This window comes from Myotis myotis, unplaced genomic scaffold, assembly GCF_014108235.1.
Source record: "Myotis myotis isolate mMyoMyo1 unplaced genomic scaffold, mMyoMyo1.p scaffold_m19_p_26, whole genome shotgun sequence".
NCBI classification, from domain to species: domain Eukaryota; kingdom Metazoa; phylum Chordata; class Mammalia; order Chiroptera; family Vespertilionidae; genus Myotis; species Myotis myotis.
In genome coordinates this window covers 2,920,786-2,992,874 of record NW_023416331.1, presented here as the reverse complement: position 1 = coordinate 2,992,874, position 72,089 = coordinate 2,920,786, and the positions used below count along the sequence as shown (strand labels likewise).

Sequence of the window (72,089 nt, the reverse complement as noted above, 5' to 3'; positions counted from 1 at the left end):
ACGGGAAGAACTCAAGATGTATGATAATGCACTCTCACACATTGGTGGGAGTTTACATTGATAAACTTTTATGGAGGGACATTTGGCACTGTCCATCAAAATGACAAATGCTCAGTCTTTGATCAGCAATTCCATCTCTAACCATTTATTTTGCTACATATTGAACATGCGGAAAGTAATGCAAGTATAAGGCTATTTGTTGGTTTGTAGGAGGAAAGATGGAAAACTACCTCAATGTCTATCACTATCAGACTGCTACAGAACTATTTTCAAAATGAGAAGATATTACATTCAGATATGAAAACACCTCTAAGATACATGGTTGATTGGGGAAAAGCAGAGTGTATAACAGACTGTGGCTTGTGTTAATAATGGAGAGCTATTCAGGTGACAGGTGGAGACAGGTGTTTGCTGGTGTGTGTGTAGAGTCTTTATGGAAGATTAGCCAGAGGCTCTAACAGTGATGCCTCCTGAGAGCACACCTGATAGATGTCAGTTCAGGTTGGAGGACAGAGACACTTCCTACTCTCATACTCCTTTGTGCTGAGGTTTTTGTCAGGAATGTGTGGTAACTTTAAAATAAGTTTGATTTAAAACAAACCATAAAAGGGTGAGGATAGAATAAATAAGAATGTAGCTATTTTAATGGTTTCTCACTAGACTCACATGGAATGATCCTCTTTTCTTTAGGATTATCAGGCAGGATCTCATGAAAACATTTGAGCTGATGATGAGGGCAAAATAGCAGCTGGGAATGTGTCTGGAATTCAGACCAGATCCATCCTCCCCGCCCACTCCTCACCGCCTCTCCCAGAGCCGGGCATTTTCCCCTGGCCTCCCTTCCTCTCATGTGCTAAGTGGGGCATGAAGCTGGCGTTTCTTTGACATACTCCCTCCCCAGTCCATATCCATCAAAGTGCTTTTGATTTTATTTAAAAGCATCTCAGAGAAAGACTGCCTTGTTGAGAGCTATGTTTGAATCTGGCCACTCTGCCCTATACTCATACTGATATTGCTTCAGAATTATACATGCCCACATTCCTCACACTTGTGGCAAATCATTATATTGTAGATCAGCCTAATGTACTTTGTGAATCAAAACTTACTGTGAGGAGAAGTAAATACAAACTTCCTTTTATTTTGGTAAGAAAGGCTTTCACTGGAAGTGAACACACAAAACTCACAGCTCAAACACTCCGGATGTGAGCAGTGAGTAATGACCACAAAGGACATTTGCTGTCATGTGCCCTGGCTCCTGGAGGAGGAGGGGCTGCCTTGGCTGAGGAAGTGGTTACTAGACCAGGAGTAGCCAAATATGGAATGTTGCTGCAAAGGGGATCCACAGACGCAGTATTTACGTTAACCCAGGAAATGCTTCCCCTCCAGCCCCTGAGCAGATGTGAGGCAGCGTCACTTGTCTCCAACAGACTGAGCCACTTACCCTGTTCCAGAAAACAGTTCATTAGAAGAGCAATGCATATACAGAATATCAGAGCAATAAGCTCCACCAACCACGTGTCTAATCCACAGAGAAGAGCAGAGGTTGACTTAAAGACAGAAAGGATTTAAACATAAATATATAGATACCCTGTCCTTGAACAGGATGGCCGGTGTCAATTTCCTGAACCAGATACAGAGATTCAGTGTTGCTTTCATCAAACTATCAATATGATTGTTTTATAAGTAAAATGTTTCTGCTTTCTTCAAGAATAATAAATGTACAAAAATAGCTATTAATAAAGGGGGGTTGTTCTAACAGATGTTTACAAATGATTATAAAGCTAAAAAAATAAAACAAATGTATACTGCTAACAAAACAAGGACAACTGGAATAAAACTAACTTCACATAACAGAACTAATTTATATAAAAACAATGATATTGATAAATTACTATTTCTAGGAAGCAGTTAATCCCTAGAGAAAATGTGGGGATGGGAGAAAATCTAAGAAACTCCCATGTTGTAGGCTATATTCTTTGCTTCTCCATGGCAGGAGGAAGGCAGAAGGGCCCACTTCACTCTTCTGGAGTCCATCCAGCTTGGGGGGGAGGTGCGGGGGGGGGGGTGGCGGGCAGTAGCTCCTGGGGACTGGAGCTCAGTGGGTGTGAGAGTCAGGAGACAGGTGTTTGAGGCTGGGAGAAGCCTTTGACCATCAGGCCCCTCCAGGGAGGGGAAGGAAAAGACCTTCCAGGGGAGGAAGCTCTGGGGAGTGAAGAACTTCTAGAGTGAGATTTTAGGGAAGCAGACAGTTTAAAAGACTTTTCAATCATTTTTCTTGGTGTCAGAAACATAATTAAAATTTTAAATTTTTCAAGAGACTGCAATAAAAGTTTAATTGTTTTTCAATATATACCAGGCAATCTACTCTTGCTTCTTTAAAAGAATGCCACTCTGGCTACCATCAACAAATGACAAGTGCTGGGAGGATGTGGAGAAAGGGAACCCTCTTACTGCTGGTGGGAATGCAGACTGGTACAGCCACTGTGGAGAACAGTATGGAGTTTCCTCAAAAAATAAAAAATGGAACTCCCATTTGACCCAGTGACCCCACTTCTGGGAATATATTTTTAAAAACCCAAAGCACCAATCAGAAAGACTGTATGCACCCCTATGTTCATAGCAGCACAATTTACAATAGCTAAGATCTGGAAACAGCCCAAGTTCCCATCAGTAGATGAGTGGATAAAAAGCTGTGGTACATTTACACCATGGAATACTATGCAGCGGTAAAAAGATGAATCTCTTACCCTTGGAGATAGCATGGATGGACCTGGAGAGTATCATGCTAAGTGAAATAAGCCAGTCAGAGAAAGACAAGTATCACATGATCTCACTCATATGTGGAATCTAAGTAACAAAATAAACTGATGAACGGAGTGGATCTAGAGACATGGAAGCATGAAACAGAGTGTGGAATCTCAGAGGGAAGGCGGGGGAGGGTGGTTGCATAGTAATCAATCAAAGACCTTGTATGCATATATGCAAAATCCAAGGACACAGACAATAGGATGCTAAAGGCCTAAGATGGAGGAGCATGAGGGTGGAGCTGGAGGGGGTCAATGGGGGGAAAAGGGAGACATATGAAATACTTTCACATAAAGAACTATTAAAAAAATAAAAGGATGCCACACTGGGACTATATTCAAGGACAGAACAGTTATTGTACCTTCACATTGAATAAATTAAGGATGTGGTGCATAATAAAATTGAAATTTTAATTCAGCGAGTGAGGGAAATTTACTATAAATAACATTGTGTCAATTGGTTAATTACTTGGAAAGTAAAAAAAAAAAGTCCATATTTAAACACACACATGGATGATACTGAGATGAATGTAAAGTTCAAATGTAGTCAGCCAGTATGGCCAGTGGTCAATTGTCTACCTATGAACCTGGAAGTTATAGTTTGATTCCCAACCAGGCACATGCCCTGGTTGTGGGCTCGATCACCATTAGGGGGTTTGCACGAGTCAGCAGATCAATGATTCTCTCTCATCATTGATGTTTCTATCTCTCTCTCCCTCTTGCTTCCTCTCTGAAATCAATAAAAACATATTTTTTTAAAAGTTCACATGTGAAAGAAGAAACACCAAACATAGAAAAAATTTATTTCATTAAAAGATGGTGAAATGATTTTAAATAACAAAGTGAAAAGAAAACATAGAGAAAAACATTGTTATACCATATTTTTTTAAGTTTGTATTTAAAAATCATGACATGTACAACCACAAGTTACATAAAAATCACAAATTAATATGTGAAACGATTTTTTTATACATATTTTTATTGATTTCATGGAGGAAGGGAGAGGGAGGGAAAGCGAGAAACATCAATGATGAGAGAGAATCATTGATCAGCTGCCTCCTGCGTGCCTCATACTGGGGATGGAGCCCACAACTCATGCATGTGCTCTTGCCCGGAATCAAACCCGGACCCTTTAGTCCCCAGGCTGACGCTCTATCCACTGAGCCAAACTAGCTAGGGCTGAAATGATTCTTAATCATTAAGCATTCCAGCTATATAAGAAGTTCTTAAGATGCAGCATATAAAGCTTAATTGAGCAAAAGCTTCTGTTCATTTTCTACAAATGAGTACGACCTTGCAGATGACAACTCCCTATATTGTCTCCCTCTCTAGTCAGAAGTCTAGGCAGGGCTCAGCTGGCTCCCTGCTGAAGGTCTCACAAGCAAGTCACAAGCTGAGGCTGTAGTGCTCATTTGAGGCTTGGCTTTGCCTTGCAAGCTTGCCGGCTGGGAGCAGAATTGGTTTCCTTGCCTTTGTCAAGTCACTGCTTCAGGCTGGCTGTCAGCAGGGCGTCACTCCCAGCTCCTAGAGGCCCCTCTCAGATCCTTCCACTGGCCCTCCCATATCCCAGGTCGGCAACAGAGAGCCTGTCTCACATGAACCTCTCTCAGTAAGCGTTCAGTCCCATTAGGGGCTCAGCTAAAATCCAGTATCTCATCTAAATCTTGTTAGCTTTAAGTACAACTTCTCACCACTACAGGACCTGGAAGTGTGATAGCCAGGAACTTGACAATGTCTGGTTTATAGGGATGATGGAGTCATGAGGTGGTTTATTAACTGATATCTATGGTGAGAAGGCTAAAAAGGGCTAATTCCAATGTAACCCTGATATTTGGGGGGCTAGCAATCTGAATCCATGCCAGCAAGCTCAGTGTACATTCTTGATAACCTATAATTGAGTCACTACCTCCTTCCCAGCAACTGGTCTTAGAGAACCTGTTACAGAGGCCATAAAACTGTGAACAGAGCACTGCCCTAGAGGGAGGGTTATTAACGATCGTGCCAGGTCAAACCATCAGATATGGCCTGGAGACCCCCAACACCTGGGGGCCTTCTTGCAAGGCCCTCGAAAAGGACCGGAAGCATAATCCATATTTGCAGGACAAAGACCACAGGGAGATATAAAAGAGAAGCCCCCTGCATGTTTCTTCACTTAGATTTGGAAAGTTATTCCCTGAGTCCATTGGCATAAATAAACAGTGTCACTCATTTTCTCTAAAGTGTCACTTGGTTTCTCTGTGGTCTTATGCAACAATGAACCAAGTATGCAATTGTCACTGGATTCCCAGAGGTAGAGATATGGAAGCACATGGATCTGGTGAGATTTAGGGATTTAACTAGAAGACCTGGGTGCTATTTATTCAACCAAAAACAACTTCTATGGCAGGACACTGAGAAGACACACCTAAGAAGGTACTAACCACACCAATAGGAGCCCCTCTTCACCAACACAGAGATAACAATGAAGGTACTATTACTGGTGTCATTGGCACTCTACTTATTTATATTTTACATACTTTATATATTTTATGTACTGGAATACTTTATAAAGTTAATTTCATCTCCAATGAATTTACATTCTACATGTTGAGTTGCTGGCCATCTCTTCCTCTCTTCCTACCTCTCCTTCTGCACTCCCCTCTCCCCATCTAGCTGCCTCCTCCCAGCCCTTCAGCTTCCAAATCTGAACCCCAGTCCTTTGATGGCCATTCAGGTTTATTGCCTTGTGGCCACATCTAGGACAACAACAGTCCTCTCAGGGCAGTGTGGTGGGCTTGTGATGGAGAAGCTATTCTCTATCCTCTCATCTCTCTTTCTCTGTCATACACAAGTGTTTGGAAACATTTTCCACCACCTCCCTTAAAGGCATGGAAGCTCAAATTCAGCCCCCAGCTAGAAGCAGAAAGTCCGCCTTGGCTCTCCTTCCTGCATAAAACATTCTAGTTTCTTTCCATCTTATTTAAATTGGCTCTTTTTAAATATAGTTGTATTAAGTATTTCTTCTACATACTTTTATTACCACTTCAAATGGTGCTACATTCTTACTTCAATCATCAAACTCATGATATTCCACTGTATTTACAACTATTTCTATCCATTCGGTTGTTCTCTCCTTTCTGAAATCCCTCTGTTATCATTGTCTTTCTGTTTGGGGAGCTTCCCTCATCCATTCTTTAAGAGAATATTTGCTTGGAACAACATTTTCCTAGTTTTCATTTGTCTAACCTAAGAATGTGTTTATTTCCCTTCATTCCTGAAGAATATAGATATGGAATTCATGGTTAACAATTCTTTCAGCACTTAAAAGCATTGTACCACTTCTGTGTAGCCTCTGTGGTTTCAATGAGAAATCCACAGTCACATAATTTGATGTCCCCTGTAGGTGTTGTATCACTTCTCTGACTGCCTTCAATGTATTTTCTTGTTCTGAGTTTCATAAATTTAATAATCCATGTGTCTTGGCATAGATTTTATTTGAGTTTATCTGATTTGGCTCTTGTTCAGCTTCTTAAATATGTAGGATTATGTCTTTATTTTTTTATTATGTCTTTATCCAAAATTGGGAAAGGTTTAGCCATTATTCTTTGAATCCTTTTTTAGCCCCACACTCTTTTTCCTCTTCTTCTGGGACTCCAATGATGAAGATGTTAGATCTTTTCCAATCTATTTTCTCTCTGTTGTTCAAATCGAATAGATTTTATTGATCTCTCCTCAGGTTCACTGCTTCTACCCTCTGTCATCTCCACTCTACAATTAAGTCCACGTGGCAATTACTTTACTTATTTTCTTTTTCAATTCTACAATTTCCATTTGATGCTTGTTTATAATTTTTATTTATTTACTTAGATTTTTTTATTATTTTCATTTCTTTTGAGATAATTGATAGTTGCTTATCAAAGCATTTTGTGATGGCTGCATTAATTATCTTTTCATATACTTTCAACATCTAATACATCTTTTTATAGATTGACTGTCTTTTCTCATTCAAGTTATTCTCATCTGATTCTTGGTATGACAGCAGCAATATTTTATTGTTCTGGACATTTTGGCTATTGTGGTGGAGACTCTGGATCCCATTCATGTCTTTTCTTTTAGCAGACAGTTCCTCTTTGGGGGCTTAGCACATCTGTCCTGGCCTACTTTGGGGAGCTGCCATTCTAAAGACAGTTTTGTTTTCAGAGCCCTTATGGTGCTGTCCTGGTCTGTTTCATTTACGTTGTTATCACTGGGCTCCCATTCAGTCCCAGCTTGTGCCATCCCTGGAGGTGGACGGTGGGGGATGGGGTCAAGCAGCCTGGGGAAAGGAAGGGATTTCCTTGATTTGGTCCCCAGGCCCCCTACAGCTGAAAGGCTTCTTGCTTATTCTTTGTGGTGCCACAGGATGGGAAAGATCTCTTCCCTGGGATGCCTCCTGCTTCTCAGGGGAAAAAGTCAAGACTTGTTTGGCCTGAGTCACCCTCTTTCTCCAAGTGACCATGAGACACTGAGCCTGCTAGTGCAGCTGGGTGAGAGTGGGGAATTTGGTTCCACATGAAGTCTTTGTTATTGCTAGCATAGGCCCACCTGCAGCCCCTCTTTTGTTTCTTCCCCCTTTTCCATTTTATCTATGAGAGTTGCATCTATATAAGTAGATGGATTTATCAGGACCACTTTGACCAGAGTCTCTTCATTTGTCTCCTTGTGGTTATTCTGTGTTTCATGTTTTGGGGTTTGTACTTATTATTGTCTTCTTATTTTTGTTGGGGCTTTTGTTTTTCTCTTGCCCCTTGTTATAAAAATACCCCCAGCCAATGGTTCTGTTTCTGCTATTACAGTTGCAAAAATTTCATAATCCTTGAATAGTTTACAGGTTAATTTCTTACTTTGATATTTTTGCAGAAGTAGAAAGTCAAGTCCTTATCGTCTCATTTTTGCCAATAGGACTAATAGTTTCACCTACATTAATAAGTAAGAAAATGGCCGAAACCGGTTTGGCTCAGTGGATAGAGCGTCAGCCTGCGGATTGAAAGGTCCCAGGTTCGATTCCGGTCAAGGGCATGTACCAGGGTTGTGGGCACTTCCCCAGTGGGGAGTGTGCAGGAGGCAGCTGATTGATGTTTCTCTCTCATCGATGTTTCTAACTATCTCTTTCCCTTTCTCTCTGAAAAAAATCAATAAAATATATTTAAAAAAAAAAAAAATAAATAAGTAAGAAAATGAAGCCACAAAGAGATGTCAGAACTTTGCTCATTTGTCAATGACATGAGCAACTACATTGCCGAATCAGACAATGGTTTTCAAACATTGGAAGGATATTTTCTCCTATTCACAATGTATGGCTACAAACATGATACACTTTGTTTTTAACAAAACTGTATTTAAATTTATTTTTATTGATTTCAGAGAGGAAGGCAGAAGGGGAGAGAGAGATAGAAATATCAATGATGAGAGAGAATCATTGATCAGCTGCCTCTTGCACACCCCACACTGGGGATTTAGCCTGCAACCTGGGTATGTGCCCTGACTGGGAATCAAACCGTGACCTCCTGGTTCATACGTCTACACTCAATCACTGAGCAACACTGGCTGGGCATGATACACTTTTAAGTTTTAGCTGCATCACGTTTTAAAGTCTGAACCAGGTTTTGCAAACCACAGACAGTGGGCCTGCCACCTGTTTTGTGAGTGACACGTTACTGGGACACATTGCTGACTCACTTATATGTTGTCTATGGCAGCTTTACCACCTCAACAGCAGAGCTGTGTAGTTGTGACAGAAAATACATGGCCTGCAAGCCACAAATATTTTCCATCTGTCCTTGAAAATAAAATTTCTTGCCTAGTAGGGAAAAAATGGCAGGCTCAAATTGGTTAATTTGAGCAGATTTTAATAGAATGTAAAATTTTAAAAAAAAAATTTTAAATATTTTTATTGATTTTTTACAGCAAGGAAGGGAGAGAGATAGAGAGTTAGAAACATGGATCAGCTGCCTCCTGAACACCCCCCCACCGGGGATGTGCCCGCAACCAAGAATCGAACCTGGGACCCTTGAGTCTGCAGGTCGACGCTCTATCCACTGAGCCAAACATGTCAGGGTTAGAATGTAAAGTTTTTAATAAAAATTTTAAAAGCTCTCATCATCAGAGCATAGACAAAACATAGGGACAGAGGAATATCCTGAGTCAGGGAGAGCAGGGGCACTGATACATCCCTCAAGCTTGAAGGGATGAGGGGAGACGGTGATAAAAGGGCCCTGGAGACAGAGAGTACTGTGCAGAGAGGACCAGCAGGTAACACACCTGACCTTTTAGTGAGGAAAACTGCCAGGCTTCCATGACCTGCCCAGAGTGTGGTGGGAAAGACTAGCCCACTTTCCTCCCTTCCCCCAACCCCTGAGTACCTCTTCATTGCTCAGAGCAAGCCAGGAGCCAGGAGGTAATTCCATATGGATCAGCTGCTGGGGGCACTGAGCAAGGCAGAGAAGGGTGGGTGATCAAATGGAGGGGTAATAGAACAATAGGGTGTGGGGACCATGGAAACTGGGAGAAAGAGGGTCACAGATTGGAGGGGGAGAAGAAGGTAAAGCAAATTCAAATCAGTCATTTGAGTGGTTTCTCCTATTTTTCAGAAACTCAAAAACAAGGGTGATTTGAAAAGAAGCTTGTCAAGCACTGGCTGGATTTCAGGACTATCCTATATAATAAAAGCCTAATATGTCAAGTGGCTAGTCAACCACTTGACCATTCAACCAATCAAAGCGTAATATTCTAATGATATGCTAAGGCCACTCAACCACTTGCTATGACGTGCACTGACCACCAGGGGGCAGACAGTTGATGGGTCGACCAGTTGCTATGACATGCATTGACCACTATGGTGCAGGTGCTCCAACCAGTAGGCTAGCTTCTGCTGGGCTCTGGCTGATCGGGACTGAGTGAGATGGGCCAGACATGCCCTGGAGCCCTCCCGTGGTCCCTCTCTGGACCTGATCATGCACTGGTGGGGTCCCTCAATCTGGCCTGTGCCCTCTTACATGCCAGGACCCCTCAGGGGATGTCTGACTGATGGTTTTGGCCCAATCCCTGCAGTAGGACATCCGGCGGTTGGATATGCCACCTGCAATCTGGGATTCCTCACTCCTAACTGGCTCTCTGCTTGCTCCTAACCACCCACCTGCTTGCTCCTTACCGCCTGCCTGCTCACTCCTTACCACTTGCCTGCTCGCTCTTTACCACTCGGTCACTATGATGCACACTGATCACCAGGGGGCAGATGCTCAACATAAGAGCTGCCCGCTGGTGGTCAGTGTGCTCCCACAGCAAGTCACCGCTCAGCCAGAAGCCGGGCTCATGGCTGGCAAGCGCAGCGGCAGTGGCAGGAGCCTCTCCCACCTCCACCGCAGCATTAAGGAGCAGCAAGCCAAGCAGTAAGGAGTGAGCAGGCAGGCAGTAAGGAGCGAGCCGGAATGTGGTAAGGAGCAAGCAGGCAGGCAGTGAGGAGCAAGCAGGCAGGCGGTAAGGAGACAGGAGTCCCAGATTGCTACAGGGATGTCCAACTGCAGGGATCGGGCCTACACCAGCAGTAGGACATCCCCCTAGGAGTCCCAGATTATGAGAGGGTACAGACTGGGCTGAAGGACCCTCCCCCAGTGCACAAATTTCATGCACTGGCCTCTAGTTTCTAATAAAATGGAAGGCATAGCTGTTTGTACAGAGTCAAACGTGCCCCAACCCCCTTTCCTCTCTTCTGCATACACACATGAAGTGCAAAGATTTTAAATGATCCTACTACTTGGTTTGTTACTCACTCTCATCATTAGTCCAAGCATATTTTTGTGTTTGTTTGTTTGTTTTCAATAATCTAATAAGTACTGGTGAACCCATCACCAGCACATGTATGAGAACCTTGACAGTAACTCTACAACATATTTAAGTCCAGTAGGTCAAGCTCACTGATTATGTTGGTTAGTCTATACCTCTTCTTTTGCCTCATGACCTATGAAGAATTGAGAGGGATATAATAAAATATCTACTACAATATCAGCTCTATTATTTTGTATATTATATTAATTCTGGTTTATATCTTTTGTTGTTGTTGTATTAGATATACATATGTTTATATTTGCTATATTTTTCTTGGTAAGGTAAATGTTTATCATTACAAAATGAGTCTTTCTGTCCTACAATGCTTCCTCCTTAAAACTTATTTATTTTTTATTTAAGCATAGTTGGTATACAATATTATATTAGTTAGCATAGTTTCAGGTGTACAATATAGTGACTTGACATTTTGATACCTTACATGTGACCACCCCACTAATTCTAGTGTTCATCTTTATTATCAAACTTATCACAATAGTATTGATGATATTCTCCTCCAACTTTTCATCCCATCCTTCCCCACTCCCTTCTGGTAACTAATTATGCCTTTGGTCTCTGTTTCTGAGACTTGTTTTGTTTGTTCATGTGTTTTGTAAAAATATTTCTCTCTTTTCTGTGACCAGCACCGCTAGAGAGCGGACAGGAGTCCTGAGTAGGAGCGACCGGGAATTGAGAAAATGAAAGAGACAGACACAAAAACAGTAGGGAAAGCTGGGACCAGGTGGGACAGCTGTCCTCTGATGGAGAGACAGGGACCCAGAGCTGATACAGAGCATTTATTTTATACAGTAAGATACCAGGAAGTTTTACTAAAGAAAATATGTGCATTCTTGTGGCGTCTTTGTAATCATCACTTCTGGGTGGGCCCAGATAATCATGTTTGTTCCTGGTGCCTGGTTGGATTTAGAAATGAAATCTACCCCGTGGCACCAGGGCTAAAGGTCAGACTGACAATACACCTGCCTCTGGCAAGGTGTGTTTCCAGGGCATGGCTCTGCCAGGTGCCACTGGATTCAGACAGCAATCAGCTCAGGGGCCTTTCCCAGGCGCTCTGTGCAGTTTTGGATTTTTAGATTCCACATGTAAGTGAGACCATATGGTATTTGTCTTTCTCAGCTGTCAGAGCACTCCTGCATGGGAGCCCTGCATGAGCTCTGTTGCTCTGAGCTGCTCTGAGTGACTGCGAGTCCATGTACCAGTATTCTTCTAAATTCTCCTATCCGACTGTGCCAGGGCTGGTTCTTCTTGAAACCTGTCCATTGTACTAACTGTTGAGAACTTAGTCCAAAGTTCCTCCTTTATCCTCTGCTCACTAGTAACAGGTGTTGGGTCCGAGCCCCTCTGCCTGGGGTTGGACCTCCTAGGATGCCGGGTCTCAGATGGAGAAGCCACCAGAGGCTGTGGGTGAATAATAATGCATCTTTATTGCAGAAGCCAGTGGTCACGTCGCCATCAGACAAGACAGTCCTCACAGCGAAGTTCACACAGGCAGGCAGCCGGACACCAGCTGGTGAACATATATCTTTCCCATAAAGCAGCATCAGTCTGTACTCACAGCTATTATCTGAGCAGCCACATGCTGCCTCCTTGACTTACCGCCTCACATCGTAGCTGTATCTGAGCTCCGGCTCAGCAGCTTCTCCTGTCTCTCCTGCACAGCTGCTCTCTCTAGCAGACTTCTTCTCACACACCATCCTAGCTGCTCTCTCTCCAAACTCGACCAGTCTTCTCACTCCAGCCAACTCCAGCCAACTAACTAGTCAGTGACCTACTTTTACACCATTGAGATAAAGAAGGCTTCATGCCAACAGTGACATCAGTCATATTTGCTACAGAAGGGCACAGTGTACCATATGTCCTTGCACCGACTCCTGGTATCTTGGCCTGATTAGGATTCCCAGGCTAAGGGCAGCCTTGACCAGCTGGCGCACTCTAAACAACGTCCCTACATCAGCCTACCTATTTCACTCTGGGTAATACGCTCCAGATCACCCATGTTGTCACAAAAGGCTATTTTTCACCTTAGTGTATCCATACCATTTTTGTTTAGTTAGTACTTACATGATATACCCATTCTAGCTTTTACACTCAATCTCTAAGATTGCGACGACAAACAGTAGGTTAGATAAAAATAATAAATTTAATGATGTCGATAGCTATCCTGTGGTTGCGTAAAAGAACATCCTTTTCTTAGTAAATACACACTGAAGTATTTAAGGATAAAAAACTGTGATATTACAATTTCAGAAACAAATATCAATGTATAGTTAGTGTAAACATGCTAATCTTATTCCTACAACTTTGTAAATTTTTACAACTAAAACAGAAAAAAAAATCCACATGAGGATATGAAAATATTACCTCCATAAAATAAAAGCAAAATTCTATGAAGAGGGATAATAAGAGGCCTAATGATTCTAAAAGTCATTTAAAATGATGATTGGGCAAAACTAACCAACTACATGCATTCCCTCTTGTTACTTTTAAATTCTCTCTCTTTTTTCTACTCTGGTGCATTTTCTAAGGAACTTCAGGTTGTTTTTTTCATAGCATTTCAAATATCTCTGAGAATAATGATTATTTGTTTGTTTGTTTAAATTATTTTGTTGCCCTCCTTACCTCTGAGGTCATATTATTTTCGTTTTAGTCTCTCCTTATCACATTATTGGTTTTCCAATAAATATCTATAGTTCAGTGTTTATTTCATGTTTTGAAATGAAGCACTTAAGGGTAGCTTGACATACTGTAGCAGTAAAGGACTTGCAAAAAGATGGGCTTCGGGTTTGTTTGGCTGATTTACTGGAAACATTATTGAAAGGTTCAGAGTGGGCTGGGGTCATGCATCTGTGACATGAGGCCATAATGTATCAAAGGAAATTTTATTTCAGGCATCTGGGCGCACATGGGCTGAGTCTGAAAAAGGAGTCAACAGCGACTGAAGGGTGAGTCAGGCTTTTATTAGCCTCTGCTGGCTGCAAGCAGTTCTGCTGACGTACAGAGCTTGATTGGCAGGTCCCATGCATCCTTGGCTCTTCCTGGTGCCAGATGTCCAGTGGTTGTCTAGGCTATGCTTTGCTCAAGGTTTCAAGCTTTCTGCAAGATATCTGCTAAGCACAATAAGTTTCCTCTGCCCCAGTTTATTCTCTTAGCCCTTCCAATTATAATGTGAAGTCTCTCTCTTTAGGTGACACATATATCCAAAATGGAAACTTTGTCTTTAAGTTAGGTGCAGAGCAAGGATATGGTAAATAAATGACGGTTCATCTATATATATAAAAGCCTAAGCAACCTTTCCAACCAAACGACTGGAATGACCAGAATGACAGGTTGACCAGTCCCTATGATGTGCACTGACCACCAGGGGGAAGACATTCAATGCTGGTGGTCAGTGAGCTGCCACAGCCAACCTCCTCAGCCAGCCAACCTCCTGCAATCCCTCTTCCTGGCCAGCCACGGGGCCAATCGGGGGACCTACACGTGCATGAATTCATGCACCAGACCTCTAGTGTTCTTATAGGAGTTGGAGGGGAGTTGAGGACCAACCATTCAATAAAGATGCTTTCAATTAACTCCTATAAGTACACAAAATTTTCAAGGACTAAGTGAATTATGGCAAAATTATATATAGTCTTCAAAAATAATTTATTAAAAGAATCTTTAATGACAAAATAAAATTATTTACCATATGTTAAAAAGTAGTTACAAATTAGCCTATTTTTATGATCTCAAGCCTCTAAACAATTTTCTATTTCTATGTCTGCATTTCTATCTTTGAAGATAGAAGGAATGAAATGTCACTCAAGGACCTAAAATACAGGAAAGCTGATCTCATTTTCTCCTCCTCCTCTCAGTAGGGACTGGCAGGTCTACTGTGATTGGCTTTAAAACCCCAGCCACTAAGTGAAGTCTGCACAGAGCTATTAGTCACCACAACATGTGGAACTGAGACTGAGTAACCACCTGGGCCTAATCTATGCTTTTGTTCACTCCACCAGGCTTGTGGCGCCCCCAACCATAAGGCAACTCATTTGCAGTTTTCAATTTCGTTTGATTTGCTAAACCCACTTTTCAATCTTTTTACATAGCCTTTGTCATCACTCTCCTTTCCCTTAAATATAATGTAATACTTAAAACAAAGGTTTATCTCAAATAATTAAAAGTGACTTAATGTCACACTTCACAAAAAAATGAGAAAGAAAGAGACCAAGCTCTCACATTTCCATGCTCTGAACCTTGAGCCAGAGGTCCTCAAACTACGGCCATAGGGCCACATGCAGCCCGCCGGTGTTTTTGCCACCGCTGCCTGTCCTGCTTAGCAGCTGACTCGTCCGGGGCCGCAGTGCGCATGTGTGGAATGTCTGAGGGACAGTGAACTGGCCCCCTGTTTAAAAAGTTTGAGAACCCCTGCTTGAGCCATAGACCAGTTTTGGGTGTGAGATGGGAGAGCTGAGCAGCACAGGGCATCTCCCATGGAGGGGGGACTTGTCAGAAGCATCCAGCACATCTGCGCAGTGCAGCTCTGCCTCTCTCCTCCTGCAGTGACCACAGTTAACTATTTCGGTGTGAGAAGACAAGTCTTAAAAGCCATGAAGGATAGCGGTTCATAAAACGTCCACCTAAGATAAAGATAGTTTCAGGTTTCTAATCTGTGCAGTTTCTGTACAGGATACATTCATACTGTTATAGGACAATGAAAAGCTAGGAAAATTTCAGGAAAACTGGAATGGGGAAACTGAGGCAGGAAAATTAAACAAAGCCAAAAGCTTTGCAGGTTGCACGTAGCCGGACCTTATCTTGAGAAAAAAGGGTTAAAATCTCTCCCTTTCACAAAAGAATTCAGGACAGGAAGAAAGAGGAAGAGGTGAAGGAACCAGAGGCCACTTAGTGGAAATCATCCTGAATCTGTGAGGTGGGGGGAGGGGGGAAAAGAGGGAGGAGGGAGATGAAGGAGGAGAGGGAAGAAGAGGGCAGGAAGGAGGGGGAGGAGGAGAAATCAGGGAGGTGGGGGAAGAAGAAGGCAGTCTATCACATCCCACTGTTTAAACAGTGAAGCCAGAAGTCTTGGGTTTCTCAAGGTCAAGTTGCCAGGTGCTTCTCATAAATTGTGGAAGGACCATAACAAAGAACAGAGGGGCCTTCAGAGTTCATCTGCACCAGGATATCAGGCAGAGGGTTTTTAAACCTATGACAGGAGGGTCTACAAGGAGAAAACCTCACCCCAGTTGCTCTTCAGATGAGCTGAGAGCCGTTCTGTGCTTCCTAAGCCAGATGCATAGGGTTACTTGCCTTGCTTCTTTAATAAAGGTGCATGCTTTAATTTTTCAAATAATTTCACTTTCTTTAATTATTTAATAAATTAGCTTTAGGTAAATTCACAGCACAAATATCTTGAGTCTCTCATTTAAAGTCATTTATATGAGAAGACATGACTTGAGGTTGGGACAGCCCTCTCCTGCTGTCTAAGGGGCTGTTGGATAGCACCCCTCTGAGGTCTTTGAGAGGTGCCTGTCACAATGCATTCATGCCTACATGTGTGTGCTTACTTATAAATTATGAGTTTTTGTGTATTAGGCATCTACTTAACAAATACTGTTATCAGGAAACCCCCGGCTCGGGGTGCCTATGGCTGTGTCCAATAACGAAGGCGGGGTTGAATCGTATTAGGCGTTTACTGAGGCCAGTGAACCAAAAAGACAGGGTGCTTAGAAGCATCAAATCCTGCCTCCCAGCACAGTGCAGGGGCCAGGATTATAAAGGGGAAGGGGCTGAGGTGAAGCAGCCCTGGAGTCTGCAGAGATCAGCTCTTGTCCTTTGGACATCAGGCGATGAGATGATATTGATGAGATGATGTTTTGACTCCTGATGGGTCCGCCTGACCATGCTTATGGGTTCTTCTTGCTAGAATCACAGCAGAGTCAGCTCCCTAATTGCTTCGCACAGGCCCTGAAAAGGAAACTTTAGAAAAACTTAACCCCCTATTCACATAAGTATACTGGTATGTATTCTAAGATTTAATATAATATGATTATTTCTCAGATTAATTCAGATGCTCTATCAGATTATAAGTCCCCTCCCCCCCATCAATACCAGGCATTATATTAAGTACTAAGAACACAGACATGGTCACCCAGACATTGCCCCTTAGGGAACTGACAGAAAAAAACTTATCAGTAACCTAACAAATGTCCATCTCCCGAGACAGGTCTGGTGCTGGATGTGGGGGAAGTGAGGAAGAGAGGCAGACCCGCCTTCCTTCATCTCATTGACTAAAGACACCAGGGGCTGTGGAGGCAGTGAGCCTGCCCCTCTGTAACCTCACTGCCTACGCTTGACTTGTGGTTTCACCATTTACTAACGTGATATCATACAAGTTACTTACCTCCTCTGGACCAGTTTCCTCATCTGTCAATGTGAATGGTGATTATTGTCATGTCTCCTCCTCAAAGGAATAGGAAGGAAGGGGGACTGGACCAGCAGCGGTTTTGTACTAGGGTTCTGCCTTTCCACTAGACTCCCTGAGAGAGGAATTCGCTTCCAGGAAGCTGGGGAGACATGGGGCACATTTTCCTAAGCCCAGCCCCATTTCCCTCTTATCCACTACTACTCCCTGGGACCCTTGGTTGGCCTAAGAGCTGTGAGAATCAGCGACTCAGCAATGAGTAGACTCATCAAACATGTTCTTGATTAGAGCCAGGACCAGGGCACTGCTGGCTTATGAATGATGTTCATTTGACCCCTTGATGTGAGACCTACCTCCTGATGTCCCAAAGGGGAAATGCTGTAGCTGCTGACACTTACATTCACTAATTTCATGTGCTGCATTCCTTTCAGGTGATGACAGACCACATGTACCACAGTGGTCCCAAAGGCTACAGCAAAGCTGAAAATTTCTTATCATCTAGTAACGCCGAAGGGTTGAACATTGTAGCACAGCGCATTACTCACGTGTTACCAACCTACCACACTGCCAGTCGTATAGAGGTGTATCACATTCAATTACCTACGGCACATAACACTTGATAATGATCGTAAGTGACTGCTATGTATTTAGTATACTACAATGTTATTGCTATTTTGGACTGTACTCTTTCTACTTATTAAAAAAAATGGTGGCTGTGGAACCATATGCTGTGTCAGCTGGCAACAGCCTCGTGCATCCTGTGTTTACCATGTCTCTTCATTGTATAATTTTCTCTTGTGCTTGATTATATCTTGGGTTGTTTTATACAGTCACATGTTGTACAGGTTTGTAGCCTATCAATAGGCTAAACCTTACAGCCTAGGTGTGTAACAGACTTTCCCACCTAGGTTTGCGTAAGTGCACTCTGTGATGTTCACACAACCACCTAACAACACTTTTCTCAGAACGTGTGCTCGTCGTTGGGCAGGGCGCTATTGTATTCTTGCAATTCCTGCTGGTGCAGGGCCACCCCCGGTTTAAGATCCAGGACTTGGTTGTGACTTGGAGATCTGATCCCCTCATCCTGCTGATCTTTGCCTCCCTCTCAGATCAGGGCAGGGTACCTGGGAAGATGCACACACACACAAAGAGGCTTCCTACAACTATTTCCCTTGCGCAAAACTCTGTCATTTAAATCTATTCCAACACTCAAAGACATTGGTGACAAAGAGAAATTATAGAAGCTGTTCTTGAGGACATAATGGTTTCTCTCCAGCCAATGAGGAGCAGATGTAAGGCAGCATCACTTGTCTCCAGCAAACTGGCTCACTAAGAAGGCCAACAAGAAGCCTAGAGCTGAAACTAGGGGGAAATGGTGCATAAAATACACGTATCAAGAAATGTGTAGAATCATTAAAACATTACAAACATCTGTGAGGTAATATAGAAAAATAGTTAATGGAAAGAAGTCCCATATTCTAACATTTAAAGTAATAATCAAATCCACTGGACTTTACAGAGCTAACCATGTGAATGCAAAGAACTATCCAGAAGGATAGATGAGCAAGAATGGCCAAAAAGGGTATGTTTCTTTGTTACTACACTTATATTTTCATTTTATAATTAACTTTATAATGCACTGCACTTTTTATATTTCTCTAATTATTCCTTTTTATTATAGAACTAGAAGCCCGTTGCACAAAGATTCACACAATAGGCCTTCCTTCCCCTGGCTGCCGGCACTGGTTTTCCTCTGGCACCCAGGATCCAGGCCTTTGGTATGGCTGCAGTGAAGCTTAGCTTCTCCACTGCGGCCCCAGAGAGGGTTGGCTTCTCCACTGTGGTCCCAGCGAGGCTTGGCTTCTCTGATGCGGCCACAGTCTTCAGTCTTCAGTTTTCAGTCTTCACTCCACCCAGAGCCTTCAGTCTTCACTCAGCGCCTGCGTATGCAAATTAACCACCATCTTTGTTGGGTTAATTTGCATAGTTGCTTTGATTGGCTGGTGGGCATAGTGGAGTGACACAAATTTGCATGTTTCTCTTTTATTAGTGTAGATATTTTCTTGTTATGTGGAGGCAATTGTTACACAAACACTTCTGAAGTTTCTAAATACATTGTTTGGAAATATAATAGAGCTATTTTCTAACACAGGATCAGGGCAACAATGGAAAGAGGGTCATTCAAACCCAGTGTATGTCCTCGCCACACTCAACCTCTGGGACACACAGGATCTCCGCAGCCGCAACACCGGTGGGATGAGCTCACCTACAGCCGGGAGCCAGCAGCACATGACCATGGGAGGTTATACCACTGAGAAGGCAAGTAAGAAAACACATATTTGGGGAAACAGGAGAGATGCTGTTTAGGGAACAAGAAATAAGTCCTGGAGACCAAAAGCACAGTGCAGTGAATATAGACAACACTATTGGGTTATAGTCATCAAACATGAAAATGCATATATTTGCAGAAAATCTTTTATTCATGATACTAATAAGTAAAATGCCAGGAAAGTAAATTAAATACATATGTAAAATCATGAAAAAATAGAAAATCCAATAATAGGTTTCTCATTATACTTTCTCCTTTTTATAGCTTTATTGATATATAACTGACATACAATAACCTGCTCATGTTTAAAGTACAATTCCATGAGTTGTGACATGGATACACACCCTCAGGGCCATCACCACACTCAAGATAGTGAACATAGCCACCATCCCTAAAACTTCTTTGTGACCCTTTGTAAACCACCCCACCCCAGTCCCTAAGCAATCACTAAACTATTTTCTGTCAGTTTGTATTTTCCAAAATTTTATATAAAACTAGAGGCCCGGTGCACAAAAATTTGTGCACTTGGGGGGGAGAGGGGTCCCTCAGCCCGGCCTGTGCCCTCTCGCAGTCTGGGACCCCTTGGGAGATAATGACCTGCTGGCTTAGGCCTGCTCCTGGGTGGCAGAGGGCAGGCCCAAACCCTAGATGCAGCCCCTGGTCGGGCTCAGAGCAGGGCCGATTGGGGAGTTTGGGCGCTGCCCCCTGTCATGCACAGAGCAGGGTGGATTGGGAGATTGCGGCACCACCCCCTTCACGCACAGAGTAGGACCAATAGGGGAGTTAGGGCACCGTCCCCTGTCACACACAGAGCCGGTCGGATTAGGGGGTTGGGGTGCCGCCCTCTATCACCCACAGAGCAGGGCCAATGAAGGGGTTGGGGCACCGCCACTGTCACACTCAGGGCAGGGCCAATGGGGAGGTTATGGCTCTACCCTGTCACACACAGAGCAGGGCCAATCAGGGGGTTGGGGTGCCACACCCTGTCACACACAGAGCCGCAGGGCGATCAGGGGTTTGGGGAGCTCCCCCCTATCAGGCACAGAGCAGGGCTGATAAGAGGGTTGGGGCGCCTTCCCCTGTCATGAACAGAGCAGGGCAGATAGGAAGGTTGTGGCCCCTCCCCCTGTCACACAGAGCCACAGGGAGATCAGGGGGTTTGGTCGCTGGCCCTTGTCATGCTGATCCGGTGCCGGGAGGCCTCGCGGCTCTGCTGATCCCAGTGCTGGGAGGCCTCACTGCTCCACTGATCCCGGTGCTGGGGCGCATATTACCCTTTTACTATATAGGATAGAGGCCTGGTCCATGGGTGGGGCTGGCTGGTTTACCCTGAAGGGTGTCCTGGATCAGGGTGGGGGTCCCGCTTGGGTGCCTTGCCAGCCTGGATGAGGGGATGATGGCTGTTTGCAGCTGGTCATACACCCTTCAGGGTGGGGGTCCCCACTGGGGTGCCTGGCCACTCTGGGTGAGGGGCTGAGGGCTATTTTCAGGCTGGCGGGTGACTGAAGCTCCCAACCTGTCCTTTATTTCTTTTTTTTTAATTCTGGGCCAGCTTTAACTCTGAGGCTTGGCTCCAGCTCTGAGGCCTCAGCTGCTGAAAGCAAGTATCTGGTTTGTTTGTGTTCTATAATTGTAACACTGTTGCGGTTCTGCTCACTCCAGCTCTGAGATCCCGGCTGGCTGAAAACAGGGATCTGTGTTTGTTCTATAATTGAAACAATGGTGCGGTCCTGCTGGCTGAAGCCCGGCTGGCTGAAAGCAGGTTTCTGGGGTTTTGTTTAGCTTCTATATTTGTAACAATGTTTCTTAAACTGCAAGTTCAGAGGTCGGCAAGGCAGACGGGGAATGTTGGCTTCCTCCATCACTGAAGCAAGCAAGCCTCCTGTTCGCTTCAAGCTGCCTGGCTGCCGGCCGCCATCTTGGTTGGCAGTTAATTTGCATATCACCCTGATTAGCCCATGGGAAGTGTAGTGGAGGTGCGGCTAATTACCATGTTTCTCTATTATTAGATAGGATTAGTTTGTATTTTCTAAAATTTTATTCAAATCATATGAGAAATCTTTTCTGTCTTTTTTCATTCTTCATAATTATTTGAAGATTCAACCATGTTGAGTCATATCAATTATTTCTTCATTTTGATTGTTGAGTGGTATTTCATCATCTACTTCCTAGCATTGTTTCCAGTTTGAGGTTATTACAAATAAATCTTCTATGGACATTCTGTATAAGTTTTTGTGCATTAATTTCCTCTTCTTTGGGGCAAATACCTAAGAATGGAATGCTTTAAAAAAATTGGGCCTGTTTTAACTTTTTAAAAATATATTTGTATTTATTTCAGAGGAGAAAGGAGAGGGAGAAAGAGATAGAAACATCAATGATGAGAGAGAAACATTGATCGGCTGCCACCTGCATAATATCCTTGATTTTGCCTCTTAAATAACAAAGCCTAAAATGTTTATTATTGCACCCTTTACCAAAAGAGTGAGCTAATCCCCACATCATAATATCCATTGTTATCTATAATAAAGACAGTTTTATTTTGTTTTGTTTTCCAATTATCATGACCTTTATTTAGTTTTCTTGCTTTTTGCACTGGATCTACCTTCTATAATATACTGACTACAAGTGGTGAGAGCAGAAAAGTTTGCCTTGGCCTCAGTCTTAGAGGGAAAGCATTCATTTTTTCACTAGTAATATTGATGGTAGCTGGAGGCTTTTCTTAGATCCAATTCTCAGACTGGGTAAGTGTGTTCTATTCCTTGTTTCCTGATTATTTCTGTCATGAATAAGTGTTTGTCAAATATATTTTTTCATTAATTGAGCCAACTATTTTTTGGTTTTATTTTCATCTGAAAATATGGTGAATTACATTGATTGGATTTTGGAATGCTAAAGCAACTTTGTACCCACTTGGTCATGCTATATCATTCTTTATACAAAATTGGGTTTAATTTGCTAAAAATTGTGTTAAGAATGTTTGCATCTATGTTTATGGGGGATATTGGTCTGTAGTTTTCTCTTCTGTGATTTCTAGTCTTTGATTTGGGTATAAATAATAACCAAAACGGTGAGCTGAGGGTTTTCCCCAGGATCATGTCTCGAGACGCCAAAGAATGAGCTCCACATACTAGAAGATTTAAGCAAAAACGTGGAAAGTTTATTACAAGCAGATTCAGATTCCCCTCACATCAAGGGGGCCCAATAATGGGCTGCCCATTAAAGCCTTTAGTCCAGGGTTATATGTTTGCCACAAGCCTGCTTCTATGTCTATCCCTGTCATCACCTGATTGATTCCCTCAATTGTTCTTCCCCAGCAACAGTCCTGAAATTTCACTGTTTCTGTGTTCTTTCTGTTCCTATGTGGAACTTTCCCTGTTTCTATGCGTCAGTTGGTCTTATTGTTGCAAGCCCCGCCTTGTTTTCCCATGTTCCCCCCTTTGAGTCCAGAAACATTTTATTATTCTTGCGGGGTTGGTTCCTGTGATTAGGCTGCTCAAACTGCTGTGTCTGCCCTGCCTATGTCCCACCCACCTTTGTTTCCTAAGGGACCCTGTCTATCTGACTATGTTTCAAGCTAACTTCTCTCATAAGGGCAATGAGAATGAGTTGAGATGTGTTCCCCTGCCCCTTGTATGTTCTTGGAACAACTCATGTAAAGGCATTACATCTTCATTAAATGCTTGGGAGAGTTTACCAATAAAATCACCTGAGCCTGACATATGCTTTTCCGGAGCTTTTTAGCTGCAAATCTCCAATTTCTGTGTTAGATACAGGGCTGTTCGGGGTCATTCCATTTTCTTTACTGACCTTTGGTCATTTGTATTTTTCAAGGAGTTTTTCCATTCCTCTAAGCGATCCAAATTATAAAGATAAAGTTTTTCATAGAGTATTTTATTATCATCTTAATTTTTGCACAATATGCAATGATAGCTCTTCTCTCATTCTTAATATTTGTGAATTGTGTTTTCTCTCTTCCTGATCAATCTCATAGAGGTTTGCCAATTTGAGTGACCTTCTCAAAGAATTATATTGTGTTTCATTGGTTTCCTCTACTATTTTTCTGATTTTCATTCCATTGATTTCTACTCTATATTTTCTTTCTTGTGCTTAATTTGAGCTTAAGTTTCTATTCAACTTTCCAGGTTCTTGTTGTTTAGTGTTGTTGTTGTTAATCCTCACCAGAGGACATTTTTAATTGATTTTTAGAGAGAGTGGAAGGGAGAGGTAGAGACAGAAACATCGATGTGAAAGAGACATATCAATTGGTTACCTGGCCAGGGCTGGAGATTGAACCTGCAACTGAGGTAAGTGCCCTTGACCAGAATCGAACCTGGGAGGACCCTTCAGTTCTCAGGCCAGCGCTCTATCCAGTGAGCCAAACCAGCTAGGGCAAATTTTCCTGGTTCTTAAGGAAGAATCTCAGTCCACTGATTTGATATTTTTTCCCCTCATTTCTAATATAAGCATTTGTGCTGTCATTGTCCATTGGAATCCTGCTTCTGATGCATTGCATAAATTGTGATTCATTGTGTTCTCTCTCATTCACCTCAAAGTGCTTTCTAAGTCCTCTTCTCCTCTGACCCATGTTTTATTCAGAAAAAGTGTGTTTTAAAGTTTACAAATATTTAGTAATATATTTTTACATTGATTTCTCACTTAATTTCTTTTTGGTCAGTGAACAAAGTTTGTATGATTTTAATCCTTAAAAATTCATTGATCCTTAGATTCTGCTCCCCCCAAAAAAACAACAGATTTTTTTTGACATAATTCAGAGTCCACTCATGTTAAAATCACCTAATAGAATAGGAATGTATGGATACTTCCTTGATCATACATGTGTGTGTTTCCTTGGAGTAAAGGGCTCCTGTTTGGGAAACATAACAAGCTTTCATGGTTTTATTAAAATATAATTATTCAATTTTTAAACTATATTCATATATTCTTTTGATTATCTACATTAATAAAAGAGAAACATGGTAATTGGTGTACGACCGCTACCCTTCCCATTTGCTAATCAGGGAGATATGCAAATTAACTGCCAGCCAAGATGGCGGCCGGCAGCCAGGCAGCTTGAAACTAACATGAGGCTTGCTTGCCTCAGTGACAGAGAAAACCAACGTTCCCCGCCTGCAGCTGCAGGCCTCTGAGCCTGAAGTTTCAAACATTGTAACAAATACCGCCGAATTTCAGCCAGCAGATTTGCAACATTGTAAGCAAAGGCCAGAAACCTACTTTCAGCCGCGGAGGCCTAAGGGCTGGAGCCAAGCCTCAAGCTAAAGCTGGCCCAGAATAAAAAAAAAAAAAAGAAAAAAAAGGAGCAGTTGGGAGCTTAAGTCACCCCCAGCCTGAAAACAGCCCTCAGCCCCTCACCCAGACTAGCCAGGCACCCCAGTGGGGACCCCCACCCTGAAGGGTGTGTGACCAGCTGGAAACGGTCATCATCCCCTCACTCAGGCTGGCCAGTCATCCCAGTGGGGACCCCCACCCTGATCCAGGACACCCTTCAGGGCAAACCAGCCGGCCCCACCCATGGACCAGGCCTCTATCCTATATAGTAAAAGGGTAATATGCCTCCCAGCACCAGAATCAGCAGAGCCATGAGGCCTCTTGGCACCAGGATCAGCGTGACAGGGAGCAGCGCCCAAACCCCCTGATCGCCCTGCCGCTCTGTTCGTGACAGGGTGCGGCACCCCAACCCCCCCCCCCCACTGGCCCTGCTCTGTGTGTGATGGGGTAGAGCCATAACCTCCCCATTGGCCCTGCCCTGAGTGTGAGAGTGGTGGCACCCCAACCCCCTGATCAGCCCTGCTCTGTTGGTGATAGAGGGTGGTGCCCCAACCCCCTGATTGGCCCTGCTCTGTGCGTGACAGGGTACAGAGCCCCAACCCCCCTGATGGGCCCTGCTCTGTGAGTGACAGGGGGCAGTGCCCCAACCCCATGATTGGCCCTGCTCTGTGCATGACAGGGGGTGGCACCGCAACCTCCCCATCGACCCTGCCTTGAGTGTGACAGGGGGTGGTGCCCCAACCCCCCAATCAGCCCTACCCTGAGCGTGACTGAGGTTGGCATCACAACCTCCCAATCCGCCCTGCTCTGTGCATGACAGGGGGTGGCGCCCCAACTCCCCAATTGGCCCTGCTCTGAGCCCAACCAGGGGCTGCACCTAGGGATTGGGCTTGCCCTCTGCCACCCGGGAGCAGGCCTAAGCCAGAAGGTCGTTATCTCCAGAGGGGTCCCAGACTGCGAGAGGGCACAGGCCGGGCTGAGGGACCCCTCCTTCCCCCGAGTGCACAAATTTTTGTGCACCGGGCCTCTAGTTTTTAAATAAAGAGTAAAATGTCACTCTGATGGTGGCAGGGTACCACCGAAGCTCACGGGAAGGACAGTGGTCTGCTCCAGAGTGCAGTTTCTGAAGATACTAGGAGCCTGAGGGTTTGTAGTAGTACTCTAACCTGTTAGAACATGTAAAAGACCGAGCTCCTTGGACTCCAGGCAAAAGCAGGCATTAGGATCTGCTCCATTTCATGCTTCTTTGCTTCTCAAACATCCCTAATTGCCTGTCAGGTTGCATCACATTTTGGAAACAAGGAAGGAATAGTCAGGGAAATAAGAGCTGGATGGGCTGCCTGCCACCCTCTAGGAAGGAATGCTGGCATCTCCCAGTCCAGATGTGAGAGGGAGGGAGAAGGGAAAGTGCAATGTGGCCACCTGCTGGTGAACGTCACCCAGGTAATACCCTTAGAGCTGCAAAGAGGGATTTTGAACTTCCAGTAGAAGGAATGTGCTTTAGCCTCGTTTTACATCAAAAGAAAGACAAAATATAACTCTGAAATTTTTTGAAACGTAATTTAGTTCTTAGAGAGTGTACAATTAGAATTTTTCATCATCCACACAGGGATTGCTAGCATCCTCATTACTGCTCGCGGCTTCTGCTGCAATTTTCTCCTCTACCCTGTCTCTTCAAACTCCCAAACCGCCTCTCCCACACTGCCTTTCCAGCAACACCCAGCTTCTTGTGTTCAGTTAGCCGCCTTTATGTTCCATTTTTTCCCGGCATCTACCATTTCAGATATGAACTCCATTTCCTGTCTTCTTCTTGTCCTTTTATGTATAATGAACTACTTGGGCTAGCTTTTTTACTTCCTTTCTGGTAGCCTTAAAAGGGAATTTTATCATTGTTTGCTTTTATTTTGTTTCTGATCTTATAGTCAAAAATTTCATCACTACATAGGTAACTACTTGTACATTTCCGTTATTCTCCTTGATGCCTTTAAATTGCATTAATATTATCTACCTAAAAACTAAAATATTCCCTAAGCTCAGGAAAAAGTCTTCTAGATTCATTCTATTCACCTTTTCTGGAACACTTAGTATGAAGCTATTGGAGGTTGCTGCATAAAACTTCCTCGATACCTTTTCTCAGTTTCTGTGGCTCATGGCAGCTGGAACAGGGCGTTTTCCCTTGTTCTCTCTCACACATCTTCTATTTTGTTGTGATGATAGGACCCTTTCCTGAGAGTCCCATTGAAAACTACTCAATAATTCTGCATGGGCCTTAAGAGTGCTTCCTCGTCACCTTCACAATAAACACAGATGAAAATGAAACCACAGCATTGTCACAGCTTGTCTTATTTTTTTTGAAGGATCCCCATGTACATGTTTGCCTCCTTTTGCCTGCTGTCTATATCAGTCACTGTGTCACTGTGGCAGACACATCTGGGAAAATCAATCGGGCAGAGAACTCAGTCACCCAAAGGGGCCTCAGAGACTGGAGGTGCCCCTCGCCAGTCCCCTCAGGAGATTGAAGGTGCACATAACCAGTCCTTTCAGTTTGAAGCTTCTCCTCACCAGTTTTCTCAGGAGATTGAATGTGTGCCTCACCAATTGGCTCAGGAGATTCAAGGTTTGCCTCATCTCTCCCCCTCAGGAGATTCAAGGTGTATCTCACCAATCCACTTAGATATCTTCTCAAGAGATTAAAGGTTTGGAGCACCTGTCCTGCCAGGAGATTGAAGTTGTGCCTCAACAGTTCTCTTAGATTAAGTGTATGCCTGATCATCCTCTCAGGAGATTGAAGGATTGTCTCACCACTCTTCAGATTGTAGGTGTGCCTCATCAGTCCTCTTACTTTGAATTTTTGCCTCACTAGTCCTCTCAGGAGATTGAAAGTGTACCTCACCTGTTCTCTTAGGATATTGAAGGTGTGCCTCAGCAGTCCTGTCAGGAAATTGAAGGTGCGCCTCAGCACTCTTGCCAGATGATTGAATGTGTGCCTGAATAGTCATCTCAGGTGATTAAAAGTGTGGCTTACTAGGCCATTCAGGAGATTGAAGGTTAGCTCCACTTGTGCAACGCAGAGCAACCAGCCCCAGCTCCACCCCAGGGGTAGGGGGTGGCCTGGAGCAACCTAGCATGTTTCTCACTCAGGGCCACAGGAATGTGAGGACTGTGCACCCCTAAGCAACATGCACCCACTCCTCCTCCTCCTGATGGTGCTACCCAGATCAACCCAGCATGTGCCCCACTCTGGACCACAGGAAAATGCTTTTGGGGAAACCTGGAGCAATCTGGTGTGCCCATCCAGGGGCCACAGGACCACACTGCAAGTGCATTGTCTGAGAGATTTTGGGCATCTCCCTGCCAAGAGTGCCAGGGCTGCTCAGCAATTTGCATGCCAGAGGGCTCTGGCTCCTCACAGGGAGTCACACACCAGAGGAAATGTGCACATGTTCCCACCACTCTCAGCATCTGAAGCAGACAATTGGGGGACCAAATCCATGAGAGAACGTTATACAACTCAGCAGGGACAATTAAAGCTTGAGACTCAAGGCAGGCCCTAGCTATGAGCTAACGATTTCCAGACCATTGGCCTTATAGGGTCTTCAACTTCTCAAACCCCAAGAAGGGTGTTCTGGGCCAGAAAGATATAGCAAAAATGGGGTGGGGGGTGAGAAGTAGCATGCCCCTCCCCAAAGGAAAAAAATGAGGAATCACCAGGAAAGGAACTAAATGAAATGGAAGCAAGCAATATGTCAGAGAAAGAATTCAGAAAATGGGTCATGAAGTTCCTAAACCAGCTAGATGAGAAAATCAATAACATATGTTGTAGGTACCACTGCACTCTGACCAGTCAAAAAAAATCAACAACATAAGTAAGAATCATGAGGAAATGAAGAATGATTTAGCTGCAATAAAAAAATACAATAGAAGATTTCAACAGTAGACTAGAAAAAGTGGAGAACCAAATCAGCAAGATAGAAAACATGGTAGGAAAAACACCAAATCTGAACAACAATTGGAAAAAAGAATTAAAAAGCAGGAGGAGAGATTAAGGGAGCTTTGGGACAACATAAAATGAAGCAATATCTGAATAATAGGGTTGCCAGAGGTCAAGAAGAGGAACAAAAAATAAAAAACCTATTTGAAGAAATAATGACAGAAAACTTCCCTGACTTGGGGAAGAAAAAAGTCACACAAGCACAGAGAGTGCCAAACAAGATGAACCCAAAAAGACCCACACCAAGACACATTTTAATTACAATGGCAAACGTTAATGACAACGAGAGAATCTTAAGGGCTGCGAGAGACATAACATTACCTACAAGAATCTCCCATTAGATTATCAAATGATTTCTCAATAGAAACACATCAGTCCAGAGGGAATTGAATGAAGTATACAAAGTGATACAAAGCAAGGGATTGAATCCAAGAATACTCTATCCAGCAAGGCTATAAATCAAAATTAAAGGTAAACTCAGGAGCTTAGCAGAAACATAAGGCTAAGGGAGTTTATTACCACCAAACCAGCAATGCAAGAAATGCTAAAGGAACCATTGTGAAAAAGAGAAATAGAAAGGAAAGAAGGAACACAAGCATACAGAATAAAAATGCAACAAACAAGTACCTATCCTACCTAATAAAAGAGTAATATGTAAATTAACTGTCACTCTGCAACAAAGATGGCAGTGCCCATAGTGGCTGGGGCGGGATGCTGGCAGCATCGCCCTGGCAATGCGAGCCCAGTGTTCGTGCCCCAGCCATGCGGAGGGAGGGGAGGGAAGGGACCTCAGGCTGGAAGCAGAAGCTGAGAACGTGGGAACCACCAGGAATACTGGGAATAGTAGTTCTGGTGGCAGCCCCTGGACAGGAAGCAGAAGCTGAGAGCACAGGGAGCACCAGGAATGCTGAGAATCATGGTTCTGGTGGCAGACACATTGCGTGATCTCCTAGACCAGTGGTTGGCAAACTGTGGCTCAGCAAACCGCAGCTCGCGAGCCACATGCAGCTCTTTGGCCCCTTGAGTGTGCCTCTTTCACAAAATACCAGCTCTTCCACAAAATACTGACTTCTGCACATGGGCCACCAAGTTTCAATCGCACTGTACGTGCGTGCCTGCACGTGGTGTTTTGTGGAAGAGCCACACTCAAGGGGCCAAAGAGCTGCATGTGGCTCATGAGCCGTGGTTTGCCAGCCACGGTCCTAGACACTAGAGCAAAGTGAGCCTGGAGCAAGATACTGTTGTGGGCTGGGGATGGAGGGAAAGCAAAGGTGAGAGACATAAGTCAGAGTGTCGAGGAAAAATTAAAAGGAAGATATCCTGCAACTTCTAGGAAATCTCCACTAATGGAGCAAAGAAAAAAAAAAGAGCTCTATTATTCTGTGAGCACCAAACCAGACTTGGCTGGGGTCTCACACAATTCACTCATATGGTTGCAAAGACAGACAGAAACTTCACTCTTTCATGTACCCAGGCAGATACAATGCACAACATGCATGTTTTCATGGAAGCGGACTTAACAGCACCAATTGCTTTACACCCTTTGGTAAGTCACCTTTTGATGGCCATCTGTGTTAGTTAATTGCCATAACCAAGAGTAAAAAAAAAAATGAAACTTTTCTATCTCTATGATAAGCAGGCTCTTACAACTTGGAGCAAGGCAACTATCTATGATAATAAAAGTGTAATATAAGGGGCAATGAGGCAGGCAGACAGAGGCAGTTAGGGGTGAACAGGCAGGTGAGCAGTTAGGAGCAATCAGGCAGGCAGGCAGAGTGGTCAGGGGCAATCAGGCAGGCAGGTGAGTGGTTAGGGGTGATCACTCAGGCAGGCAGAGGCATTTAGGGGTGATTAGGCAGGCATGCAGAGTGGTTAGGGCTGATCAGGCAGGCAGGCAGAGGCAATTAGGGGCGATGAGGCAGGCAGGCAAGCAGTTAGGGGCAATGACGCAGGCAAGCAGAGTGGTTAGGGGCGATCAATCAGGCTGGCAGGCAAGCAGTTAAGAGCCAGCAGTCCCAGATTGTTAGAGGGTGCAAGCAGGGCTAAAGGACCACCCCCCCCCCACCATGCACCAATTTCATGCACCAGGCCTCTAGTCAATAATAACCATAAACTGAAATGGATTAAATACTCCAATAAAAAAGCATAGGTTAGCTGAATGGATAAGAAAACAGGACCCATATATATGCTGTCTACAAGAGACCCAGCTCAGAGCAAAGGACTCACAAAGACTAAAAGTGAAGGGATGGGAAAAAAATTTTTAGGCAAACAGAAATGAAAAAAAAAAAAGCTGAAGTAGCAACACTTATATCTGACAAAATAGACCTCAAAGTGAAGGCCATAACAAGAGATAAGGAAGGCCACTTCATAATACTAAAGGGATCGATACCCCAAGAGGATATAACTCTGGTAAACAAATATGCACCCAATGCAGGAGCACCCACATACATTAAAAAAATACTCTTGAAGATATCAAGGAAGAGTTGACAGCAATACAATCATAGTAGGGAACTTTAATACCCTATTGACATCACTGGATAAATCTTCTAGACAAAAAAAAAAATCAACAAAGAAACAGCAATCCAAAATGACTCTCTAGATCAGATAGAACTAATTGACATGTTCAGAACATTTCACCCAGAAGCAATGGATTCTTCTCAAGTGCACATGGGACGTTGTCAAAGATAGACCACATATTAGGAAACAGGCTAAGTCTCTACAAATTCAAGAAGATTGAAATTATATCAAGCATCTTCTCAGATCATAATGGCATAAAATTAGAAATCAACTACAGTAAAAACAATGAAAAAATATCAAACACTTGGAGGCTAAATAGCATACTATTAAACAATGACTGGGTTAAGAAAGAGAGCATTCTGGAAACAAATGACAATGAAAACACAATAATCCAAAATCTATGGACACAGTGAAAGCAGTCCTGAGAGGGAAGTTCATAGCTCTACAGTCCTACCTCAATAAACAAGAAAAACTGCAAATAAATTATCTAACCCTACAATTTAAAAAATTAGAAAGAGAAGAACAAGAAAAGCCTAGAGTAAACAGAAGGAAATAATAAAGATCAAATAGGAGCCCTACCTGGCTTGGTTCAATGGATAGAACATCAGCCTGCACAATAAAGGGTTGCAAGTTCGATTCCAGCCAAAAGCATATGGCTGGGTTGTGGGCTCGATCGCCAGTAGGGGACATGCAGAAGGCACACACCAATGATTCTCTCTCATCATTCATGTTTCTATGTCTCTCTCCCTTTCTGTCTGAAATCAAAGAGCTGGTTCTTTGAAAGGATAAGCAAGGTTGATGAACCGCTAACCAGTCTCAGCAAGAAACAAAGAGAGAGGACCCAAATAAACAAAATCAGATGTGAAAAAGGTGACCTAACAACCAATCCCACAGACATACAAAGAATTATTTAAAAAAATACAATGAACAACCTTATAATTTGTAAACATTATAATTTCATGTCATCATAGTAACTATCAGAGTTTTCACCCTGTTTCTAGGAAAGAACTCTAAGGCTTCTGTATTTTGAGGATTTTGCTAGGCTGACACAGCAGATAAAATCAGAAGCAGTGCTGAGTACTTGGTTATTTGATTACAAAGTCCGTCTTTCCTGTACTTTGCCTCTCTGGGCTCTGCCTTGTTGGGAAGCATCTTTAATGACTGTGATGGTGGAGGTCTTGGCCTTTGGAGTAGAAGCTTCAATGCTTCATAAGCAGGGCTGTATCGGGGAAAAGTAGCTGGAAGTCAGAACTAAAGAATTTGAAAATATACAGGTTTTTAGAGACTGTTATAAATGTTAATTACAACAGACCTGAGTAGTGTCTAAATAATGTTAATATATTTTTATTGATTTCAGAGAGGAAGGGAGAGGGAGAGAGAGAGACAGAAACATCAATGATGAGAGAGAAGCATTGATTGGCTGCCTCCTGTACACCCCTCACTGGGGATGGAGCCTGCAACTCCAGCATGTGCCCTGACTGGAAATCTAACCGTGACCTCCTGGTTTATAGGTCTACACTCAACCACTGAACCATGCCAGCCAGGCTCAAGTAGAATCTCTTGGTTTGCAACAGCAGGCCCCGCAGAAAGTGATCAGGCCACCTATAGGTTCAAATTTCTATCCTAATTATTTCAGTGCACTGGATTCTGAATCCACGCAGAAGGAGACCTCTCCCCAACAAAGATTCATGGCTTGCCTCGTGAAATTTTATCTCTGCCACTTACCAGCTGTGTGAGCCTGGGCACCTCACCTCTCTGCTTCAAGGTCCTCCTGATAAAATAGGGCAGGTATTAGAGCATGGCAGGTATATTTAAGGAGTCCTAGGAATTCATTCCAAGTGCAGTATGTGTATATCCTCACAACAACCTAATGGGGTGCAGTCAATGCCCCCAGCCAAAGGCCATGGGGAGCACACCTGGGGGTGAACAAGCTGTTGTTGTGTCATCGCAGTGAGGGAGACACTCACTTTGGGGAATTGTGAGGCATCTCAGTAAGAGAGTGTTGGAATTAAAAAAGCAGAATCAGGAGGAGAAGTCTATTCAGAGAATTATTGCAGGACCAGTTTACACAGTTGTGGGGAACTGGGCAAGTCCAAGATCCACAGGACAGACCACTGTCAGGAGGGGCAGCTGGAACTCTCCGCACAGCCCAAGCTGCAGCCCAGAGCGGAATCCACTCCCTCAGGGAAGCCTCACTCTGCGCTGGGACTCTTTAGCAGACGGATCTAGCTCAGTCACATTATCCAGCATGACCTCTATCACTGTCAATGGTTTGTGGACTTTAATCATATCTATAAAATATCAACGTTTGATTGACTATCCGGGGCCTATAACCTAGCTGACACATAAAACTGATCATTGACCTCAGTGTTTGGGCTTGAGGTGATCTTGAAAGGATTTGAGAAATAGAGACTTTGTTCTTAATTGGATTCTGTTAGGAAGTGGGTGCTGGGGTGGGTAGTTCTATAATTGGGCATCTTAATACATTTTACCTGGAAGGAAGGAAGGCGATACTGAAGCTAGAACCCTAATTGGCAGAGAAGCAGCAGTCAGCTCTGGCCGGGTAGTCTCCTCTGGATATGCCAAGGTTGGGGGTTCAGTCTCTGGTCACATGCAAGAAGCAACCAATGAAAGCATAAACACGTGGAACAACAAATCAATGTTTCTCTTATTCTCTCTCTCTCTCTCTCTCTCTCTCTCTCTCTCTCTCAAATCAATCAATTAAAAAAATAATAAAAAGGAGCAGCAGTTATTCACATTACCCTGGAGAGAAGTGTGCTCAGAATCCAATTAAGAACAAAGTCTCTTGGCCGTTTTTGTGGCTCAGACAATGCTCATGTTCTGGTTATTTAGGTCTGTGAGAACCAGCAGGCACACACAGGAGAGGAGATTCTGATTTCTTACCTTCCGTCCTTTCATGGAGAATTCCCTCAGGTCTAGTTGGAGTGGAGGCTGCATCAGAACCTCAGAACCATCGCTTCTCGGCCTTTTGGCTAAGATCAAGTGTAGTATCTGTTCTTATCAGTTTAATATCTGATACGTCCTCTATCTGAGGACATTATATTAAATGTATTTTTGGAGCAGGGAGATGGAATATGAGCTTGCTCCGTCCACTCCACGCATTGACCCGGTATTGCAGTACCTCTGGGAATGGTGCACCAAAAAAAAAAAAAAGAACCAGTCCCTGCTAGGCCTCCTAGTACACACTCTTCAGCTGGCAACATAGGTGTCATCACAGGGGGTGGTTTCTGATTGGCTACAACCTGACCTGCAGGGTGTGGTTTGGGTGTTTTTAGATTTCTTCCTCAGCTTGGTCCTCATCATTGCGCTAATACTCAGAGCAGCAAATGCTGAGACCACCTTGAGAAGAAGATGACCCGAAATAGAGCCCTGATTTGGGGGGCCCTCACCCTGACCACCTTGCTGAGTCGTTGTGGAGGTGAAGACATTGTGGGTGAGTGCTCTGCTGAGTCACATGGGGACTGGACTGGGGAAACAGAGTTGGAGGATAAAATAGAGATTTGCATAGAAATAGTAGCCATTCCTCAAAGGCATCCTCAATATTAAGCAGATCCAACAATTATGATCCTTCCTCCTTTGGGAAACCAGAGTCCCCATCCAGTCTCTGCTACCTGAGCCGTTGCACACTGCACCACGACCATCATCCTGGTCCTAATGTTGGATCCATGAATATAGCCCAGAGGCTCTATGGCATCCATGTGTGATTGCCTCAAAGATTAGGGGTGTTTTCACAAGTGGATGTTCTGTTACTAAAATTCATGAACCATTGCTTCCAAATTTTTCTGAACAACTTTTGGAGCTTTATGAATATTTCTCCTGTAGTTTACCTTGCGGTAAAGAGTTTCATGAAACATGTGTACTATGTAGATATAAACAAGGGTTCTTTGCTTTATCTCAGATTCACATACATTTGCAAGCTGAGAACTGGCATGAGTGGGGAATGGGAAAACAGCCCAGTGAGGGTCTTCAGACAAGTCATTTTATCATGTGGTTTTCATTTCATCTCAGTTACCGCTTATGTGTCACCTTACAAAAAATCAAATAAAGTAGGTTTCAGGTGTGCTTCCCAAGTAATGAAGACCATTAAATGTCAATGATATTTTAAAATCACTACTACTACAGGTATAGCTGTATAATTTTTCTTTAACAAAGTAGGGAATATCTTTACTTTTATTTTAAAATTGAAAACTTTATGATGAAACTTGGTGAATTAAATTACATTAGTCTCAAACGGTCAGCCCAAAAGGCCTGTCCTTTACCACATCTAAGGAAGCTCTGCAAGGAAGATTGTGCATCCAATCATGGTTTGGTCCCCTGGGCTACTCCGCCTCTGTTGCTCACCTTTCCACCCTCTCTTCATCATTCCTTTCATTCCAGGATCCTTTCTTTCCAGCATCTATTCCTACTTCTTTTTCCTGTTGTTTTATTGGCATGAAGAGTAGGTTCATAAAAGCCAAGTAGAAAAACCAAGCACTGTAGTCCAAAGGGAAATGAACTAAAGGTTACTCTGATCTTCAATGATGTTATTAACTACTAGAGTCCCAATGCACGAATTCGTGTAAAGGTGGGGGTCCCTCAGCCTGGCCAGGGATAGGGCTGCTCAGGGCCATCTCGCCCAGTCTCAGTCAGGGCCAATCAGGGCTGGCCTGCCTGGGGGAGGGACCAAAAGAGATTGGCTGTGGGAGCACACTGATCACCAGGGGGCAGCTCTTGCATTGGGAGTCTGCCTCCTGGTGGTCAGTGCGCATCATAGCAACCAGTTCACCAGTCGTAACAGTCTCTTAGGCTTTTAAATATATAGATGGCTGCTCCCAAGTTTTCTTGGTTTGGTAGGAAAGTTTTGTCTGTTTCTCCAGAGCACGTCCAAGTCCCCTTTTCTCAATGTCACTCCAGAGTACCCTGGTCTGTCTTGACGTACACCCCACAGTGGGCAAAGGGCCAAGGGCCCACAATGCCTACAGGGCCCCATAAACATGTTTTACTTTCTTCTAAAATTAGAAGAAAAAATGAACTTTTAGAGTAGAAGAAACTAGTTTAATTTAGCCTGGATTATACTTGCCTTTGTACCAATATGGTCATAAAAATTTTTAATAAAAGTTTTTCATAAAAGTTTTTAATATTTTTATGGAAAAATAAAGGCCCCTCCTAACAACAGTGCTTAGGGCTCAGGAGTCATAATGCAACCATCACTACTGAGTCTAACTTTCACAGGATGCTGCTACCTTCGTGTCTGTCAGTCTTCCCCAAATCTCTGTCGTCCTGGAGAATAGCGCTGACATTTGCTACACAGTTTGAGCACCAGGAGCTCAGTGCTGGGACTCAGATGAAGAAACATGCTGTCTGCTCCAGAAGGAGCTCAGATTAGCGATAGGACAACCTGGTACCCAGAGCAGGGCAGCTGCTGGGCAGGACAATGGGCCCAGCGAGGCTGAAACTGAAAGTGAGTAGTTCCAGCTGGCATAGTGAGGTCCTTCAGCAGCAGCATGCAGCCAGGACACATGCAGATGAAAAGGATAATCACATATATTCATGTTGGAAATGGAATCAACAGGATTCATTGCAAGAACATGGAGGCTTTGATGGAGGGCCTTGGAAGTGGCCAGCCAAGGGGGTCATGCTGGGTGAGGGTGAGGACTAGATAAACTTGCAAGAGGACATCTGCATGGAAGGGCTGGAGATCATAGTGTGGTCAAAATTATGCTTAATGAGAAGACTTAGCTAAGAAGTTGGTAACTAAGCAGAAACGTCAAGAATGAACTAGAGGTGTCCAGGAAATCCTAGAAGATAATTTGAGGGAGGAAAACAGACCCTTGTAAAGACAAGGAGCATGAAAGGGTGACGTCTGGTTTGATTAGCAGGTGAGGTATTTGTGGAGGACTCAGCACAGTACACCTATTGGCTCCTTACTCCCCTGACTCCCCTATTCATGAAGCTCCTCGCTGGCAGAGACTGTGCATGGTCCGTGTGTTACTCCTCTCACCTCACAATGTCTGAAACCTTGTTGATGGTCAGGAATTTGGAAGGGAGGGAAGAGGAAATGGTAAAAGGCTCAGACAAGTCGTCCAGTCAGGCCCACCTGGGAGTCAGCTGCACTGGCTGCCTCTGCTTTGGCGTCACACCAAGTCCACTGTCCATGCGAGGGAAGGGCCAGAGTTTTCCTTGAGTCCTCCACAAGGTAAGTGTTGATTCAGAAAAAGGAGAGGCTTAGGGACGTCCTTCAAGATAAGAAGAGGGTGGGAAGTGACAGGAATCCAAAGTGTAATGGAGTTTCCAGTTTCATTTCAGAGGAAACCAGGTGCTCTCCCCTAAGGACCAGCCTGTTACAGAAGCAGAGATCTTAGCCCTGGATGGTGTTCTCAGTGGTTAGAACATCAGCCTGCACATGAAAAGATCATTGGTTTGATTCCTGGTCAAGGGCAGGTACCTGGGTTACAGGTTCATCTCCAGAGCCATGTGTGGGAAGCAACCAATCAATCTAAGAGGTTTCTCTCTCTTTGTCTCCCCTCATCTTCTCCCTCCCACTCTCAATAAATATACTCAGGGCCCTAGCCAGTTTGGCTCAGTGGATAGAACATCAGCCTGCAGACCAAAGGGCATGTACCTCAGTTGCAGGCTTCTCCCCAGTCCGGGCCCTGGTCAGGGCAAGTACAGGAGGCAACCAATCTATGTGTTCTCTCACATCAATATTTCTGTCTTCCCATCTCTCTTCCATTCTCTCTCTCTTTCAAAAAAAAAAAAAAAAAAACAATGGAAAAATAATATATATATAATCTCCTTAGGTGAGGATTAAAAACATACTCACACATAAACAGAGACCTTAGAAGCATGTTTACTTTTGTGTTTTGTAATATTGTCATTGTCCTTATCATGCTCTTTCTTTTTTTAAAATATATTTTTATTGATTTCAGAGAGGAAAGGAGAGGGAGAGAGAAATAGAAACAGCAATGATGAGAGGGAGTCATTGATCAGGCTGCCTCCTGCACTCCCCCTACTGGGGATCAAGCCCACAACCGGGGCATGCACCCTGACCAGAAATCGAACCATGACCTCCTGGTTCATAGGTTGATGCTCAACCACTGAGCCACGCTGGCAGGGCTCATGCTCTTTCTTATTCCCTAAAATAGAGGCAATTCTTTTAAAATAATATGTGTGCTTTTGTTGGTTAAAAAAATAAAAGGAGGAAGGAATCCTTGTATAGCACATGTTCTGTTCTGAGCCAGTCCTGAGGGGAGAGGACTCACAATGAATGTGTTATTAACCAATGAAGAAATTGAGAGAGAAAACTTATGAAGCTGAAAGAGGTAAACTGAATCTCTGGAAAGAAAGCTAAGGCCGCCAAACTGGTTTGGCTCAGTGGATAGAGCATCGGCCTGCGGACTGAAAGGTCCCAGGTTCGATTCCAGTCAAGGGCATGTACCTTGGTTGCAGGCACATCCCCAGAGGGGGATGTGCAGGAGGCAGCTGGTCGGTGTTTCTCTCTCATCGATGTTTCTAACTCTCTATCCCTCTCCCTCCCTCTCTGTCAAAAATCAATAAAATATATTTTTTAAAAAAAGAAAAGAAAGCTAAGGCCATGGTCGTTCATTCATTCCTTGTTCCGCCCATTTCAGTATTTATCTTAAGCCCAAGAGGTGCCAGGCGCTGAGCTAGGTGGACAGAGAACAGCAGTGAACAGGCCTGTGGAATTCTGTTCCTGAGACAGGAGCAGCCATCAGAGTGGAGAGGCAGCTGGATTCTAACAGGACAGCCAGGGGCGGGAGCAGGCGCTGGGGACTGTCTGCAGGCTGTGCCTAAGGAGCAGCCCACAATGTTTCTTGTCACTTTGTTTAACGAGATCCTTTCTCTCCTGTTTTGCACCTCCCTGCTCCCACCTCACTCATCAGCTGACCACGTTGGGGCCTATGGCATAAATGTCTACCAATCCTACGGTCCCTCGGGCCAGTACACCCATGAATTTGATGGAGACGAGGAGTTCTACGTGGACCTGGACAAGAGGGAGACTGTTTGCTGGCTGACTGGGTTCAGTGAATTTAAATATTTTGACACTCAGACTGCACTGATAAACATGGCTATATTCAAATACAACCTGGACCTCCTGATTAAACGCTCCAACTCTACCGCTGCTCCCAATAGTAAGTGTCCACCATCTTGTCTCTTTACTGACTCTACCCTTCACCAGGCCTCACTCCCTTCTCGCCTCAGATACATACCCTTCACTCTATAAATGCTCTCCTTTCCAAGGAGTCCCAGATCTTCTCATGGAATTTGCTGAATCCTCATCCTCTCCCTCCTTACAAATCATCTATTTCCATGAAATACAGATTCTTGCTCCCACACTGCAATCCTCAACTTCTTAAAGGATGGGTCCCGTAGACGTCTTACCCTAACAAGGGGCCCACAGAGAGAAGGGCATGGGGATGACGGGCGGGCAGTGTACAGCGGCTCGCAAGCAGAGGGAACAAGAGCATCTCTGCTCTCCAATGGGGAAACGTTGCTGGGAGGTCCCTCCAGGAGGCAGGGACCCTCAGGGCAGAGCTGCGCACGATTCTAAACCCAGTGCTGTTTCCTCACCGCAGAGGTTCCTGAGGTGACAGTGTTTCCCAAGGCTCCCGTGGAGCTGGGCCAGCCCAACACCCTCATCTGTGCCGTGGACAACATCTTCCCTCCTGTGATCAACATCTCGTGGCTGAGCAACGGGCACTCAGTCACACAGGGTATTTCTGAAACCAGCTTCCTGTCCAAGAGTGATGATTCCTTCCTCAAGTTCAGTTACCTCACCTTCCTCCCTTCTGCTGACGATGTCTATGACTGCAAGGTGGAGCACTGGGGGCTGGACCAGCCACTCCTGAAGCATTGGGGTGGGTATGAGCCCTGCCTCGACCTGCACAGCAGTTCAGCATAACCTGCAGGAAGGCCAATAACACACAATGAATGCACTGTATAAGAAATATGGATTTTGAAGGCATTGGGGGGCCAGGTGGAAACCTCTTTGCAAGAAGAGGAACCAGAAGTCTGGGTCCTGCCTGCTTTTTATTCAGTTTGATTACACATTTGCCTTTAGCCATGCATGCAGGCCGATCAAAGGTAAAGTCTGGTAAACAATTTAAAGATGATCAGGTCAGGAAATCTTCCCGAGCCATGGCCATAACAGCAGGAGCAATCTATGCTGATTCAGCCCTGCTGAGATTGAGGTCCCTCTGCCTTCCAGTGTCTTTTTTGCACTTTCATGCTAATGCTGCTATGCTTTGGCCTCCAGCAGAGCCCCATGCCTTTTGGTGCCTTCTTTCCTCTGTCAAGCCTGAACATCTGCCCATGATCCCCTAACTCGTGGCCCTAAAACTAACACTTTAAGGGTTTCTAATGATAGACTTGCACCCTCTCACTAAGCCCCATGCCCCACATCTTTACAGAACCAATCCTCACCATTCCACCCCATATACCTGCACAGCAACTCTTTCTCTATTCTGATCTCCACAACCTCACACCCACAGAGCCTGAGATTCCAGCCCCCATATCAGAGCTGACGGAGACTGTGGTCTGTGCCCTGGGGCTGGCCTTGGGCCTCATGGGCATCATCATGGGTGCCATCTTCATTATCCAGGGCCTGTGCTCAGGTGGTATCTCCAGACAGCAAGGGCCCTTATAAAGGGAAGGTAAGTATTCAGATATATAAAAGCATAAGGAAGGAAAGTGGGAGGAGGCTGTGGACACAAGTGTGGTTGAAGAGCAGAATTGGGAAACAGCATAATGGTAGCACAGGAACCCCTAGATCTCATGTCTGTGTCGTTGCAGGTGCATTGCCATCCACAAGCAGAGAGTGGACATGCTGGATGGCAGCACTATTTCCTGGCTACGTTCATCACATCACTTCTCGCTTCCTACACTCATCCTCTCACTTCTTCTCTGTGACTACAGGTGCTGTAGCCCCCTCAGATCTCACATACCTCTCAGAATTCTCTCCCAAACTCTTGAATTTTTTCTCAGTTGTTACCTATTGTGGGATTCCTGGGGTATCCATCAGATATCTAATCCCTCAGTGACCTTGAACTAATATCTCTGTGGGAGGACAAACCCCCTTTATGACGTCTTGACTGAAAATTTTCCTGTCGTTTATCTCAGGACTGACTATGACGATGGCCCATTATGCTCCAGGCCCATTTAATCTCATTTCCCAGATCAGGTTTCATGCCTAGTAACACAAAAGAAAGCAAGTATAGTCTGATAATATTTTTATATCTTAACTGAAGTTAATTTTTCTCTCTTCCTTTTGCTCCCACCTTTGGCCACTGCCCCACCCCACCCCCAATTCAGGCATCAATGAAGGTACTATATACCTTCTGTCCTTTATGTAGATTTGTTACAGCAGAAATACAAAAACAAATAAATCTGTATTCATTTTAATATAGCTGTTAAAACTTATGACAGAGAAATAAGTTACCAGAAAGAAATTTTTAATCTCAAAAATAGCAGTAGTCAATATTTGTTCCCCAAACTTTAAATTTGTGAAGAATAAATAATGTTAGTAAAAGCTTTCTTCTCCCTCCACACCCTTGAGGAGATAGCAATTCTCTAGGCAGGAGAAAAATGGAAGTTAGTTAGGAGGGCATTGGAATGACGCAATAATGAGGTATCTGAGGACCAAGTGTTTTGTCCTTACTTAGGGTTAGTAACAACTGGGAAAGGGGTGAGAGTAGAAACCATGATCCCTAGGGAGTAGAAAACAGGGTCCCTAGGGTACAGGTGTAGCTTGCCTCACCTCCTGGATGAGTCCTGCTGGCTAACCTGTGGATTTTCCTGTGCCGCCCTGGCATGTGAGGGACCGAGGCTCAATATGGATGCATGGTGTGTCCAGGCAGGTAAGCCCAATCATTCTCACTGAATCCCTGTGCACCTGGGAGCAGCAGAACAGCACCTGGCTAAGGAGCTGGAGCCTGAGAGGAAGAAAGCGCCCCAGTGCACAGGGATGAGATAATGCAGTGGTGGGTGCTGGACCTTCTCTGGATTCACTGTCTCCCAGTGGAAACCCTGGCAGGGAGAGGGACCCACAGAGGGATGCTCTGGCGTTGCGGGTGCACCCAACACTTCACACCTGAGAGTGTATGTAATCTGGTTTGGCGACATCCTGCCCTTTGAAACTGAGTTCCCCACATTGCCTCAGTCTTTCCGCCCCGCATGACTGCTCCACACATTGCACCCAGGATGGCGCGATGGAACAGCCACAGGGGTATGAGGCTGCCCCTGTCTTGCCATCTGCCTCTGGGAGCTTAACATGTAACTGGGAGTCAAAGAATAACTGATGCAGCATAGTTCAGTACCAAGACACCTAAATCCAAATCCAGGACTCAGCATGTTATAGCTGGTATTTTAAACTTCATAGCACTGCGTAAAGCAGCTGACATGTCTGTGCCTTTTTTCTTATTCATACGTGGGGGAAATAATACTTTCCTTGCAGAGTTATTGACAGAATTTTAATAACTTGATATGTAGGCACTGCTTTACATACAGTATACAAATACATAGGAAAATACTGCTAGTTATATCCATCATCAATAGCTCTATTTTTATAATTTATTTAATGTTTCAACTACAGTTGGCATACAACATTATATTAGTTTCAATGTGCACAAATTCATGCACATTGAAAGAAAATTAATTAGAATAGTTTAATATTACTGTTTGCCCTTTCTCTATAATAGAAATGTCAACCAAATTTACTATCGACAATGACAGATGGAAAAACATTTGTGCAGTTGGCACCAGTGAGAGCTTTATATATAGAGAGATAAACTTGCTTAATTAGACCTGCTTTCTGATTTAGCTAAACTTTTTCTAGCCCAGTGAAGCATGCCAACTTCTCTTTCAGGTAATTGTCAGCAACACAGCAGTAAATATCAACATGAAGCAGATTATTATTGTAGATCATGCAGGGAGAACAAAGGGTAAAATATTTAACTGCAGCAGTATTTGACTATATTCTGCATAGTGAGAAAACCTGAAGTCATTTTCAAGTTCCACCATTTCTTACTTCTTTTCAGTAGGGTCAAGTTTCTAAGCTTTCTAAATCTCCATTTTCTGGCTAATGAAAAGAAAATAGGATTTCACTGCGTCTCCTACCTACCTACTCCAGGACTTCTGTGATGATCAAATGAGATGAGGCACAGGAAAATGCTTCACAGACATCAGCACCTGGTTATAAAGCAAGTCGTGTTCCTAGCCTGAAGAAACGCCAAAGATGCTAGTTGCGAGGGAGAGGAAGCCAGGCATTGCTATATGACATCATTACCTGGTGCCCAGAGCAACTGTTTCTGGGCTGGGCTGGGTTGTGGGCCGCATTTTGCACCATGGGGTCCTGGCAGTGTCTGCTGCAATTTGGTGGGGTGTCACTCCAGAGTGGTGGGGGGCCTGTGTCCCATTTGGGGGAAGCCAAGTGTTGCTTTGTCACATTGAGCATCTGGCCCTGGTGGTCAGTGTGTGTCATAGCAACCAGTTAGACAGTCAGAGGGACACTTAGCATATTAGTCTTTTATATATATACTAGAGGCCCGGTGCACAAAAATTTGTGCACTCGGAGGGGGAGCGGGGGGGTCCCTCAGTCCAGCCTGTGCCCTCTCACAGTCTGGGACCCCTCCGGAGATAACGACCTGCTGGCTTAGGCCTGCTCCCAGGTGGCAGAGGGCAGGCCCAATTCCTAGGTGCAGCCCCTGGTCAGGCTCAGAGCAGGGCCGATTGGGGAGCTGGGGCGCCGCCCCCTGTCATGCAAAGGGCAGGGCGGATTGGGAGGTTGCGATGCCACCCTCAGTCACGCTCAGGGTAGGGTCGATTGGGGGGTTGGCACACCGCCCCCTGTCACACTCAAGGCAGGGTCGATGGGGAGGTTGCAGCACCACCCCGTCACCCACAGAGCAGGACCAATCAGGGGGTTGGGGCGCCACCACTGTCACACTCAGGGCAGGGCCAATGGGGAGGTTATGCCTCTACCCCGTCACCCACAGAGCAGGGCCAATCAGGGGGTTGGGGCACCGCACCCTGTAACACACAGAGCCGCAGGGTGATCAGGGGGTTGGGGAGCTCCCCCAATCAGGCACAGAGCAGGGCTGATCAGGGGGTTGGGGTGCCTTCCTCTGTCACAAACAGAGCAGGGCAGATAGGGAAGTTGTGGCCCCGCCCCCTGTCACACACAGAGCCGCAGGGCAATCAGGTATTTTTGGGTGCTGATCCGGTGCCAGGAGGCCTCGTGGCTCTGCTGATCCCAGTGCTGGGAGGCATATTCCCCTTTTACTATATAGGATAGAGGCCTGGTGCACGGGTGGGGGCTGGCTGGTTTTCCCTGAAGGGTGTCCTGGATCAGGGTGGGGGTCCCGACTGGGGTACCTGGCCAGCCTGGGTGAGGGGATGATGGCTGTTTGCAGCTGGTCACACACCCTTCAGGGTGGGGGTCCCCACTGGGGTGCCTGGCCAGTCTGGGTGAGGGGCTGAGGGCTGTTTTCAGGCTGGCGGGTGACTGAAGCTCCCAACCGCTCCTTTTTTTCTTTTCTTTTTTTATTCTGGGCCAGCTTTAGCTCTGAGGCTTGGCTCCAGCTCTGAGGCCTCAGCTGCTGAAAGCAGGTATCTGGTTTGTTTGGGTTCTATAATTGAAACACTGTTTCAACTCCAGCTCTGAGATCCCGGCTGGCTGAAAACAGGTTTCTGGGGTTTTGTTTAGCTTCTATATTTGTAACAATGTTTCAAATTGCAAGCTCAGAGGCTGGCAGCAGCAGGCGGGGAACGTTGGAGTCCTCCATCACTGAAGCAAGCAAGCCTCACGTTCGCTTCAAGCTGCCTGGCTGCCGGCCGCCATTTGGCTGGCAGTTAATTTGCATATCGCCCTGATTAGCCAATGGGAAGGGTAGCGGAGGTACGGCTAATTACCATGCTTCTCTTTTATTAGATAGGATATAGATTATAGACTATATATACCCTATTATGCATTTTATATCCCATGATTTTTTTTATAACTGGAAATGTGCACATCTTAATCCCATCCTCTTTTTCAACCATCTCCCCAAGCCTCCTCCCATCTAGCAACTGTCAAAATGTTCTCCTTATCTGTGAATTTGTTTCCACGTTGTTTGTTCACTTACTTTGTTCATTAGATTCCACAAATAAGTGGAATCACATGGTATTTGTCTTTCTCTGTCTGACTTATTTCATTGAACATAATACTCTCTAGTCCATCCATGTTGTCACAAATGGCAAGATTTCATTCTTTTCATGGCTGGAATAATATTTCATTTTATATATATGTACCACATCTTTATCTAATTTACTTTTAATGGATCATATTACATAGAAAACACTTTTGTTTTTCTGAGCCCTTCAATAATTTAGGAGATTCAAATGTGGAGCCATGGATGAATATCTTTTCATATGTTAATTAGATTATTTTTTCCCTCTTGGGACAAGAGGCTGAGATTGGGTTAAGCTGAGCAAGTAGAGAGGGTAGAGCAATTAGTAACATTTCATTGTTGAAGGGGTTGCTAAAAAATCTGATATGGCAAGAAGTTGTAGTATTTGACCTTGGGTTTTACTCCAATGAAAAATATGCTCTCTTCTTATAACCCATAAATTTTTAGTTAAGTACTAGTATACTATATGCAAGAGAGCTATATACAACAGATTTTTAAGTTTGTTTACTTTGGAAAAGAAATACAGAAGATTCAAGGAGAAAAGCTACCTATGAGATAGAAGTAAGAGAGTAATTAAAAATGCAGACTAGGAATTAGTACATGCAGGGACTCTGAACCAGAAATAATCCTGATAATGTGAGTAACAGCACACAGGAAATGTTTAGGGCAATGAAAATACTCTGTGTGACACTATGATGGTGTGTACATGCCATTATACATTTGTTCAAACATAAAGGGCGAACCCTAATATCAACTGTGAACTTCGAGTATAATTATGTGTCAATGTAGGTTCATCAGTTGTGACAAATGCACCACCCTGGTAGGGGATGTAGATAATGGGGGAGGCTGTGCATGGTGGGAACAGAGGGTGTATGGGAATCTCTGTATCTTCCACTCAATTTCATTGTGAACCTAAAACTTCTCTAAAATAAAGTGTATTTTTAAAAGACCAGCAATTATGATCTCAAATGTATAAAATAAACATTTTAGTATATGAAATGTAAGTCAGCTAAAAACACACAAATATACTTGAGAGATTTTGTAATAGGATTTTGAATAAATTTCAATGATTCAAAAAGTAAGAACACAGCATTTTGGAGGTGGTGGTGTGTGTGTTACTGTAATATAAGAATTATATTGAATGGCATTATTACCAGTGTCCCAGAAACACACAAATCTGCCCTACTCAGACTCCTTCCCCTTGAAGTACTGAGGAAAGCAAAGTTAATGGTAGTTGCATTTCATTAAAGGGATTCATTCATAAGTTTTTATATAAGTTTAAAATAGCATAATTTAAAATAATTCTTAAAAATAAGACCACACTTTTTAATCAGCTAAAAATTAAGTGGGACCACCACATCACAATACTGTAAATGAAGCTGGAAATCAGTCTTTGTGACTTTAGTAAAAGGCGAAAGATTTATACGATCTCAAGAGAAACCAGAGTATATGTGACTTTAAATTATGTGATTCTTGAATGATTATTTAAGTTACTGGAATTATTTCTGATTGTGTGTACAAAGTATGACTATTCATATTTAATATCATACTGTTTAAAATCTGCATAATTGAAAAAATGACATAAAATATATCAGGTTAGTACTTACCACATGTAAATTATGAAATTTTGAAGGATTAATTTTTTTTTACAAATCAAGCGCTTTACACAAAGTCTGACACATAGTAAGTGACAAAAGATGTTAACACTTGGTGCCCAACTCACAAATCCCATAATAAATGACATCACAAGGATGCAACCAACCAGATCCAGAATATGGAAAGTTCTAATAGACAAACAATTCAATTTCTTCAGCAAATATTTTGCAAGGGAAAATAGAGAACAGAGAAATTATACATTAAAAAAGAAAAAGAAACACATTAACCAAATGCTAGGCTTTGTTTTGATTCAGATTCAAACAAAACAACCATTTAAAAATTGTTTTTATAACTATGTATGATGATGAATGTTAACTAGACTTACTTGGTGACCATTTCACAATATATACCAATATCAAATCATTATGTTATACACCTGCCAGGATGGTTATCATCAATAAATCAATAAGCAGGTTCTGTCAAGGATATGGAGAAAAGGGAACCCTAGTACATTGCTGGTGGGAATGCAGACTGGTACAGCCACTGTGAAAAACAGTGTGGAGTTACCTTAAAAATTTAAAAATGCATTTTGCCTCAGGGATCCCACTTCTGAGAATATATATGAAGAATCCGGACACAGCAATCCTAAAGAATATATGCAACTGATGTTCATTAGCAGTGTTATTTACAATAGCTAAGATTTGGAAGCAGGCCAAGTGACCATCAGTAGATGAGTGGATAAAAAGTTGTGGTACAGCCTGGCCAGTGTTTCTCAGTGGTTAGAGCATCAGCCAATGTACGAAGGGTCATGGGTTGGATTCCAAGTCAAGGACATGTAGCTGGATTGTAGGTTTGATCCCCAGTCCTGAGTGGGGTGCATGTGGGAGGCAACGGGTGATGTACCTCTCTCATATAGATGTTTATCTATCCATCTATTTATCTATCTATCTATCTATCTACCTATCTAACTACCTATCTCTCATCTATCTCCCACTCTCCATCCATTCTCCCGCTCTAAAAATCAATGGGAAAAATATCGTTGGGTGAGGATTAACAACAACAACAAAAAGCCATGGTACATTTACAAGATGGAATACTACTCATCTTTAAAAAAAAGGAACCTTTTTTGACAGTATGGATGGACCTGGGGAGTATTATGCTAAGAGAAATAAGTCAGTCAGAGAAAGACAAATACCATATAATCTCACATATATAGAGAACCTAATAAAAACATAAGCTGATGGATGAAATAGAAACAGAGCCATGGATACATGGAACAGACTGACAGCTGTTAGATAGGAGGGGGAAGGGAGGAATGGATGAAAGAAAGGGAAGGGTTCCAGCTGTGGGCAAACTACGGCCCACGGGCAGGATCCGGCCCATTCAGCTGTTCTATTCTGCCCACGGAGCCTAAAGAGCAGAGGGTTCTCTTGCTCTCTCCTCCACTCCTTCACCAGCAGCAGTGCTAACATAACAAACACTCCATCCATGCTTTTGTTCCGGCCCTCCGGTCCAGTTTAAGAACCCATCGCGGCCCTCGAGTCAAAAAGTTTGTCCACCCTTTAGTCAAGGAACATATATGCATAACCCATAGACACAGACAACTGTGGTGATGGCCAGAGGGAAGAGAGTACAGGTACTGGGTGGAGGTCGGCAAGAGGAGGGGCGTATGGAGTGGGGAATATCTGTAATAATCTAATCTAATAAAAGAGAAACAAGCAAATTGACCATACCATCGCTACACCCCAAGCCACGCCCACCAGCCAATCAGAGCGGCTATATGCAAATTAACCCAATCAAGATGGCGGCCGGCAGCCACAGAGCTGGAGCAAGCAGGAGGCTTGGTTGTCCCAGCGATGGAGGAAGCCAAGCTTCCCGCCTGCCCTGACCGGCTGGGGCCTCCACTCAAGGCAACAAATTTTCAATTATAGAAGATAAATAAATCCCAGATACCTGCTTCCAGCCAGCCTCCACTGGGAGCTTGGGTGGATTGGGGCCTTGGCCAGCCTGAAAACAGCCATCAGCCCCTCACACAGGGTGGCCAGGCACCCCAGCAGGGACCCCCACCCTGAAGGGACTGTGGCCATCCTGCAAACAGCCATCAGCCCCTCACCTAGACTGGCCACACCCTCATGTGGTGAGGGTCCCCACTGGGTCGCTTGGCAGCCTGCAAACAGCCATCAGCCCCTCACCCAGGCTGCCCAGGCACCCCAGCAGGACCCCCCCCCCACCCTGATCCTGGACACCCTTCAGGGCAAACCAGCCAGCCCCCACCCATGCACCAGGCATATAATAAAAGGGTAATATGCAAATTGACCCTAAAAGCAGAATGACTGGGAATGACTGGTCACTATGACACACACTGTCCACCAGGGGGCAGATGCTCAATGCAGGAGCTGCCCCCGGTGGTCAGTGTGCTCTCACAGGGGAAGCTCTGCTCAGCCACAAGCCAGGCTGACAGCTGCCAGCACAGCAGTGATGGCGGGAGCCTCTCCCGCCTCCTCAGCAGTGCTAAGGATATCTGACTGCAGCTTAGGCCTGGTCCCTGCTGGCAAGTGGACATCCCCAAGGGTTCCCAGGCTGCCAGAGGGATGTCTGATGGCCAGCTTAGGCCCAATCCCCCGGAGAGTGGGCCTAAGCCAGCAGGTGGACATCCCCCAAGGGATCCCAGACTGCAAGAGGGCACAGGCCAGGCTGAGCACCAGGCCTCTAGTATCAACAATAAAAATAAAGGTAAAAAAAGAAAAAATATGTGCTCAGCACTTTCATGGTGGATTTTCATTAAAAATAGATCATTTTAGCTATTTCTTGATTTTAAGTAATGAGACTTAGAAATACATTAATATTAAACATTATTATTATTATTATTATTATTATGAAATGATTTAACTTTGGGCTGTCATGTCTGTTGTGTACTATCATCATTTATTACCAATCATTACTTAATAGTCACTCTTTGCCTCTCTGGACAATTTACTTTCTTTTCAGAGAAGACTTTTATGATTAGATCATTGTGCCTGATGCTAGTGGACAGAGGAACTATACATTAAAAAAGAAAAAAACATATTAACCAAATGCTAGGCTTATTTATGCCTGCTGCTCGTGAGCACAAGTCAGAAGTGGAAATTATGGGCCAATTAGTTTTTTAATCCCAGAGTAAATTATATGCCCTAGATTTCTAGAGGAGTCCCTATTTAAGTATTCTGTAGCCATAAATTCATCCATACTTATTAGAACATGTGATTAATATTTGTTTCCATAATCCATATTCAGAAACTGGAAATCTTACGATGAGCTACTCACTGCTATTAAACAATTTGAAATATTTCAAAAGCATATAATGTGAGGTCAGAGAGACTTTGAACTCGCATTGTCTAATCCTTTCAGTCTATTCAACTATACAGAGTGTAAACTGACCATGTAAATGCCAAGATCATTAGATAGAGCTATTTTTATCGCCCAAATGGAAGACATCTCATAGGAGTATGTTTCGCAAAATGCGATTTTTTTCCATTGTTATAGCAAATAATGTAGGTAGTCCTCCAAACCCTTATCTGAACAAGAGCGTAGGCTTTACTATGGCCCCTTTCAAGATTACTATACAACCAAGTACATTAATCAAACTTTGGGGTTGAAATCTGAACTAACAGTATATTATCTAAGTTTTTATTTAAATTACTTTACATATAAATTTAGGGACGTTTATGAAATTTTCTGCTATAATGCAGGGCAGTATGATGAAGGGCAGTAGACACTATTAGTGATTCATAATTTCAAAAGCAAACAATCTTCAGGCTACTTAAGACATGACATGCTGTTTCCTGCTAAATGAAAGAAAAATCATTTGACATTGCCATATGTTAACAATCATTTCCTAAGCAGAAAACAAAACAAAACACGAAAACATTACTACAGATGGTTAGATTTAGCTTCCCAAAAAGGTTGCAGAGAACAAACCCTCTTTCTGTTAGAACAGTTTTTGGTATGATAACAGACACAATCTTCAGTAATCAAAATAACTGGATATGTATAGCTATACCTGCCACTTTGAATCAGAGATAGCAGCATAAATAATGCCTAATTACCTGTAGACTGGCTTCAGAATATAGATAAGCAAACACATAGTACAAGACTGTGGATTCTATATGTACCAGGACGATGTTACTAAAAACTCAATGCCATGAGTGAAAAGGTTTGTAGGGAGCCAACCATACTTTTAGTCATGCCTTATTATAATAGTTCTTACCCTGAATTCATATATTGACAGCATGTTTCTTATAGCTAAAAAAATAAATTAACATTAAATATTGGCAATATGGTGCCATTTCTCTCATTTTTAAATATGTAAAAATATTTTTAACAATTTTAATTTTTTTAAAGTAACCATAATACTATCAATCTAACTCAACCCACCGTTTTGTGTTTTGTGACTTCCTTTCCAAGCTTTATCCTCACATATTTGGATAATTTGGTTTTCTGCTTTTCTGTTTAAGATTATTTTATAAGAATTTTCCATTATACTATGTAATGTACATAATATTTCATGTTTTTAAACTTGTATTTTATGTATAAATTTGTTTCCCTATTGTTTGATATTAGAATTTCACAAAAATATTACAAGTCATGATAAAAGAAAGTTTTTTACCAAAAAAAAAAAAACAAGAACAAAAAACAACAACTCTCTTTGTTGGACACTGGGTATAAGCTGACATGGTCCTTGCACCTGAAGAGGCTAGCAAGGCTGGGACCCTTACCCACACAGTTTTCCCAGTCTTGTTTGGATGGCGGTTATCAGTAGAATGAGAGCAACTTTTGTAGAATGAGAACAGCCTTTCATGGCTTACCAAGAAGTCTGTAACTATTTACTGAGATTTGCTGTACTGAGAACTTGTCCTTCTGTCCTGTCTTTCCCTTAGAGATTAAGAGGAAACAAAGAATACATTCCTCTTGACAGACCTCCTATGCAGTGTCTTGTGTATAAAAGGTGTTACGTGCTTAATAAATTTGCTGTAGTTCCTTGAATGAGCTGCAGTCCTCCCGATCCCGCTTTCCTGTCTTTCTTTCTTTTCTCAATTCCCACCTCCCTACCTCAGCCCGGCTCAACCTGTCAGGCTGGCCCTGACATCTCTTTTTATCTCCCCTCCCTCTCTCTCCCCCGTGTGTGAGTGTGTGTGTGTGTGTTAGTGTGTGTGTGTGTGTTAGTGTGTGTGAGTGTGTGTGTTAGTGTGTGTGTGAGTGTGTGTGTGTTAGTGTGTGTGAGTGTGTGTGTTAGTGTGTGTGTGCGTGTGTTAGTGTGTGTGTGTTAGTGTGTGTGAGTGTGTGTGTTAGTGTGTGTGAGTGTGTGTGTTAGTGTGTGTGTGCGTGTGTTAGTGTGTGTGAGTGTGTGTGAGTGTGTGTGTGTTAGTGTGTGTGTGTGTTAGTGTGTGTGAGTGTGTGTGTGTTAGTGTGTGTGTGAGTGTGTGTGTGTGTGTGTGAGTGAGTGTGTGTGTGTGTGTGTGTGTGTGTGTGGCATGTGCTTTTCCTGTTAGTTCCTTCGTTGTCTCTCTCCATACAGCCATGCAGGCCTAGCAGCTGCCTGGGGCCCCACAGCATTGTGGGCTCCAAACACCAGCCTGGATACAATAAGGCAGCACTAGCCATAGACCAGCAGGGAAGGGGGACTGTGCCAGCTCAACAGGGACAAAGGCTGAACTAGACTAAGCTTTGAAATGGACTGAACCAATGGCGCAGAATCACTGGACCTTGGCCTTTGTTCTGGGCTTGATGAAGACAAGGCTGGACTTCTTCCACAGCAGAGCGGAGCTAAACCTGGGAGAGTCCAGCTTCAATAAACCTCACCACCATACCTCATCCTCCCATGCGTGGTCCTGCACTGCTTTTTTTGCTAAACCACAAAGACTCCATTTCCACTGGCAACAAGACTTGTGTGGGTGTCCGGGGAACCCTTATTCTCTATGTGTAGCTCTTTGCTCTTGACCCTGCAAAGTTGAGAGGCAGGGCTGGATACTTAAACAGACCCAGAGTTGAAAGAGACATTGAAATTAGACTTTTCTAGTTGAAACATAAGCCCTATTAGAAGGTAAGTGCTAAAGTATATGCTAGGGCATTCTTATGGTTCCACACTGCCACACTGGCCCCACGCTGGGAGATTCTTTTCAATGAGAGGGTCAGAGTCTTCTTCCCTTCCAGTGACAGCTTCATAGAAACAAGTATTTTTTGCACCCAGATATCATTGCATAATATAATCTTTAATTGATAAAGTACATCTTATATAAACAAGTTTGCCAACAGAAAACCTGAGTCTTAGTAAACATATACCTTGGAGATTAGTCTATGGGTATACTAGAGAACAACCTACTACTCATGAGAATTTGGACTTACCTTCAATCATATCAGTGGTGCTTACTAATCCTATCTAATAAAAGAGAAACATGGTAATTAGCCATATGTCCGCTACACTTTCAATTGGCTAATCAGGGCGATATGCCAATTAACTGCCAGCCAAGATGGCGGCCGGCAGCCAGGCAGCTTGAAGCTAACGTGAGGTTTCCTGGCTTCAGTGACGGAGGACTCCAACGTTCCCCACCTGCCTTGCCGGCCTCTGAGCTTGCAGTTTGGAACATTGTTACAAATATAGAAGCTAAACAAAACCCCAGACACCTGCTTTCAGCCAGCCAGGATCTCAGAGCTGGAGTTGATACAGTGTTTCGATTATAGAACCCAAACAAACCAGATACCTGCTATCAGCAGCAGAGGCCTCAGAGCTGGAGCCAGAGCTAAAGCTGGCCCAGAATAAAAAAAGAAAAGAAAAAAAGGAGCGGTTGGGAGCTTCAGTCACCCGCCAGCCTGAAAACAGCCCTCAGCCCCTCACCCAGACTGGCCAGGCACCCCAGTGGGGACCCCCACCCTGAAGGGTGTGTGACCAGCTGCAAACAGCGATCATCCCCTCACCCAGGCTGGCCAGGTACCCCAGTCGGGACCCCCACCCTGATCCAGGACACACTTCAGGGCAAACCAGCCAGCCCCCACCCGTGCACCAGGCCTCTATCCCATATAGTAAAAGGGTAATATGCCTCCCAGCACCGGGATCAGAGGAGCCGTGAGGCCTCCCGGCACCAGGATCAGTGTGACAGGGGGCAGCGCCCAAACCCCCTGATTGCCCTGCGGCTCTGTGTGTGACAAGGGGCAGGGCCACAACCTCCCTATCCGCCCTGCTCTGTTCGTGACAGGGGAAGGCACCCCAACCCCCTGATCAGCCCTGCTCTGTGCCTGATGGGGGGAGCTCCCCAACCCCCTGATTGGCCCTGCTCTGTGTGTGACAGGGTGCGGCGCCCCAACCCACCCCCCCCACCACCACGGGCCCTGCTCTGTGTGTGATGGGGTAGAGGCATAACCTCCCCATCGGCCCTGCCCTGAGTGTGACAGTGGCAGCACCCCAACCCCCTGATCAGCCCTGCTCTGTGTGTGACAGGGGGCGGCGCCCCAACCAACCCCCCCCCCCTCCACCACAGGCCCTGCTCTGTGTGTGACGGGGTAGAGGCATAACCTCCCCATCGGCCCTGCCCTGAGTGTGACAGTGGCAGCACCCCAACCCCCTGCTCAGCCCTGCTCTGTGTGTGACAGGGGGCGGTGCCCCAACTCCCCTATAGGCCCTACTCTGTTAGTGACAGGAGGAGCTCCTCAACCCCCTGATTGGCCCTGCTCTGTGTATGACAGGGGATGGAGCTCCAACCCCCCTGATGGGCCCTGTTCTGTGCATGACAGAGGGAAGCACCCCAACCCCCTGATTGGCCCTGCTCTGTGCTTGACAGGGTATGGAGCCCCAACTCCCCAATCGGCCCTGCTCTGAGCCCGACCAGGGGCTGCACCTAGGGATTGGGCCTGCCCTCTGCCACTGGGGAACAGGCCTAAGCCAGCAGGTCGTTATCTCCTGAGGGGTCCCAGACTGCGAGAGGGCACAGGCCGGACTGAGGGACCCCCCCACTCCCCCTCTGAGTGCACAAATTTTTGTGCACCGGGCCTCTAGTATTCTATAAGCTTCTGTACATTTCCCAGGCTCACCCAGGGTTATGCTTGGACCATATGACTAGTACCAGCCAGTGGAACTTGAAAGTGGGTTTTAACTGTGTCTGATTTGTCTTCTTCTGGAAGCTGTTGTTGAGGTGATGGTGTACAAGATGGAAACTCCATAACCTGAGACCTTTGAAGGGCTATGAAGTGGCTTTTATTGAATTAAGCCACTGAGATTTAATTTTTAATGCAGGTTGATAAAACCCTACTGCAACATAATCTTTCCCTTCTTGATTATAAAGAAATGTTTAATTGAAGGAGGAAAGTTTATAAATCAAAAGGTTGAATCAGCTGCTGAGTTAATGAAAGTTAGGAGGTGATGTATTTATAAAATCTGTTTGTTCATTTGTTTTCTTCCACCTGGAAATATATGTATTCCCAGTGACTAGAAGAGCGTACCTGTAGGGGGAGCTGTTCTTATCCACCTATACTCCTCCATCTGGGACTGAAGAATTTATTCCCTCAGCTTCAGGGAGTTTTTCTGCTGACAGCCTCAGCTGTAAGCCCTCCTCTGGAAATGCCTTAAGTGAGGTGGACTGCTCACCCATATCACCCCACTTCCCAGGGAGAACTTTTCCAGTGCCAGCCCAGTGTGAGGCTAGCAAAGCCCTGAACCCCATCCTGCCTTGAGCCCACTCTGAAAGGCTCTTGCAGCTTCAGAACTCCCTGGAAGTTAGGCTTAAGACTTTCTGTGAATGTTTAACAGCCCAACTTCTAAAGTCCTGTTTGAAGGCAGGGGTGAATCAAGATGGCAGCAGGCAGAATGGCAGTGAGGGCGAGAGTGTGAGTGGGGGAGCGATAAGGGAGTGTGTGGATGTGTATATGTGGTGGGGCGGGGGAGCCAGCAGACTGGGCTTTCTGGGAAGGGGAGCCCCTGCTACCACTGCAAGCACTCCTGGGGAAGCCCGTTCTGGCACAGAAACCACACCATCTTGAAAGGGAAAGCTGCTGTAAGTGGGAGTCCAGTCTCACCACCACCCAGACTGGCCTCAAACACCATCAGGGGCCCTACAGCCACTCCAGCCAAAGACCTTCTACCTTGTCTGCAGATCCACAGTCACCAGGGCAACAGCCTCCTCAGCCACAGGCTCCTATGAGCCATGGAGTACACTCCCCTCCCACCAAGGCCACTGCTTCAGACACAAGCCACGCACATGACTCAGCACCTGAGCCCTTCTGTGACTCTCGGGGTGGCGGCCCTACCACCAACCTGCCACTTCAGCTACAGGCCCCACATAACTCGGTGCCTGGACCCTTCAGTGAGAGCAAAAATGGGGAGACAAAGAACCCCAGGAAAGGGTGAATCACCAGAAAAAGAACTAAATAAAACAGAAGCATGCAATATGTCAAAAAAAGAATTCAGCTTAAGGGTTATACTCTGAATTCTAAACCAGATGGATGAGAAAATCAACAACTTATGTAAGAATCAAGAGGAAATAAAGAATGATATAGCTACAATAAAAAAAATGGAAGGTTTTAACAGTGGTCTAGAAGAAGCGGTGGACTGAATTAGTGAGTTAGAAGACAGGGGAGAATACACACCCAATCCGAATAGCAATTGGAGGGAAAAAAAAAATCAGAAAGCAGGAAGAGAGCCTAAGGGATCTTTGGAACAACATGGAACAAAGTAACATGTATAATAGAGGTGCCAGAAGGACAAGTAAAGGAGCAAGGATTAGAAAGCCTATTTGAAGAAATCGTGACAGAAAACTTCCCTGATTTGGGGAAGAAAAACATCACACAAGCACAGAGAGTCCCAAACAAGATGAATCCAAAAAGACCCACATCAAGACTTGTCCTAATTACAATGGCAAACATTAATGACAAAAAGGGAATCTTAAAGGCTGACAAAGAGAAACAGAGAGTTACCTACAAGTGATCTCCCATTAAATTATCAAATGATTTCTCAACAGAAACACATCAGGCCAGAAGAAAATGGAATGAAGTACCATATTTTCCTATGTATAAGATGCTTTTTTTTCTAAAATTGTTAGAATTAAAATCAAGGGGTGTCTTATACACAGAAGTCAGCCGAGGAGGGAGCCACATGTGTCAAACGGGCTTCCTCCAATCATGAACCTTATTGCTGATGCTATAATTGGAGGTGGAGGTGGAGGTCGAGGTGGAGGTGGAGGTTGAGATTGCACAGATGCAACAGGGACTGGAGCATTCTGAGCCCATAAAGATATCAAAAAATAAAAAGATAAATACCAGTAAGAGATTGTCTTACCTTGCAAAATTCAAACTGAATGTAATCAGCTATGCAAAAGAGCATGGAATTGAGTTGCAAAGAGACAATTTGGACCTCCTCCCACTGAGTGTATGATCAGACAGTGGAAAAAACAGAAAGAAAAACTCCTTAACATGCCAAAACAGAAGAAGGCATTAAGAGGAAAACCACCAAAATGTTTAAAATATTAATTTCTTAATGTTGGGTTGGAAAAGTGGTGGGCATCTTATACATGGGGGTGTCTTATACACAGAAAAATATGGTATACAAAGTGATACAAAGCAAGGGACTGAATCCAAGAATACTCTATCCAGCAAGTTGTCATCCAAAATTGAAGGGGAAATCAGGAGCTTTGCAGACAAAAAAAAAAATCTAAGGGAATTTAACACTACAATGCCAGCAATGCAAGAAATGCTAAAGAGACTGCTGTATAAAGAAAAAATAGAAAGAGAAGGAACAAAGGCATAAAGAATAAAAATGGCTATGAAGAAGTACCTATCAATAATATCCTTAAATGTAAATGGATTAAATGCTCCAATCAAAAAAAAACATGGAGTGGCTGAATGGATAGGAAAACATGACCCATATATATATGCTGTCTACAAGAGACCCAGCTCAGAACAAGGGGCTCACAGAAACTGAAAATGAAGAGATGGAAAAATATTTTTCAGGCAAATGAAAATGAAAAAAAGTTGAGGTAGCAATACTTACATCTAACAAAATAGACCTCAAAGTGAAGGCCTTAACAAGAGATAAGGAAGGCCACTTCATAATACAAAGGGATCAATTCAACCAGAGGATATAACTTTGATAAACATATATGCAAGCAATGCAGTAGCACCCAAATACATTTAAAAAAACTTCTAGAAGATATCAAGGAAAGAATCAACAGCAATACATTCATAGTAGGGGACTTCAAAACCCCACTGACACCACCGGATAAATCCATTAGACAAAAAATCAACAAAGAAACAGCTATCCTAAATGACACTCTAGATCAGGTGGACTTAATTGGCATCTTCAGAACATTTTACCCCAAAGCTACAGAATGTAAATTCTTCTCAAGTGCGCATGGGTCATTTTCAAAGATAGACCACATATTGGGACACAGGCAAAGTCTCTTCAAATTCAAGAAGATTGAAATCATATCAAACATCTTCTTAGATCACAATACAATACTATTAGAAATCATCTACAATAAAAAAATTCTAACACTTAAAGGCTAAATAGAATGTTATTAAACAATGATTGAGTTATGAAAGAGATCAAAGGATAAATAAAAAACATCCTGGAAACAAATGACAATGAAAAAAACAAAAATCCAAAATCTATGGACAGAGGGAAAGCGGACCTGAGATGAAAGTTCATAGCATTATAGACCTACCTCAAAAAAAAAAAACAAGAAAAACTGGTAATAAATCATCTAACCCTACAATTTAAAGAATGGGGAAGAAAGCAACAAGAAAAGCTCAGAGTGCACAGAAGGAAGGAAATAATAAAGATCAGAGTGGAAATAGATGACATAGAGACAAAAAAATACAAAAGATCAATAGAACTAAGAGCTGGTTCTTTGAAAGGATAAACAAGATTGATGAACCTCTAGCCAGGCTCACCAAGAAGCAAAGAGAGAGAACCCAAATATACAAAATTATAAATGAAAGAGGCAAAATAAAAACAGATCCCACAGAAATATAAAGCATTTTAAATATATATATATATTTTAAAACAACTCTATTCCAACAAATTGGTCAACCTAGAAGAAATGGACATATTCCTAGAAAAATACAACCTTCCAAAACTCAATCACAAAGAATAAAAAATGTGAATAGACTGATTACTATGGAAGAAAATTGAAGCAATAATAAAAAAATAAAAAAACTTCTAGCAAACAAAAGCCCTGTGCCAGATGGCTTCACAGGGGAGTTTTACCAAACATTCAAAGAAGAAATAAAACCTATCCTCCTCAGACTATTCCAAAAAAATTCAAGAAAAGGCACACTTCCAAGCTCTTTCTATGAAGCCACTATTACCTTAATTCCAAAACCAGATAAATACACTACAAAGAAAGAGATTTGCAAGCCAATATCCCTGATGAACATAGATGCCAAAATCCTCAACAAAATTCTAGCAAATCAGATCTAGCATTACATTAGAAAGATTGTACACCATGACCAAGTGGGATTTATTCCGGGGATACAATGATAGTACAATATCCACAAATCAATAAACGTTATACATCACATAAACAAACTGAGAGATAAAAAATCACATAATCATGTCAATTGGTGCATAAAAACCATTTGACAATATTAAACACCTTTTCTTGATAAAAACTCTCAACAAGAGGGAATAGAGGCATCATGCCTCAACATAATAAAAGCCTTATATGACAAACATACAGCCAACATCATACTCAATGGGAAAAAATAAAACCAGTTCCCTTAAGAACCAGAACAAGACAGGGATTCCCACTTTCACCACTCCTGTTTGACATAGTACTGGAAGTGCTAGCTATAGCAATCAGACAAGAAGAAGAAATAAAAGGCATCCAAATTGGAAACGAAGTAAAATTGTCATTATTTGCAGATGACATATTATTGTACATAGAAAACCCTAAAGACTCCATCAAATTCACTAGACTTAATAAGTGAATTTGGCAATGTAGCAGGATACAAAATTAACACCCAGAAATCTATGGCTTTTTTATACAGCAATAATGAACTCACACAATGTGAAACTTAAAAAAATCCCATTTACCATTGCAACAAAAAAAATTAAGATACCTAGGAATAAACTTAACTAAGGAGGTAAAAAACCTATACTCGGAAAACTACAGGATATTGCAAAAGAGATAGAGGAAGACATAAACAAATGGAAGAACATACCATGTTCATGGATTGGTAGAATCAACATCATTAAAATGTCCATACAACCCAAAGCAATCTATAGATTCTATGCAATCCCCATTAAAGTACCCACAGCATATTTCACAGACTCTCTAAAAGTTCACCTGGAATACTAAAAAAAAGACCCCAAATAGCCACAGAAATCTTGAGAAAGAAGATCAAAGTTGGAGGGATCACAATACCAGCTATCAAGTTGTATTACAAGCCCACTGTTCTCAAAACTGACTAGTACTGGCACAAGAACAGACATACAGTCCAATGGAACCAAACAGAGAACCCAGAAATTGACCCAAGCCATTATGCTCAATTAATATTTGAAAATGGAGGCAAGAACATACAATGGAGGCAAGACAGTCTCTTCAATAAATGGTGTTGGGAATATTGGACAGATACATGCAAAAATGAAACTAGACCCCCAAGTTACACCATACACAAAAATAAATTCAAAATGGATAAAGGACTTAAATGTAGGATGTGAAACCATAAAAATCTTAGAAGAATCCACAGGCAGTAAAATATCAGACACATATCATAGCATTATCTTTACAGATACAGCTCCTAGGACAATGGAAACTAAGGAGAAAATAAACAAATGGGACTACATCAAAATAAAAAGCTTCTGTACAGCAAAAGAAACCATCAACAAAACAAGAGAGCCCACTACGTGGGAGAACAAATTTGCCTAATCTCCAAAATTTATAGGGAGCTCAAACATCTTAACAAAATGAAGATAAACAGTCCAATGAAAAAAATGGACAAAGGACCTAATCAAGCATGTCAAACTCAAGTCCAGCAGGATGCGCTTGACCTAAATAGACACTTTTCAAAAGTGGACATACAGAAGGCCAAGAGACATGAAAACATGCTCAAAGTGACTAATCATCCGAGAGATGAAAATCAAAACGACAATGAGGTATCTCCCACCTGTCAGAATAGCTATCATCAGCAAATCAACACAGGATAAGTGCTAGCGAGGATGTGGAGAAAAAGGTACCCTCCTGCATTGCTGGTGGGAATGCAGACTGGTGCAGCCACTGTGGAGAACAGTATGGAGTTTCCTTAAAAAATGAAAAATGGGCCGAACCGGTTTGGCTCAGTGGATAGAGCGTCGGCCTATGGACTAAAGGGTCCCAGGTTCGATTCCGGTCAAGGGCATGTACCTTGGTTGCGGGCACATCCCTACTGGGGGGCATGCAGGAGGCAGCTGATCGATGTTTCTCTCTCATCGATGTTTCTAACTCTCTATCCCTCTCTCTTCTTCTCTGTAAAAAAATCAATAAAATATATTAAAAAAAAATGAAAAATGGAATTCCCATTTGACCCAGTAATCCCACTTCTAGGAATATATCCCAAGAAACCAGAAACACCAATCACAAAGGATAAATGCATCCCTATGTTCATAGCAGCGCAATTTACAATTGCTAAGATTTGGAAACAACCTACTAGTAAGTGCCCATTAGCAGATCAGTGGATAAAAAAACAGAGGTACATCTACAAATGGAATACTGCACTGTTATAAAGAAGAAAGAACTCTTACCATTCACAACAGCATGCAGGGACATGGAGAACATTACGCTAAGCGAAATAAGCCAGTTGGAGAAAGATAAATATCACATGATCTCACTCATTTGTGGAATATAATGAACAATATAAACTGATGAACAAAATAGATCCAGAGACAGAGAAGCATCCAACAGACTGTCAAACCTCTGAGGGAATGCAGGCAAGCGGGGGGAGTGGTGGAAAGGGATCAACCAAAGGACTTGTATGCATGCATATAAGCATAACCAATGGACACAGACACTAGGTGGGTGAGGGCATATGCTGGGGGTGGGAGCGGCCGGAGAGAGGTCAATGGGGGGAAAAGGAGACATATGTAATACTTCAAACAATAACATATTTAAAAAATAATAAAATCCTGCTTTAATTCATCAGTGATCTTATATAATTCTTCTTTCAATTTCATTTTGCAATTTAAATATATTTTTGTATACATGTATGACCAATGTCTCTCATCCCCCTTCTTGAAACATGAAGGTATTGGCATTGCTACCCTTTCTTCCTCCTCCCTCTTGCAAAATTGAGGTATCCGCACTTTTAAGAAATATATATTGTCAAAGCTGAAAATATTGACATTCTGTTGTAACAATAATTGTCTTTTGGCTTTGCTCATAGCTTAATTCTAAAAGTTGAAAAAGTTGTTTATCACTTTATAAATATCACTTGTGTGGTCAAGTATTTTAGGCTCGCTCTTCTCAGTGACGTCTGGGGTTGAATCCATTGTTTCTTGCATCCTTACCTTTCTCATTTCTGAATAAAAACCTCACTTTACTAAGTCATGCTCTTAATCAGCTTCCAATAAAACTATGTGTGCTCATTAAATTTTATTTTACTATATTTTATTATTTTTATTTATTTTTTGTGGTCAGTAATTTAATATATTTTCCTGTCTCTCAGTATTTGTATTGCCTTCATGACTGATTGTGATTTTGAAAAGGTGTAGATTTATTAATAGACAATAATTTTCCTTTTTCTCATTTCTTAATGATAGAAGTATCTGAAAGGCTGATTTTTTACTCTGTTCAGTCTGCTTTATTTTTCCCTCACTGGAATATGTTATAATCTGCTCTTGTGGTTCTAACATTTTTTAAATGATGTACTTAAGATGAATCTTTTAAAATTAATTTTGCTAAATATTTAACAGTACCATTTTATGTAAAGAATTAGATCCTTTATAGCTGGAAATTTTTTCTTATTTATGGTGGTAATTTTCATCTGTCATTTCTGTTTTCTCTCTAGCTCTATTAACTTGATATTCGACTTCTTTGATCTATTCTCTTCATCTTCTTATTTCTACAAAATATTACTTTTTTTTTTTTTTGGTCTTTTTTTAAAGCTCAGGGAGATTTTCTTTATTTAATTTTCCAAACTTGCTATTAAACTTTTTCAATTTTTAGCCACTTATTACTTCTATGGATATAACTTTTTTTCAAATCTAAGAATTCTAATTAGAAAAACTTAAATATCTTGTTTGCTCTTACATGAACTTTTTCTACTAAATTTGTGATGATTTTCATTGTATTTTATTCTCATCTTCTCTTTCATAATGCAAGATTTTTTCAAACATTTGCTCTTCCCCCTTTAACCTTGTCTTTCACATACTATGTACCATTTTATTCCATTGGAAGATACATTTCTTCAACCCTCCTCTAAATTTTACCAAACTATAGCTGGTCTCTGGTTCCTCTCTCATGTTAACCTTGTCCTTTTCCTTCATACAGTATTCAGAGTTTGTAATTGTTTGTGGAATTATTTCCCATGTATATATTTTTTTAAGACAATGAAAATATCTGTTTTAACATTATTTTAATACACTCAGAAACTAGTTGATATGTATCACACACTTGTAGTCAATGACTATTTTGTTGTTGTTGTTAATGTTCACCTGAGGATACGTTTTCCATTGATTATTTAGAGAGAGTGAAAGGGAGGAAGGAAGAGAGAGAGAGAAACATGGATGCAAAAGAGATACATCAATTAGCTGCCTCTTGTATGCCCCCAACCAGGTAGGGAATCGAACCTGCAACCCAGATACCTGCCCTTGATCGGGAATTGAACCAACGACCCTTCAGTTCACAGGCTGACACTCCAACCACTGAGCAATACTGGCCAGAGCTCAATGACCATTTTTGCATTCTTTTTTTAATTAGCAAATATATGAATTAAATTTGGGGCTTAATACAGTCAAAACTAAAGGGAACATTGCTGTCTCTTGCTATCATTTCTTGTTGTATATATAATATTTAGGATTACATTTCTGAGAGAGTCCTATAGCCCAGAGTGGCATTTAGATACTCAGGGTTTTCTAAGTATGATTTTGAGAGAGAGGGAGAGAGCGCTCTGTCCAGTGTGGTAGCCACTAGCCGCTCTGTCCAGTGTGGTAGCCACTAGCCGCTCTGTCCAGTGTGGTAGCCACTAGCCGCTCTGTCCAGTGTGGTAGCCACTAGCCGCTCTGTCCAGTGTGGTAGCCACTAGCTACATGTGGCTAGGTGGACACTTACAATGTGGCTAATGTTGCCCTAGCTGGTTTGGCTCAGAGAATAGAACGTCGGCCTGTGGACTGAAAGGTCTTGGGTTCGATTCTGGTCAAGGGCACATGCCCGGGTTGTGGACTCGATCTCCAGTAGGGGGCATGCAGGATGCAACCAATCAATGATTCTCTCTCATCATTGATGTTTCTATCTCTCTCTTCCTCTACCTTCCTCTCTGAAATCAATAAAAATATTTTAAAGAGAGAGAGAGTGTAGGGCGCGTCTACAGGGTTATGCCTCAGACTGACCTGTTAGCAAAGCCACAAACAAGTCCCAGCTTAGAGGGTACAGTCCTCTTAGCATAATTAGGCTTGACCTCATGATGCTCCCTAGATCTTCTCTGGGAAGCTAATAGGCTGGGGGAGGTGCAGCAAGTGCTGCCAAAACAAGTGAAACTCACAAAAACATTGTAACTATGGTGACCACTACCTTGTTTATCTCTGGCTAAAATAAAATAAAGGCTCGGCTTGCCTCTGGATCTCTCTCTGTGGCCTCAGCCAGGCACAGGAGATCCACTAGACCCAGCTTATTCTCTCTGTCTGTCATTTCTCCATCCTTTTGCCGGCCTCACTCAGGCTTGTGAACCCTTGGCTGAGCTGGCTCGGCACATGTGGCGCCCAACGCGGGGCCTGAGTTCAGGTTAACTACAGTTGTCAGGTGAAAGGACGCTCCAGTGAAGCACGTGCAGAAAACAAGAAGGAAGGTAAGGAGCGAAGTTCATTGTAAAACATGGGAAATTCAGGATCTCAGGAAAAGAATGTATACGTATCCATGCTTAAGGCTATGCCCCAAGCAGGGGGCTGTTCTGTGAGGTATGAACAGCTTTTCGATTTGTTGGGTTTTGTGAGTAAAACCTGCCCATGGTTTTCTGAGGAAGGAAAGGTAAAGATAGAGGCAAATATAATGGGGGAAAGTAGGAAAACAACTTAAAGATCATTATATCGCTGAAGGTCCAGAGGAAATGCCTGCCTCTGCTTTCAGTCTGTGGTCCCTGATTTGGGACTGCCTAGAACCACTCCAGAAAGGGAGTGGATGAATGTGGCAGGGGAATCAGGACAGGTGGGGGAAGGCTGCCAGAGGCTTCCGACTCCACCTGTACCATCGGCGCCTCTGCTGCCTCCTCCAGTCCCTGGGGCTGCAGCTCCCGTGGGAGAGAGCCCTCCGGACGATGCGCTTCCTCCCAAACATGAGCGAGGATTGGAGGAAGCAAGGGAACAGTGCCGGCAGGTTTGGGGTGATGGGGTCTGGTGCAATCATTTGGGGAGCTCACTGTTGCTCATAGCCTCTCCTTTTACCCCCTAAACAAGCAGAAACAAGAATGGTGCCTTTGTCTCTACTCCAGCAGACTCGTAAAGGCCAGGCAGGCTGGGGAAGACACGTCAGGATTCAGTCTATATCCTGTATTTGAGCAGCCTGGTCCTCAGAATCCAGGCCACATGCTCCGTGGCCGTCAGTCTATACCTTTTAAGACTTTGAAGGAGTTGAAACTTCTTGTCCTGTGTATGGACCAGCCTCCCCTTTGTGCTGGGGTTACGAGATGCAGTGTCTGAGGAAGCCGTGGCTCCTGGTGACTGGAACGCTGTCGGAAAGGCTTCCCTCACCTGGAGATCACTTACTGTGAAATGTAATTGGGCAGAGCTTAGTGCGGAGCAGGCCAGCAGAGACCACGCTCAGGGTGCCCATGACAATTACTATGCTCATGGGCACCGGGCCTCATGGGGCTTCGCAGGCTCAGCTAGTGTACCCCACGCGAGCTTATCAGCAGATATATATGTGCTGCCAAAGCCTGGAGGCAACTGCCAACGAAAGGGAAAAAGTCTTTAGACATAAGCAAAATTAGGCAAGGCCCTGAGGAGCCATATCAGGAGTTTGTGGCTTGTTTGTTCCAAGCCTTAGGCAGGTTTCTGGCTGACCCTGAGGCTGGAATGATACCTGTGAAACAATTAGCTGTTGAAAATGCAAATGGAGTATGTCAAGAGGCTTTAGTCCCCACAGAAAGAATGGTGCTGGACATGATTCATCCGTTTGTGCTGACATTGGACCAGCCTACGTTCAAGGAGCAGTATTAGCTGCCACATTAAAGGAGGTGTTGTTTGCTGGTCAGCAGAGAAGGAAAAGGGGATGCTTTAACTGTGGCAACCAATGCCCCCTAGGCAAGGAAACTTCCGCAGTCTCACCAAACAGCAGGGGCCTTATCCCTAACCCCACTGCAGCCTTTCCAGCCGGCTCAGTAAACCTTTATCATGCCACCCCGGGAAGCGCAGGATTAGCAAGTTCCCCGTGGGGTGATAGATCAGGACTCAGGTAATAGCGGAAAGCACCAATCCTACTCTTGAAATAGATGTAAGAAAGCATTTGGGGTTTTTCTTTTTAATGCCTGTTTTGAATTGAGTAAATGGATTTTACTTAGTTTTAACACATCAAAGTTAGCTCTTGACACAAAAAGAAAAACTAACAATTTGACTCAAAGTTAAGGTTTTATTTTGAAGTGCTAAGGCTCAAAAGTAGAACCAATTCACAATAAAAATGTAAAGCTGCATAATTTGCAACTTTTTAAGTTAAAGTAGGAAGTCATAAATACAGAGGAGCATGCAGGTTTATATGTATCTAAGAAGCCAGAGCTATTTCTTCAGGTTTCATCTTACCATGTTTAGTAGCCTGTTCTTCTAGTGAGTTCTAACCCCATTTAGTGGATTTAAAATAAGCTGTCTTATTGAGGCTTCATGTGATATCTTCTGATTTAACATTTTGGAGCACCTGACAGCATTACTAGGAATGAGGAGGAATGCAGTAGCAAGCTCTAAAATGTATATCCTTTTATGAATGGTCAGAATTCCATCAACTATAAACCTTTTTTATAAAAACAAAAAAAGGGTGGAGAAGAATGTTCTATATTTTACAATGCAGAGATTTGTACAGCGGCTGAAAGGCATCGGGCCTCCTGTACAATAGCCTCTGCCTACTTAGCCCGGTAGAAGGCTACAAAAACCAGACAAGAGTTTTACCAGATTCAGTAATGATGTGGGGAAGAGGTTGTGTTCTGTATCTTTCCAGAAGGAGCAGTGCAGCCAATTTGGGTACGTGCATCACCACAATGGACCCAGAGAAGCTCCTTGTCCCATCGTTCCAAAGACTTAGAGTTGCCCCGATGACAGCAAAGCAGAAAAATGAAGAAAACGAAGGCTACGCAAGGGACCAAGGTGCCAACATGGGGTCAGCTGAAGAAGTTAACAACTGAGGCCCAGCAGATGGTAGAAAAGCAAGATGTGGAAGCTACTCCCTCAATCATGTTTCTGGCTATGCTAGCAGTGGTTGGTGGCCAGTCTTCTGTAAAGTCTTGTGCAGCCAAGTCCGAGGACTCTGAGTAAATCAGCAAAAGAAACTTTCATTTAGTAGAAACTCACTTATTGCTGATTTGCATTGGCATTGTTTTATTATTCTTACTAGTTTTAAAAATGTTAACACATTGGCATTGTTCTGTTAATAGCCAGAGCTTTATGTTTAAGTTTTAAAATGTTAACATGTATGTAGTTTGGGTTTTGCATTGGCATTGTTTTGTTGTTTTAATCGCCAGAGTTTTGTTCTTGATGCTTAAGATTTACTTTCATTATAGTAGCTTAAAAATAAAAAATAAAAAAAAGGTGAGATGTAGGGTGCGACTATAGGGTTAAGCCTCGGACTGACCTGTTGGCAAAGCCACAAACAAGTCCCAGCTTAGAGGGCACAGTCCTCTTAGCATAATTAGACTTGATGTTATGACGCTCCCTAGATCTTATCTGGGAAGCTAATGGGCTGAGGGAGGTGCAGCAAGTGCTGCCAAAACAAGTGAAATTCGCAAGAACATTGTAACTATGGTGACCACTACCTTGTTTACCTCTGGCTATAAAATAAAGGCTCAGCTTGCCTCTGGATCTCTCTCTGTGGCCTCAGCCAGGCACAAGAAGATCCACCTAGACCCAGCATATTCTCTCTGTCTGTCATTTCTCCATCCTTTTGCCGGCCTCACTCAGGCTTGTGAACCCTTGGCTGAGCTGGCTTGGCACAAGAGAGAACTTTAAAAACTATCATAACTTCCATTTGAATGCTTCTGTGCCTATTTTTGTCTTTCCTGGAACACTTAAAAACAAACAAACTACAACCTAGCATTATGGAAAATTTCAACTACATACAGTAGTAGGGAGAATAGATCCATTTATCAACAGTCCAGTTTTAACAATCATCAATTCATGGGAAATTTTGTAAACCTCTTCACTTAATCTTACGTGCACACTGGATATCTAGAAGATACTCTGGTTGCTCCTCAGATCGCATAAACCTTTCACCTTTTACTTAAATATTTAATTATGAAATCTAAAATATAATGACTCTTTAGAAACATAACATAATACCACACCTAAAATTCCTTAGTACAGTCCATATTCAATGTTTTTGATTGTCCTACAAGAATTATTTTTTACATACATTACAGCATCCACCCTTCTCTGAGGGGCACACAGTGTGAGAGCTTATCATATTATTCAGAATGGCATGCAATTTAAAATTTATGAATTGTTTATTTCTGGAATTTTCCATTTAATATTTTTGGACTGCAGTCGACTGTCAGTGGCTGCAGTTACAGAAAGCCGAACTGTGGCTAAGGGGGACTACTGTTGTAATGTACCCCGCAAATCACACAAGGACCCCTCAAGAAGCTTAATTAAGGAGTCACATTTATTTCAAATCTGGGACTATGAGAGGGCATTTTGCTCTCTCAAATCTCGTAGTGATTACATAGCCCCAACACCAGATTAATATAGGCAAAAATCACAAAGGTATTGATTACATCTCAGGGTTTGGAATAAGGAACCTGGTTTGCAAAAAAAGCAGTTTGTTACAGAGGCTAGATTGAACCGATTAGTTACCTACAAAGATTAATTATAGTTTCAGGTCTTGGGACAACTGAGTTGACAGAAACACATTATCTAGAGCCATCGGGTCTTGGGACCACTGAGTCAACGGAAACACATTATCTGGAGCCACTGAGGCAATTTAGAATAATTGTGCTGTCCTAGTCTTGGGACCACTGAGTCAACCGGAATGCATTATTTGTAGCCACTGAGGCAATTTAGGGTAATTGTGCTGTCCTGGTTTCCAGGTACAAAACAATGTGCTTCGATAACCATAAGATCACAATCAATGGGATATTCAACCCACCAACAATGGAGTATTCAATCAATTGGGATAGCATACATATGTTTAGAAAATCAAAATAACTTTTCTATTATTTTAGCAAGCAAATAATGACAGAAGCCAAGTCAGCAGGGTTAAAATATTAAACAGCAATTCCCACCAACCATGGTTGCCACCATGTTTCACTACTGTATATCATTAAACTGATATTGATAATATCCCTTCCAGATAAGTATTATTAGCACTATTTTACAGATGATGAAACTGAGGCTTAGAGAAATTCAGAGATACACTCACAGATATAGCAATAATTAGTGACAAACCTGGGACTAAAATCTAAAGTTTATGCCCTTTGTTGAATACTTCCTATCATTTTACATCACATATAATTTGTTCTCCCTTTATGTTCTCTCCCTCTGTCTCTCTCTCTCCCTCTCCTCCCAGTTCCTTTTCTTCCACCTGTTCCCCACATTCCCTATTCCCCTTTTGCTTTTTCTCCCTTTGATCCTTCAACCAGCTACAGGGTTACTACAACTCTCACCCCAGTCACCTTTGCAAGCACAGGCCACATGAGGCACTTGCTTAATTTAAAGCCCTAAAGTCCTTCAGATTCTATACACCATTTTGGGGGGTATTTCTCCTTTTTCCTCTGAAAGAATCCTAAGCCAACTAAAGGAGCTTAGATCTAGAAGACTCTATTCACTTTGTACCATAGATTGGATTTTATGTTTTAAGACAGCATAAAATTTTTCAGAGATAGAATTTATACCAAAAAGTAAACTATCTTGCCCTGGCCAGTGTTGCTTGGGGCTTAGAGCATCCTCCCGTGCACCAAAGGGTCACGGGCTTGATTTCTGTCAGGGCACATACCCAGGTTGTGGGTTTGATCTCGGTGGGGGCATGTGCATGAGGCAACTGCACATTTTTCTCTCTCGCTTGCTCCTTCTCCCTTCCTCTCTCTAGAATCAATGAAAAACATCCTCAAGTGAGGACTTTTCTTTTTTTAAAAAAGTAAACTACCTTCTCCGTTTTGTTGAAGGTGGGTGATGAGTACGTGAGGGTTCATTATACTATTCTCTCTACTTTTGTGTATGTTGGAAAATATTTTTGTAAGTAAAGACCAAACCTCTCTTCTCTATACTTGACATTCAGCAACTGCCTTCCCTTCTTATCGTATATTCTCTACTTAATGTTATGGTGAAGCTTTGGTTTTCAAAATGAAGTCTCATGTTGTACACCTCATTGCAGCATCATTCACAATGGACAAGACATGGAAAGAACCAAGTGTCCTTCAATAAATGATTGGGTAAAGAAGAGGTGGTACCTATATACTATGCAATACTACTCAGCCATAAAAAAATGATGAAATATTGCCATTTGCCACAACATGGATGGAGCTTGAGAGTTCCATGCTAAATTTATACAATTTTTATTTTTCAGCTATCCCTCAATAAAATATAAAGAAAGACTAATTTCTGAAGTAAATTTCTTATGACCCCAAGATTAAGTCAAACTTATTAAACTACTTAAATAAAGACAAACATCCTTGTGTATTTTCTCCTTTTTTCATTCTTCCCCCCCTTTTATTTCACCAATTTTATGCTTATGGAATGTGTGGATGCAGGGAAATGGAAACACGTCTTACAACTCAGACTAAAGCACAGTGCTTTTGACTACAGTGGATTCAGTCATGTGCTGATGGCTTCATGATTCACCTGAAACTTCAAACCTGAAGGTTTTTTTAATCAGATTTACTTACCAAGTGTCCTGCTGTTCTCATATAGAACAAGTTTTTATTTATTAACTAGAGGCCCAGTGCATGAAATTCGTGCAAGGGGGGATCACCTCAGCCCAGCCTACACCCTCTCTAATCTGGGACCTAAACTGGCAGTTGGACATTCCTCTCACAATCCAGGACCACTGGTTCCTAACTGCTCACCTGCCTGCCTGCCTGATCGCCCCTAACTGCCCGCCCTGCTGGCTTGGTCACTCCCAATGCCCCCTTGCCAGCCTAGTTGCCCCTAACTGCCCCCCCGCCAGTTTGGTCTCCCCTTACTGCCCCCCCTGCCAGCCTGATCACCCCCACCTGCCCCTCCCACCCGCCTGGTCACCTTTAACTGCCACCCCCCCTGCTGGCCTGGTTGCCCCTCACTCCCTCCCCGCACCGGCCTGGTCACCCCCAACTGCCACCGCTGCGGGCCTGGTCACCCCATGCAGCCTGCTGCTCAGTCATTTGGTCAACCCTCACTAACCCCTCTGCTGGCCTGATTGCCCCACGCAGCTTGCTGCCCGTTTGTTTGGTTGCCCCTCACCCCCCTGCTGGCCTAGTCACCCCACACAGCCTGTTCGGTTTCGATAGTTGCTTAGACTTTTATATATATAGACTAGTGTCCCAGTGCACGGAATCGTGCACACTGAAAGGAAATTAATTAGAATATTTTAAAATCGCTATTCGCCCTTTCTCTATAATAGAAGTGTCAACCAAATTCATGGTCAACAATGACAGATTGAAACACATATGTGCGGTTGGTGCCAGCGAGAGCTTTATATGTATCGTGCATGCAGGAGTCAACTTAGCCTTTTATAGATATAGATAAACTTGCTTAATTAGACCTGCCTTCTGATTTAGCTAAACTTTTTCCAGCCCAATGAAG

General features: G+C 43.3%; 1 protein-coding gene and 1 non-coding gene across 3 annotated transcripts; both read left to right on the top strand.

Moving 5' to 3' along the window:
• Window positions 1-34,160: 34,160 nt before the first annotated feature.
• LOC118679664 lies at window positions 34,161-34,351 on the top strand. The gene has a single exon (XR_004975281.1). It is a non-coding gene; the product is annotated as a U2 spliceosomal RNA (small nuclear RNA).
• Window positions 34,352-34,488: 137 nt separating this feature from the next.
• Window positions 34,489-41,672, top strand: LOC118679624 (SLA class II histocompatibility antigen, DQ haplotype D alpha chain-like). Of its 2 annotated transcripts, XM_036356581.1 has the most exons (5): window positions 34,489-34,641; window positions 39,092-39,340; window positions 39,785-40,066; window positions 40,700-40,861; window positions 41,001-41,143. In XM_036356581.1, exons 1-4 carry the CDS (start codon window positions 34,560-34,562, stop codon window positions 40,852-40,854), a joined length of 768 nt encoding a protein of 255 aa, XP_036212474.1. In that variant the 5' UTR covers window positions 34,489-34,559; the 3' UTR covers window positions 40,855-40,861; window positions 41,001-41,143. The 2 variants fall into 2 exon arrangements, with proteins under 2 accessions (XP_036212474.1, XP_036212473.1); XM_036356580.1 differs by lacking the exon at window positions 40,700-40,861 and having other exon boundaries at window positions 41,001-41,672.
• Window positions 41,673-72,089: the final 30,417 nt, after the last annotated feature.

Bases quoted from the DNA above. Each gene is read 5' to 3' on its own strand.
- LOC118679624 (XM_036356580.1), top strand. From the start codon at position 34,560: ATGACCCGAAATAGAGCCCTGATTTGGGGGGCCCTCACCCTGACCACC. The intron at 34,642-39,091 runs GTGAGTGCTCTG...CTCACTCATCAG, and splicing joins TGGAGGTGAAGACATTGTGG to CTGACCACGTTGGGGCCTAT. The intron at 40,067-41,000 runs GTGGGTATGAGC...GTGTCGTTGCAG, and splicing joins GCCACTCCTGAAGCATTGGG to GTGCATTGCCATCCACAAGC.